The sequence below is a fragment of the Ptychodera flava genome, chromosome 18 (assembly GCF_041260155.1).
Source record: "Ptychodera flava strain L36383 chromosome 18, AS_Pfla_20210202, whole genome shotgun sequence".
Taxonomy (NCBI): Eukaryota; Metazoa; Hemichordata; class Enteropneusta; family Ptychoderidae; genus Ptychodera; species Ptychodera flava.
Genome location: NC_091945.1, coordinates 8,810,212 through 8,882,300, shown reverse-complemented (window position 1 = coordinate 8,882,300; position 72,089 = coordinate 8,810,212). Strand labels below are relative to the sequence as shown.

Sequence of the window (72,089 nt, the reverse complement as noted above, 5' to 3'; positions counted from 1 at the left end):
TATATCGAGACAAAAATATCGAGAAATTCTGTCCAACCACAGTAAGTCCGACTAAGTGTTTATTGGCCAAAAGTGAGATTTTGCCTTGTAACCAGCGACTCAAACAGTTTGTGAACCCAACACAGTGGGACACATCGCTGTACTCGATAGGCCGTTTGTTTGCAATTATATGTCAATACAAATTAATTTGATACAGCAAGGAAGTCAATTGACTTTTCACTTAAACGCAGTTTTCACTACCATTTAAAATACCGGATCGAAATGATTGCTGGACAGTGGACTACAATCCTGATTATCAATGTGACAGCTTACCATACTGAACACGATATTTATTATCTCATAGCAATCATTTCTGACTTTGGTTGCTCGCTCGGAAAGATTTTGATGCAAACAAACAAACAACCAAAGAAAGAAACTACTCAGTGATATCCTGCAGAAATTGAGCCGACGAGTGCTGATAACTATCACAGTGAACAATGTAACTAGTACTTTCTCGCATGGCTACTGTATGTAGTTGGTGTGACCCTGGGCGACCCTTGTTGATCATTAATTGCCTGCCCCGTAATTCTGCCGTTTTCATAATAAAGAACCAAATTGATAAATGTCTGTTAAACTTTACACAATACTCGTAACCTGGGTACTATGTTTATCATTTTCAGTTAAGGAAAGTTTAGAAAAATACTCACCCTTCGTGAAAGTGGTGGAAAAATTGGCACATAAATGTGATTGGTATATAGATCGAAGCAAGAGCCTGGTACGGGCTGCCATGACAGAGGTGAGCACATGTAAGAAATGAGTGTCAGAAATGATATGAACTCATACTGTCGAGTTCACGTATATTTTATTACATTGAATGTCTGTGATAGGGTGAAACTACATCTCGATTCAGCGATATGTTTGTCAATAATTAATCAAATATGAGAAGTAACTTTTTCACAAATACAAACGACTATTGGTAATATTTTACTAATGAACAGGTTTTGAACAATCCTTCTTTTGATTGTGTGTGGTAATAATCATACTGCCATTGCACAAAATTAATATTATGTGCCAAACGAATTATGCGAATTCTGTTCTTACATCAAAACAGGAACTTCTAAATGAAGAATACGTGACAATCCATATATCAGATCAGCTTTATTGAAATGGATTAAAATGTTCGACTCGTACAGAAGAAACAACGTACGTGAAACGTCCTTGGTCATCTCCTTGCTGAATTGACAGAAGTTGCAAAATATGAAACAAACTGTCCGGCGATAATTCAGTAGGTATCTATGTTACACCATGTCCAAATAACAGTCACATAGGATGCGTCATTGCGACTCACCAATGGAAAAAATAGTTACCATTAAAGTTTTGATAACGGGTGTTCATAACTTGAATATTATTTCACCTGTCTGCCTCTATTGCATATACATGTATACAGTGCACTAATTATGTCTGGTTAGTCAGCGGTTAAAGTATTTATCAATTCTTGCTGTTGGCAGAATCAGAGAGGATACCAGACGAAAGATTGTTGTCTGTGGTGACGTCATTAACGTTGAAAGTGATGTTGAAGCACAGATACCAGACAGAGGAGGTGCATTTCAAGCTGTTTTGTCTGCAAGAGTGGTAAGTGTCAATTCATACAAGCAGATATATTTTATATGAGTTTGTAACTTAACTGACTTGTGAATGCACAACTTATTTATCGTTGCAGATATTGTCAAATAAGTTTTATGGTTTTCAGCATAACAGCGTCACGCCAAAATGATGTACTTTTATGATATAGTAGCGATAAACCACTTCTGCAACGGGTATACCACTTAGTTTTGACCAGTCAACTCCATGTAGCTGCAAGCGATAGTTTAGTGCATCGTGTCTTGAACTTGTCAAAAGCTCTTGTATAGCTGTCGCTGGGATGGCACATTGCTAAATATGTCATTATAAAAATTGATCTTGTAACAAAATAGTTTTTTCCTTACTCTGAAAATGTTAGTAAATTTGTACATTTGTCTTTGGATATTGCTAAAGGATTGTGACGTCATTTTAAATTAACCCTCGTAGCATATAATACATACATTACCAATATAGATCGAGACACATAGGAAATCATCAAGATTTATTTACACATCAATTCACAGTAAATTTTAAATAAGATCGTTTTTAGATAATGTTTGACATCTTCGTTCATCAAATTCAAAATAAATAAAAGATTGTTTGAACTTTGTTTTTGAGACTCACGTCATGTATCTGTAATTGTATTCATATGAACTTCTTCTTCATTTTGCGTCACAGTTTTGACCTCATTTACTATGTATAGGAAAGTATCACGTAAATGGTATACATTAAATTGCGTAAAAAGTTCATTCACAAACTTGACCAAGTTGAGCACTTTGAGTGACTACATTTAAAATTGCGACGAATTCAGCATTTCTTGAGTCATCTCTTACATTTGGCGGTAATGTCCGTGGTCCGTAACGTTTTGCTGTGTTTTTTTTACAGAATAAGTATCCTAGACCTGATATTGTAAGAGCTCTACCCTCGATTGCATGTGAAACACTTGCTCTTGCGAAAGACTCTCCATTTGAGAATGGCCATTACAAGACAGTGCACCAAGTATCAATCTTCATCGTGAAATCAGCAGAAACTGACAAACTTAAGTTGCATGCCTATCTCATCAAGTGTCATGTTGCTGTGGATACGTTGGAACGAATGATACCATGTCCAATGGAAACCTGTCAGGTGCCATCCTATTTGATGCACATGAAACGGGAATTTAAAAGCTTGCAGGATCCTGGTTTCATAACTTTCATTTACAGGCAATGAAAGCAGTGATGTTAGCATTCCAGGGAGTTGAGATCAGTCTGCTAAATGAGTAGACCTCAAATTTAACAAGTCTCCAGTGCTCGTATAAACAAACCGTTAACTGTCATAGTGTTTCTTACTTAAGATTTAAAAATATCGGTAAACATGTTATGGAAGCGAAAACTACCATTTCTAAAGCCCTGTAATATATATTTCTCGCAATAAGTCCAGGGAAACTTTGTCCAAATATCAGAGGAGGATGTCATTTTCTGACCCTCCTGACAAAACCTAAGAAGAGTAAAAGGGGAAACCTGGACAGACGATTTCCAAACATTGTGAAGAGAAAGAGTAATTCTATCACTTAAATAGAAGTTTTTCAACTCAATATCTTTACTTTTTTGTGGATGGTAGCCAAGTTGTCTGTGTATGGTAGGACACGAGTTTATTTAAGTTGGTCTGTTTTTTGTAATTATGGCAAGTATACAGGCAAAGGAGGTGTTCTCAGATGCCACCATCCCCAGAGTTATTCTTCTTAGCCAAGCGTTGGTGGCGGGGAATCAATGACCGTTGGCGATTTAAATCAAAAGCTTGTATAAACTCTGTTTGCAGGATTACCAAAAGGTGACAAAAGGTTAAGATCAGTTTGTGTAATTTATGTTATAGAAATCAAACATCGTACTGCCAAGTGTTTGACTGGGAGGAGAACTCCACTAATGTGAGAACCTGGATTGAAACTTGCGGCTTTAAAGCGCTAATAACTCAGCAAAACAGAAATTTGCAATCTGTGTGTAAAAAGAACAACAACAAAGTGCTACAATATTTCGGGATTTGACTCGATTTATGTGTACTATCTTGCCGGTTGATTCCTGTACTCAAGCCACACGTACCTTGCTGGCATGCAACTTACTTCTACTGAAACTTACTTCTTGTACATATTTCTTAAAACTATAGTTTTCCTCGAAATGAAGATCACAAAACCGTTTTACACATTAATCAAAGAGGAAATTTGTTTAATTTAATTAGATGGGAACCGTCATGAATGTTTAATTTTTAACGTTGATGTGCGCAATAGCGTTCTATTCCTAAACACCTAGTGTTATAAGTTTGCCCCATATTCTTGTGTGTGCCATTACTTTAAGCATTTGAAACGTTGAGTGCCGTGCTCCTGCAGAAGCAAACTTGACTTTGGTGCTGCATTTAACAACCCACAAAACGTACTGGGGTGTAATATAACAACATTGAGGGAGACATAACACTTGTCATCGTTCCAACTCCACATCAACCTTTCATGATATGATTAATCTAAAAAATTGTATAGACTGGCAATGGAGAAGCTGATGCATCGGAGCTGATGCATCGAATGGATTTGGCTTACTCATAAAATGTATTATGAATTTTCAAAAAAATGCAGACATTTCTTAAGTTTTGCTCTGAAAATATGATTCTGCCATATAAACAGAATAAAATTGTAATGAGAGAAGGGAAATTCATGCGCAATTTGCGCAGCTATAATTGATAATATTTTCATCAATGAAACTTCCAGTTCTTTATAAAAAAATCTTGTCAATATTTGTCCAGACAAAGCTGGACGGATAGACAGGTATTTGGATCAAAGAGAATCTGAAGATCGGGTTTATAAATATAAACATCCGAGCTGTGCGTAGCTGTGACTTTTGATTTCGTATCTTTTCATGTGGATGTCATCTACTGTTTTTCTTTTACCCCAAAATAGCAAAGACAATATTGTATTTTTTCAGTTGACTTTCAGGCCAAACTCAAATTTGTTGTTTGCGTATAGCAATGCTTGCTTTAGCCACGTACAGACGAAGTTGCAAACTGATATTTAACACTTTAGCGTTCTTTAGAGAGTAAAAGAGAAATTGCTTCTGATATCGAATACGATGTGGTCGAAATTACGGTCAAAAGTAAAAGTTCGTACCCTTTAACATTAATGAAATATATTCTTGAACTTCAATCTATTTAAAAATTGTCGTTACAAACTTAAGAACTGAAGTCAACGAAACATGATTTTGTTTTTGAGATCTTGTTTAGTGGGGGAAGTGTTAAACAGCCATCTTTAACATCATTTGTTATTCAGTTAACTGTATACATTCATTAATCAAAATGATAAGTGAAACTTGTCACTGAAAAAACTGGTTTCAACAATATTATTTTGCATGAGGGTTGTTCATTGAAATCGTGCACGGTGAGAGTGTTTTTAGTTTCAATAAAGCAGTCACTCTATAAAATGTTGGTTTGGTTTATTTCAGGAATGGTGGTTTTGAAAATGATAGTCTGAGAGAAATGTGACCATAGAAAACAAGTTTGTTCTTTCTGTTTAAAAAATTAATAAAATGTTCCATAGAATAGGATTTTGTTCATGTTCTATGTTTTTAGAAGACTATATAGAGTAGATTAGTACTATGTTTTACTATGATCACTAAAACAATGTAGCCGTACTTGTTATTCTGTTTCACAAATGAACTTGAATATTGCTTTTTTCCTTATAGCATTTCATTGTCTTTTTAGAATAAATGGTCCTGCTACTGAACATCAGTGTTCTCTTTGTTATTTTTCAGGCCTGATCACCCCACGAACACGTGAATCTTAAGGTGTACAAACGGTACGCATTTTGTGTGGATATTGCGTTCCAATCCTTACCACAGATTTCGTTGAAAACGCGTCCTTTGTTTAAAAGGTGTTACAGTCCCTTTGAACGCGTAAATATGTTCAAATTTCAAACAGCTCATTGCGTTCAATGTGTTCAGATAATCAAGACTTCGATGTTTTAAATGTTTGCAATCTCTTTAAGTTTACTCTAACTGGCGATGATCGTGTAAGATCCGTCCCCAATGTGCAAGCCGCCTTTAAGGTATTGTGTGCGTCGTAAGTAAAAGACATTCACTTTGCTCTAAATTCCTCAGTAAAGCTTTCGATCATTCTCCTACCATACCAAAATAAAAATTATGGGTTACCGTGCAAATTCTTCATCTAGAGAGAAAAATACCCATATATTCAACAATATTTGAAATTTAAAAATAATTGCAACTCCCGTGTTAACTTATTTGAGGAAAAAACAACATTTTCTTTTTTCAAAAAAATAAGACGGCGAAAATTTATTTTACTCCGATACCTTTGAAATGAGCTTTAACAAGTGGTAGATCAGAAAAGTCTTGAAACAATTGAAAGTCTAAATAAGACCCCCGAGGAGCATTCTACCTTAATCAGGTTATTCTTACGTGCGACAACATTCTAAATCTGACAAACTGAGCACGTTGCTAAACACATCATTATCATTACCATTACGTTTGCGCAATACAGGGCCTTGGTACGAATCATTGATCGACAATATCCTATTGCATTGGTTTACACTCAGCATAATCTGTGTAACCTGCATGCTCTTAGCTGTACAAACCAAAACTCTCTCATGAAGTACAAATATTCATTGCGCTGTCATATATCAATTATGGAAGTCTGTAAATAGTTTGTCAATTCATAGTTGTTATAACAACAGGACTAAGGAACGACACGTATAATATCTTAAGGGATTACAGTCCTGCAGACTTTCTTTATCCTTTTCTTTCTCTTTTTGAAGAGATGATGCCGGGTAGTTTTCAACCGAAATACTTTTGCATTGTCCTTTAATATTGCGGAATCGAAACCATGATTAACGAGCACGTGAAGATGATGTTCTCAAGTCTGATAACCTTTCACCCGCTGCGTGCTTGCCCTTTTCGAGATAACTGAATCATTGGGACAACACTGGGCCTGTCCCAACTATTAAAAAAGCTTGAGATGTTTACGGATGAGATTTCACATACGAGTTTCAGAAGATTACACTAGAGTTAGATGAGATAATTTAATAGCTTCACTAGGTTTTCCTGTCAGCAGGTTTTTGTCTTCGATGTTGTGGCCATTGTCTCTTTTCATGTATTGCAAGGAAACACTGTTTTAAGAACGCTCCTCGAAATTATTCGGACTCCTTAGCTTTTACAATTTTTTCCTGATCTGATCTACTGCTTGGGGGGCCTCATTTTAAAGTTCTTGCTGTAAGAAAAAAATTCACCGTCTTACTTTTTCGAAAATCGAAAATTGTATTTTTCTCTAAATAGTGATCACAGGGGTGACGCCAATTTTGAATTTCAAATATCGGTAAATCTTGAGTAATTTGTTCCTGTAGTACCAAAATTTGCACTGTGACTCCCGATTTATACATTTTTGATTTGAAAGAGTACAGTTGAAAGGTTCCTAGAGAAAGAAGGTTCCCAGAGAAAATTTTAAATAAAGATTAATTCTTCCACTTTCGAGGCTCATACTACCTTAAAACAAATTTTATAGACGTCTCCTGTGATTTCCTCGAAACGATCATAAGACAGAAAAATCGGTAGAAACATAGATACTGAAGAAATAATAGATCAAGCTGTATCAATGAATTGCATCAATCCGGATATTATTATCGAAGTTTAACATAGGTAGTACCGAGGGTTTTTCATGGCGCCTTATGAGGACTTCTTCTCAATTTAACTACATGACAATTTAAGTGCAAACTTTGGAAAAAGACTATATTTACCAATATTATACAAGTCAAACCGAGAAGCGGACCATTCTCAAAGATGTTAGATTTTTGTTTAATGTACAAAACAATAAAAATGTTTTCACGGTTTAATCACTACCCATGCTCAACCCAGCCCTCCCCCGATAAATATGCTACATAAACTGTATATGTAATAGTCTTCATTCATGCAGGACAGTTTAACGATTGCCGTGCAAGTAGCTGTAACTTTGATAACTTCAATATTTTTGTTCTTAATGTCGACTTGATTTTCTTGTTCCATACTCAAAGCATTTAAATACGCCTTCTGTGTAGCTCGTCACCACCATGACAGCCGATATTAGTAGAGCAAAATCCTTTAGTTTACATTAAAATAAAAGTGGTGAAACGATATCGCGAAATGTTACAGATATTGACTTTTTAACATTTAGATAATATTTGTAAGCCTGGTAATTAACCTAAACAGATTTATTGATTTTTATCGAACAGACATCTGAAACGTTTGTAAAAACTAGGAATTTTTTGTTCCTTTAAACATTACAAACTGATGTTCAAATTCGTCTTCTGGAATATGCTCAAATACAAATTATTGGCCTCACAAACACATTACGCTATGTACAATTTGCAAAGTTATTGTTGACACACGAATCTTACTCCTGAATGGACTTCAAATGTCTGCCATGTCGTCGGACAATACACGCAAACCGTCGTGATGATGTGGACAAGTTCAATTCTAGGTACTTGTAAATGACATTGGCAGGGGAAAAGTGTATCTGCGTTTTACAAACAGGGTAAATAAAATAGACGATACAGCGAATTTTAGTGCCAATGGAGCTTTCTTTTACTGCTAATCGTCTTCTTGAAACCATTTTTGGCGGGTCCCCGGAACACGTCACGACAAGAAGTTATTTAAACATAATGCAGCAGGTCTGTTTAGATTTTAAGACTGGCTGGACCAACAAACGAAACAAGTCATTTCTTACATTGAATAGGAAGCCGGAAGTTTCAAAATCACCTGTCAGATTGACTACCGCATTTATCCTCTACTTTTAAAGTTGTTTATTTATAGAGTTATCCGCATATAGGTACACGTGACTTAAGGAACCTATAAATAGCCATGAAGGTGTTATAATTTACACACGTGAATACATACTCAGGTGCAAACACAGTGAAGACATTTGTCGACGCATTTGCGCCGTCTAAAGTTGGATAATCACATTCCACACCTTTCTGTGAGTAGATGTTTAAATTAACCTTACCTTAACCTTGAATCCCTCGTCTATCATTAATTGCCGATACCGTGATTATTATTGCATGCCAATGCATCACTGTGGGTCAACTGACCGTTAAACTATTTTGATTGCCAGTGTTGTTCCATTTTTATTATCGTATTTTAAAATCGTTAAACACTGCATCCGTATCTAACAAGATATCCCGGCCACAAAATATTTTCCTTGTTTCGCCCTAAATCTCTCTGAAATTTATACATTTTGAATTTCCAAACACAATGTAAAAATGTTCATTTTTATTATCGCAAGGATACATTGAGTAACATTCACACACTACAACAATGCTTTCGAAACTGCCAAACAGACCACCGTGTCCTGAAAAAAGGTCAATGCCGTTGGCTTACATTTGTCCGAACAGGCTTTGTTAAAGGCACTGTTTGTGATCCCTGGGATCGCCTTTGTTCTAGTCTGTAAGAGTATTATAGAGGTGTGATGGCTTTTGTTTTCCATTGAAATTGTAATCTGGTGGGTAAATTTTCTGAGGAGACATTCTGGTGCCAACACATGCCTTTAACATACGAAACGCAACGTAATCACACTGCCGCGCATGTTCAACACATCTGCTCTGGTTTCGCAATGTTGCAAATGCTTGCAAATATTGCAAGTTTAGCGTGTATTCAGTAGAAACCCATGCTGTTGCAATCGTCTTGGACAACCCAAAATTGGCAAATCGGCGAAGAAACGCGCAAGAATTCGGCGAAATGCCAGAAAAATATGTAAATGGAGACACAAATTATGGTATTAAAAGGGTTAATCATTCACAGAGTGTCCGTTTGTAATGGGCTGTGCAAACACACGTTCTGAATAGCTGCGCTACTCTGTAACTATATGGAGGCAGTCTAGTATGCTTCCTGCATGTCCAACCTACAAAGTATAGTCGCAGACGGTACGGAGATCAAGTATACTCAATGAATTGCCGACAGACAGAAAAACAAACACAAGCAAAAACTCAACACTTCAGGTCGTAATCGTTGAACAAGTGTTTTCTTCCATTATGCAATATTATGAAAATTTCGCTGGAAATAAATAATGGAACTCTGCTCCGCCAAGTAAAAGTATGTTGTACAGACGACACAGCACATGATCAACTTTTATGAACTAACGATCATGAGTAATTTTTAAACCGTACAGAAAGGAATAAAAGATTTCGTAAATGTAGTGCCAAAAGTCTTGCTTCATTATTTAATCTAAAGAAACATTTCTAATTATAGCGAACATCCAATCCTCATGAAAACTAGTACGATCGCTTTACCGGCTAAGGGATTGAAGAAAATACTGGGGCTTGTGTTATTTTGGAGGAGGGAGGTTACAATTTTTTTGCGTTAGCATTTTTGCAGGATCAATTTTATCCCTGCCTTTGGAAGAGTCATCATTTTTAGCAACCGTTCTTGTTATTCATCACAGGACAGCTGTAATTTTTGTAATAATATAGCAGATTGTACTAAGTAAAAAGTTGCATTTCCAAGCCCCGTTTAAAACAGTGAATAGTTCTAGCAATGCAAATTTTCAGATAGCAGTGGGTTCCATAAAGAGAGGACGCAGAAACAGGTAAATTGGACTCTCCGCCGTATAAAATGCCAAGCAGTGGTATGATGTGCCAGTTGGACAAAGCTTCCTGGTCACAACGTACAACGCAATTAATTCGACCAAAGTGAGCGGTGCAACACGCGGTATACAAGCTTCACAGCTGAGAGCACACAAATCAGTGAGAATCGGGGTAAAATGTCGGATTTTTGAATTAATTCGGCTATAGGTGGGGTGCAGATCTTTTCAAGCAACTTCAGATGATGAAGCTGGATCTCATTGATAACATGTAAAATAATACAATGAACTGGCTGACACGTGACGAACGCGTGAACAAATTTTTAGTTGTAGATATGTCAAGTCTCCTGATCTCACCGATCCCAAAACTAGCACAAAAGGCGCTCCTGTAGCTTTGATTAATTAGGCTAGATAACGAACTGCCCCATCAATTCCCGCGTAGATTACAAACAAGGGCTTAGAAGGCAATGTCAAAGTTTTATCATGAAACCAATGTCATCCTTTTATCCTGCCCTAAAATATACTGAATTGCACATTATTGGTCTTGCCAAAACCTCGCCTTTTGCACAATTTGTAATGTTATTGTTGACACGCAAATTCTGGTCACAACTTCATATATCAGCAATGTTATTGATAACTGCCTGCCCAAGCACGATTTCAATAGAGTTGTATCGCATCGTTAAAATAATCGAACTAGAACTTCATGTGCGAAACCTTGACAAGAAATGTGTGTTTTATCGAAGTATATATAATTACTTATAATTACTTATAATTCAACACTGATAACTATAATCAATAAACACGGTGATTATAAAAGAAGACAAATAGGCAATTTTTTTCTCACTGGAGATGCAGCTCGGCTTCAGTCACAGAGGGGTTATCTCTTCTTGAAAGTGTGTGGCACCTGATTTGTAAGCTTAGACTTTGAAAAATCACATTACGGCTAGAGTGATCAAACCAAAACTTCTTAAGGTATTAGATGAAAGATTCTGAGTACTCAGTGTCATCAGTATTACTCATATATACTAAGTATGTAGCAGACTGATTTTCAGTTCCCAACAATAAGAAATGACAACCTCGAAAAGGAACAACCTCCGCTTCAACATCGATGACAATTTTCTAACCCTCCTCTCTCACATTAAAAAAAATTTAAACGAATCACCACGCAATAACAATTAAAGGTGAAGAAAAGTACTTGAAACCTAGACTTTATCGATATTTGAAATTTAACATGGTTGACATTCCCTATTGTAACTCTGTGTAGAAATTCTATTTTAAATTTCACCCCAAAGGCTTGGAAACCTTAATTTCGCCCGGGGTTGCGAAATTATTCACGAAAAGCTGTAAAATGGTCATGAGCTAAAGAATTCGAGTTTTGAGGATTGTCCCGAGTTCACATGCCACCTTAGACCGAGTTATTCTTGTGCATGGCAACATGCTAGCTGCGCGAAAATGCCAACATTACCACACCTGGTAACATTCAGACTCCGTTCCGCACAATACTGTCTTTGTGCGAATCTATCCTATGGTTCTGGAAGGGTTTGTGGCGTGTAGTTTGCCATCTAAATATTGTGTGCTTGTCCGATCACTGTGAAATGCTAACTATAATCAATAAACACTTAAAAATGACGTCACAACTTGGGCAACCTTTGAACCACTACTTCCATAATGTTTTAGAGATAATAGACCAATCGTAATAAGAATTGGCGATTGTTGACTTTTGTTAGCTTGACTAAAGAGAGACTCAGTTAAAAATATACGTTGAAATAGATCTACGAGTAGGTTAGAAAACAGCTGAATACCAGTAATACCATAGCTCGCTCGTTTTCTTCAGAGATGTGGGTGAACTGCAGTCAATTTGTTCAAGCACAGAAATACAAATCGCAATTATTAATCAGTTTTGTCAATTTTGTTATTCGCCACGGGACGGCTGTAAGTGTCAACTAAATTCGGAATTATAATACAAGCTGCAACTAACAGACAAGGAAAATAAGTGAGAACCAGTGTAATTGTAGGTTTTTCGAGTTCGGCTCAAAGGTGGGCTGGAGAGTTTAGAACCGACTTAAGACGATGAAGTTGGCTCATTTTTATACCAAAGATTATTACAATAATCCGACTGACACGTGACGAACACGTGAACATTATTTTTCGTTATAAGTTTGTCAAGTATATTACGGATCTGACCGAATATGCTTAATTGCACATTATTGGTCCTGCCAACACCTCGCATTATGTATAATTTGCGACTATATTGTTTACACATACTAGCCTGGACAGAACTTCATATAATGAGCGATATAATTAATCAACTCCTGGCAATGATGTCGACAAGTTCAATCACAGGTTCTTCAACATGATACTACAACTAGAAAAAGGAACTGTAATTTATAAACAGAACAAAATGCACATGACAATACATAAAACTTTGCAGCTAATGGATCTTTAATTGCAATCAATTATTTTCTTAAAACTATTTTTCGGGCTAATTATTTTTGACTAGAAAGCTCTAACGTCAGATAGCATAGAGGGCCATTCAAATTTAAATCAGAGTGGTAACGTTACAATTACCTGAAGCTGCCCGATTGACCCATACGTCTAAATTCACCCTATGCCATGGAAGAAGCATTTTTATCCAGGTAAAATCCCCATATTCTGAAGCGTGACCTCAGGAGATTTATAACTTTTAAGGTTCGTTGCGGCAAAGGTGCAAGCTCTCTGAAAACGTTTGGATACACGCTGTTTAAAATCGGATTTCACCACAACCAACGTCTCTGTGAGTAGATGTTTAACTTCATCCTACTTAACCGTAAATGCCTTAAAATTAATTGCAGATGCCTTAATTGATTTGCTTTTGGTCAGTTGGGCGATTACTGTTAAAACAGCCAACATTCTATTGTTATCATCTCTCTTGATGACAGTTAAACTCCACAGCCGTACTCAAAAACTCACAATAGTTTCCCCAGTTTTGCCTGAATCCATTCAAAATATATTATGACTTTCCCAACACCAAGCTGAAATGCACATCTTGATTGGTCGCAAGGATATATTAATTGATATTCATTTTCATAACAATCACAAAACAATACTAGACTGCCATCCGACACCTCCCATGAGAGACCACAACGTCGACGCCCAGTGCCAGAGGCGCGGATTTCACCAAAGGGCACGACATTTGCTCGTAAACTGTGATAAACTTATAGTAAAGATTAACCATTTGAATCACTAGTCCTAAGTGTTTTGCTATCCTTTGTGCTGATATAAACAGACTCTCGTTTCAATGTGCATGCCATAGTTTCTAAGTGAATCAAAAATGCAGCATAATTAAAAAAGCAGCGCCATTGACGGCATGAACGATTAATATACTCGTTTGACAACGGGAATAGAGGGGACAGTCATTTTTCCTTTCTGTAATCAAATTATTAAAGAAAAAACTTACCTTCGGAACCTCAAAATAGACAAAACAATACAAAAAATAGTGACTTTGTCAATTTTCCTGCAGCAAGTAGCTTTACTTTAGTGTATGGTAAAGGAGTCTGATTATTTTGATGTCTGAGGTTATTTCGACGTTGCTGTGATGTACCTTTAAGGCCAGAATTATAAATTTTCTTTGCGTTCACTCAAAATATCGTAAGGTAGCGGTTGAGCGGTTTAGAAAGACACACAGAAAATATTACACATGCAAGTTATTTAATTGCTTTATTGTTTCCATGCTATACGAGTGCCAATTCAAGAATTAAGGCAGAATCTTTTCACCTCCATAACTGTGTTTTCGAATGACATGATGTACCGTTATCAGAACAAAGTTCACCTATAATTTCAACATAGCACGGAGTGACACGAACAAACATTTTATGGTGTTTATTTGAAATTCTAATTTTAATATGTCAGTATCTGTCATTTTAAGAAAGTGACGAGGTTGTGCAAATATAGTTTAAACCCTGAAAAGAAAGATTTTAGGGGAAGAAGAGAGGAATGGAGAAGTCAGAAAACACGTTTGTCTATATCTAACATTTGTGTTGTCTATCTCTGATTTCTACAGAAATTCCTTATGGGCGACCTAGTATAAAATTATCATGTTTAGCTTACACCTAGGTTGGCCAGTTTACTACGCTCTACTTAGTGGCTAGTGCAGGAGGACGTAACACAAGTATGAAGGCGTTTTAAGTACATTTGGCGAGATTTGTAAAACAAAGATCAAAGCTCCATATTATAAACTTCTTTTGTATAATCTTACACCAGAAACTACATACAACCGTACACCTGGTAATCTTCCTACATGGAAATAGGGCTTCCAAATACTTTTGTTGAAGTATACATGCAACCTACACTTTGTTATTCAAAGTGTGGACAGTGTTCGGGATCTGAAACGGACCGGCTATTTTGGCAAATATAGTTCATGTTATCAGAAACATTACAAACTTTACCTCATAACTCCATTAGCATTGACAGTACAATAGTTTCTACGTGATTATTTGAAAAGGAAATTGAGCTAACTATAATCATTGCTGTACACAACAATGACTGTACTTGTTAACAACAACCTAACTAATTTGAATTGCCACAAAGTTCTTTCTTTCCGTCAAAGTAATACATTTCAGCCTCACAAAAACACATTATTTTACAATTTTGTAGATTATCTGCATTTTTCATCGGGATCAATTACTTGCCGAAAGACGATGTTAACATAATATAAGGTTATTCATAAAATACGGGGATTTATGTCCGAGTACATCGTGCCGAAGAGGTATTGTCCGAGACGTGTAGCGTTGAGGACAATACTGAAGCGTACATTGTACGAGGGCATAAATCCCGGTATTTTGTGAATGACCTTATTATTATATACCTTTATTAGTCCAATTTTACCAGGGAAAATCAAAATTAAAGCTTCTTTTTTTTGATGCTCGTCGCGCACTGCACTGAGCGGTCGCTAGCAGACTGGGGACGCGTTCAGCGCATTTCACCCGCGCAGCCCCAGTGCAGGCGGTAGAAATTGTAGGTCAGCAGCATAATTTCACTCAAGTTCACAGGTTTTTGACTGACCACTCTTAACTTCGTGAAGAACTGAATATTTAAGGGAAAAAATCGTAAAAAAAAAATCAAATTATCTCTCTTTTCACCATGTTGACGTAATGGTGTTTTGAGGTCAAAGGTCGAATAGCTTCCAATAACACCTAAAGTTATTGTACTCCGCGTCCTCTGATATCGAAACTTACTGTACGACGAAACTCCATGGGTTACAGGCGCAGATGTATAATAATGCAGTTATGTGAGACTTTTATGAATTCAGTTGACTAGATATCGGATAGTCAATATAAATACTTGTTAAACTGTCCGAATAATGGTTTTTTTCCATAAGCAGAAGATCTTTACTACTTTTACGGCGAATATTGCAAGTTAGATAGTGCTAAATAATGATCTAACCATGGAAAATTCTTCAACTGGTATCGAATTTTTCCGGGTACACCTAACTCAGTGGTTGAGATTGGAGAGAAAATTACAAATTATCGATATTTGTGACGTTTGTTTTTTAACTTGAACGGAACGGAATAAATTTGTAAATGCACTAGACTACGATCTTCTCGATTACACTGTTATAAAAATTCTCGAATTTATCACCATTCAAAATAGTACCAATAAATATTCTGGACAGAAAACCACATGATGTATTGTTCCGTGACAGGTCAGGGTACACACAGCTAATCGGTTAACAACCGTCATCTGCTAGCTGTACGCGAACTTCATGACGAAGACTACAATTTTCAGATTTTGATTATCGCTATGTGTTCAACGACCTTGGAACTGAAACTGTGTAAAATTGTAAATAGGTAGGTGTCACATACTTGTCAAGTTGATATCAATCATGACATTTCTTCCTAAGAGACGACAGCCTGCCAGTTTTAGTTTTTCAGGAACTTCCAAAGTTAACAGTAGTTATTGTTTTGCGTGAGTACCATATTGCTTCGCATATTACAACAGTGTCCATAGTTTTAAGCAATGTCTATAATTTTCTTTCCAAATTTTCAATATTTTTCTATTAATACATATTGTTTGGAGTATTCTGAGAGTTTTCGGCAAAACGATGATTATCTGGTCTTGCAACGACAGCATTAGTATAAACACGTGCAGGATCAACATAACAATACGAATAATTACACCTGCCATCTAAATTTGGAAACTCTGCCGGTACCTGCCATGTCAGACTAGGCAACAAACTTTGAACTCATTGACTTTTGTGATCGAAACCAAGTCCAGAATCTGGGAGTTTTAAAACCCACTTCTGTTTACATAATCGAGCCCTGCCGTCAGAGACCTAAGGTCAATTGCCAGCATGCGACTGCGTGCTGTATACATGTTGTCAACTACAAAGTATTTATATGACTTTTTAATAGCAGCTTACATTGAGCATCGATCTAAATAAAAATGCATATAACTTCATATGATATAACTAATTGAGGATTTAATGGAATAACGAGACTTTCCAAATCCACGGGGCCTGTTATAACGACTAGTCCAGGTATGGACTGGGTATTTGCTAGATTGGAGCAACAATTAATTAACTTTTATTAATAATGTCATCATTATAAAGTATTGTTTGCCAACAAGCGGCTCACGCCAATCCTCTTAGTTCTCTAACATATAACAGCACAGCTATTCAAGCCGCAAGGCTGCTTGTTGAAACATTTATTCTTAGGGTTTTGCCTGAGTGACTCTATGCCAGGTGAATTATTGTTGAGATCGTGAGTTCAAGTACAATAAAAGTAAGATAGCGTCAAATTTGATGACACTTGCTATATATATTGTTCATACAGAGATGTACAGGCTCTGACTGCAATATCGAAGTATTGCTATTTTGCATATTTATGAATCATCATCTCAGAAACCGCTTGTCTAATAGGACTTTAAGGTTTAAGACTTTTTAACCAACTGCCAGTATGAGTGTTCACCTTATGTAAGACACAGATGGCAAAGAAAACATAAGCCCAGATGGCACTTTTCTATGGCAAATACTATTAAATGTCTGTGTACATATAGGTATGCGAGTTTGAGCCAATCTGAAACATTTTTACTGCTTTAAGAATAATAATAAAGAACCTCTGCACTTAGTACATCTGATGTCGTGCTATTACGTCACTGCCAAGAATGTCCATAGTCGGGACAGGCAAAGTCCTAGTTTTTGAAATCAAGGCTGATCAGAGTAGGCTAATGTTAACTCAATATTGGTGACCACACGTTCAAAACACGTAATGGTATATCCATGAGTCTGTGTTTTGAAAATGTCAGTAATGTGGTGTGACTAAAGAACACTAGAAGAATAAACAGGATAAGAGGCGTCAGCAGATGGAAAGCAAATCTTTCCGTTGGAAGACCTTCAAATCTTGTCTATATAGTGACATATAAGGTTGCGTTCACAAATAATGGTTGGGGGGGGGGCTGGAGGAATCGCGATCGAAATCTTATTTTTTTCCAAATCCAGGGCTCCCATAGAGAGCTAAGCCGAGCATGTGAACACCCTACATGAGTAAAAAAAACATTGGGCTGAGCATGAAAACGCCCTACATGAGCCAAAAAGACATTAGGCTGAGCGTAAATACACCATACATGAGAAAAAAACGTGTTGCATTGTGGGCATTTTCAAGATGGCAGCCACCATGACAGCCTGCACAGAGAGCTCTGGTGAGTACATATTTTGATAGATTTAACCGCTGAAAAACATTATTTTGAAAAAATAAAAACATCAGAGTATGCAGCAGTGTTTCAAGTATCTATTCACATAGTTCATTACATAACAGGCGCTCAAACTACAAAGATTACTTCGACACAAAAACCAAGTGGGGCGAATCATTGCAGCTGTGTAAACTTCCACACTGTGTGCTGTACTGTGTATCAGAGACTAAAGCAGTGCATAGAGGTGTGTCTGTCGTTAATACCACTCATTGTTGTCGTCAATATAGTGCCAGGGAAGTGATGTAACTCTGTTGCATAAAAATAGCCAACTTATCCAATGGGAGGAATCTTTCTGATTAGGGATGCATCACATACAGGCAATTGTATTAGAATTCTCAAAATTCAGGACAGCTTTCCATTTTGTTTTTCAGAACCACTTATTTGACAGTAAAAACAGGAAAAGACGAGCACGACACAAGCCAATTGGAATATCTTATTTCGATGAGCCTGCAAAGGGGTTCAGGGTGTATGACAGTACCACAAACTTAATGAAGGAATATAAGGTTAAATGTATTGACTAGGAAAAAGTTCAGGAAATTAGCCAATGGAATTTACCAGATTAGTCACCATCTGTCTTGCATCTGTGGTTTAGTATTAACTTTCACACACATGACTGCATATGCTGAATTAGCAGTTGAAGACCTTTGGTTTCAGTGAAGACAATTTTAGGCATGACAAAATTGGCAAGACTTGTGAGTCGTCAAATTTAGGAACACAACTTGTACCATGAACTTGTGGCAAGTCTCTTTAACATCAGTCTAGCATCTCTCCTCCTCCTCCTCCTTGATATTGTCAAACTCAGAAGCTGACATCTCGCATTGCAGTTTACAATTTGATACCAGTGATAGCAAACTGAGAAGATTATACAACAAGGCTTACCCTGGAAGTCAATAAAAGTTAGTGTTTTTCTACTAATGCTTAGTAATGTTACAGTGAGATAGGTGTATTATGAACATAAGTACCCCTGGCTTGACTATATTCATTTATCCAGTCAACAGCGGATTATACTCTTTGATTGACTTCTAGGGTAAGCCAGTTACATAATGTTCTACATACATGTAGGCTATCACCTGTACTGGGTACCGGCAATTTAACTAGTAATAAGAAACAACATAATTTTACAAGATTTCACACTTCTTTATTGGAATGTCTTTACCGCTTGAGAAGTATAAATTAATGTAACAAAACTGTGATATTAAATACATAGAAACAATAGAGTACTATATGATATAGCAAGTGTGGCATTTTTCTCTAACCATAAACACAAATACACTCAGCAACTGAAGTACACTATGTTGGTTCATAATAATAAACAGAAAACAACACTATCTTGTTACTCTAAGAAGATAAATATAACGAAACTCACTAACTGAACCTGACTGGCAGTATATGTAAATTAACAGTGGATATGCAAACACTCCTGTGGCGATCGATTGAGATGGGGGGTTTCATCACCATGGAACCACTGTGAGCCAACCCATAGGATTTCTCAGCAGTCTACACCAATTGGTGTCACTGATTAGCACACAAAATAATGAAATATATTAGTCTTTGATTAAATCATCTGGTACCTGCTTTATCATTGACTAGCTGTGACCCATTCCCTACTGCTAACTACCACGACGATAACAACATAAATTATGAACCATGTTCTGTGACCCCTTACAGTCTCTGCTCAAATTTGAACTTTTGTCACTGGTGTATAGCACACTGAATATGTTAGAAGTCCAAAAATAAAAAATTGAGCAGAATCCCTCGATAGCTCACTTGAGAATACATATTACTGTCAAGGTAATGAACAGGAGTGTGAGATCATTTGCAGGTAGTCATGATAACGCAGATACAGTTTGAATTATTCAAAGGTGAAAATATTTCATTATCATGCCAGCTAAATCAGTGACACTGATCAGTGTTGCTGTAAACTACCAAGAAAGCTTATGGGTTGGGTTGAAGTGGTTCTGGGGTGATGACCCCTGACCTGAGTGTGAGCGATACACCACAATACCACTGGGGTATTCACAGCTACATGCAAGTAAATACAAAATAATGAACACAAAACAATATATACTGTTAGTTTTTACTCTTACAGATACATAATGCCCTTTTTTTAGCAATCAGTTGAAAATCTACAAAACTATAATATGCACTTCATTCATCCTGAGAGTGAAGGTGGTACAAAATGTATTTGAAGTAAAGCAATGTAATTGTGAACCTGACATGAATCTTGCAAAAATGTCATTTTTAAACACTTTTTATTGCTGACAGTGAATGCAGAACAAATATATTGTACTTGAAGTAAAGCAATGTAAATATTGACCTGGTGTGAAACTTGCACAACTGTGTAAATGCAAAATTTGTTCTGAGATTTAAGATAATACAATATGTGTTTTTTCTACTGAAAACAATGTAAATGTAAATGTGACCATGGTAAGAAACCAGCAAAACTTTTTTTTGTATTATTTCATTCTGAGACTGAAGACAGTACAAAATTTGTTTGCACTAGGGCAATGCAAATGTGAACCTGATGTGAACCTGTCTTTTTTCTGAATGTGAAGACAATTAATTGTATGTGTAATTCCTTGCCATTATATACCTGATATTTTGAAGCTGTAAACAAATGTACCAGTAAAATGTAAAATTACATATATGATTGTACACTGGGTGACACCATCATAGTTTCACAACAATTCTGTACATAAATAACATCTGTAAATAAAATCATGTGCATACCAGCATACAAATCAAATATTTTAAGTGTTGCTACTGCAAGGTGGCTTTGACTAATGTTTTGAAAGTTTTTGCTGGATGAGACTGATGGGTGAATAAGTAAATAAAGAATTCATGAAGGCTATGCAATACAGATTTTAAATCTTGTTTTTTGATAAATTCAATAAGACTGGGTTTTACAGTAAAATGAATCTTGGATAACTTCAAAGGCACATGAATGAAAATTCAGCCAAAGCAATGTTCTTTTTTAGTATGCAAACTAAGGTAGGATGTAATGTGTGGAAATGGCTGTTCTGTAATCTATATAATATATACTGATTGCACAAATCAAGGAAATATAGCGGTATGATCTTACTTCCAAACACTCTTGCGGGTACACGTGCATTTTTGCTTTTTCTCATGTGAGGCTAAACCTAACTTGCTCTTGAAAATTTTACCACAAGTGGAACAAATGTACACAGAATCATTGTGTTTTGATTGTGCATGTCTCTTAAGATCACTTTTTCTGGAGGATGTATATTCACACAATTCACACTTGAAAGGCTTTGTGTTGTCATGAACTTTCAAGTGTGATTTATACCTGTCTTTAATCCCAAAAGACTTAGAGCAGAATTCACACTGGAACTTCTGTTCATGATTCTTGCAGTGTTTCTGTAGGCTGTACCTGCAGTTTAAGGTCTTTGAACACACATTACATTCATATTTTCGGCCTTCATGCCTCTCTTCATGAGATTTTATGCTTTGGTAAGTTTTTGCCTTGAAGCCACATAGTCTACACTCTCGTAAGGGCTCATTTGTGTGCAAAACGTGCTCTTCCAGTTTACGTCTTTCACAAAAACCTTTTGAACAAATGTTACATTTGTACGTATACAGTTCTGTATGGTTGACAGAGTGACGTCGGAGTGCTGTTTTGCTCTTGTAACGCTTGCCACAACCATCAATTTCACATACATATCCTTTCAGCTCTGCCTCATCAGTTTTTTGCCTGTCACAATCATCAGATGTTTTTTAATGGAATTCACATCCTCTCCACCTTCATTAATTTCCTGCACGATATTTTTATTGCCGTTCTCATCAACATCTCTATCTTCATCACTTTCCATCGAGACATTTTCAGTGGCATCGTCATTACCATCCCCATGTCCAGCTCCATCAATTCCGTGCAAAATGTCAAGAGCCGCTGTGAATGAAGAAGAAAACATGTTTTCATTTTCACCGTCACCATGGCAATATTACCAGTTTTGACATTTTGCAGAAAGTTTCAGCATCGATCAGCAGTAAAGCCGTAAGGACATGCTTCATGTAGAATTTGAATGACCTTCAGGGGACAGTCTGACTTGAGCTTGCAACTAAAGTCAATATTACACCACTTCTCAAAGTTACTTACCTGCCAACAACTAAGAATACATCTGCCATTCTCAGGCCTTGACATTCTAAAATTTCATTTAGGGCCTAAAATAATTGTTCATTTCCTAACTCACTTTTATTCATATCGCGATCCATGATTCAACAAACCAAAGATGATGGACACATTGAAAATAAAACTGATATTTTCCACTTCAAGACCTTTATCTTACATGTAAAGCAGTGTTTTTAAATGTATGGAGGACACAACCTGACTGAGAGCCATGGAAATACTGACACACCCACATGCATTGCCTTAGTCTCTGATACACAGTACAGCACACAGTGTGGAAGTTTACACAGCTACAATGATTCGCCCCACTTGGATTTTGTGTCGAAGTAATCTTTGTAGTTTGAGCGCCTGTTATGTAATGAATTATGTGATTAGATACTTGAAACACTGCTGCATACTCTGATGTTTTTATTTTTTCAAAATAATGTTTTTCAGCGGTTAAATCTATCAAAATATGTACTCACCAGAGCTCTCTGTGCAGGCTGTCATGGTGGCTGCCATCTTGAAAATGCCCACAATGCAACACGTTTTTTTCTCATGTATGGTGTATTTACGCTCAGCCTAATGTCTTTTTGGCTCATGTAGGGCGTTTTCATGCTCAGCCCAATGTTTTTTTTTACTCATGTAGGGTGTTCACATGCTCGGCTTAGCTCTCTATGGGAGCCCTGAAATCACCCTCGATATCCTCAAAACATTTCCCCAGATTATAATAGAGCCGCATATTTATTAGGGATGCACGCAAAGAAAAAATAAACATGATAGCATACTTCTGCTCGCAGATATTCAACACTACATTACATTACCGGTTTATAGAGCCATATTCCTAAGGCAAGTTCTTAAAGTGATTCATTTTTATACATATCAGTGAACTTTTTTTGTTTATCAGTCAGCGCCGACTTAAAATTTGAGTTTCAGCATGTTGTAGGGAGACAGAAAGAACCTCTATATGATATATATATATATATATATATGTGTGTGTGTGTGTGTGTGTGTGGGTGTGTGTGTGTGTGGGTGTGTGTGTGTGTGTGCAGCATCTTTCCCAATACTAGGCCTACTTGTTTGTTATTTTACAAAAATGCATAAACTTTTAGATTTTTTTCGAGAACAAAAAAAATAATGCAACAAAATGGTTCTAGATCTTAATTATTACCAATATTATACCAATTGAATGACATTAAAATGCTGTTAAATTTTCATATTCATTCATCAAACCTTGGAATCATAAAAAAGGGAACCAAAAAATGTTCAGGTCCCCTATAGGCAGAGCAAAACTTTCAAATCCCCCATCTACTTCCCCGAATTCCTTTAGCCCTCCTAACAGTATTTTGTAAACGCAGCCTAAGTTAGTTATAATCATGGCAAACACTTGCCACCTTGCCGACAAGAAATGCAATGGTCCAATGTCTATCCTGGACCAATTCTGAACATTCCGACCAGGAAGGCCAAATTTTCATGAGGGATAATAAATACTCTCATGATTTAATATATAAAGTTTGTGCTATGATGATCCAGGACTGAAAATGCCACCTATTAAGCGCGAACATGCATAAACACTGAACTGCTCGCAGCGTGTACCTTAATAATCTCTTTATCGAACTTTGCAAATTTTGATAACTCCGGCGCAAAATAGGATAGGGGATATGGATTCCTTCCGCCTTGGGTGAGGAGATATGTAGATTATTTTTTCTGTACAGTAAAAACTTTACCCATGCTGCAAGGAAAGGGAGAGTAGATTCATGATTATTTTAAGATAAAGGTTATTCCTAAAAAGTAATAAATAAATCAAAAAATTAAATTAAAAATGCGGGTCTGGAATTACTCACTCTTCAACCTGCGAACGCACTTTGCACATGGTTTGGGTCAAATGTCTTGCGAAGTTTTGACTACGAAGAACGTACCACACGAGTACACAGAAGTGGACCGGGGTCACTCTCTAACGAATGCTTGTTGTCACAAGGCGTAATTAATATTTCCGAGTTTAACACCTGCATGTTTATTTCTTTTGGTATAGGATCATATCGAATCGAGAAAACTAGTGCTGACTGACGAGTGCAAGTTTCGCCACATCATATCTCTTCAAGAAACTGAAAACCAGGTTATCAAAAGCAATGGGCGTTTCTTTGGAGCAATGGAGGGCGAAAATTGGATTCTTCTTACCGAATCAAACGAAAATCGTAAGAATGCCATGCCTAAAAAGGAGAAGGCCTATGTATCAATGTCACTGACGTTGTTTCTAGTGAGGCTACTTTTGTGTGCCGGTGATATAGAATCGAATCCAGGGCCGAAGAGATTTAATTATCGAATGGATACAATAAAAACTTGGCTACCAGAAGTTGGATTGAAATTCCCTACAGTCAAGAACATACCGGCCAAAAAAACGAATTCGTCACTTTAGAACAAATAGCGACACTCATGAGAGATATAACGGAAACATACGTGCATTCGGACACTTCAGTTGGATATTCGAGAAATCGTATGACTCAAACCTTTACAACAACTAATTTTTGTGATGCAGAATTTGACTAGACAGTGTACAACACAAACTCAGCCACAAGAAATTGGAGTGAAAATTCCCCGTCGTCAAGAAGATACCGGTCAAAAATCTGAATTCGACATTGTAGAACAAATTGCTACACTTATGAAAGATATAACGGAAACGTACGTGCATTCGGACACTTCCGTCGGATATGCGAGAATCCATATGACTCAAACCTTACAACCACTGATTTCTGTAATGCAGATTTTGATCAGCAGAGTGAGTCAATTCAGGAAAGAAAATAAACAGTTGAGAATGGAAAACGAAAACATGCCTGACCGTGTGGAATTTGTGCGATTCAGCGCTGATCATATGAAAACAAAATCGAGTAAGAACAACGACATGCATAGGAACGAAACGAGACAGTACGACAGTCGAAATCAAAGGTGAGCGACTACATTTGAGCCGACATAAAATTTGATGAAGGCGTTCGTATTGACAAAGGTCATCACCTCAAAAGAAACTAAATCGCATTCTCTAATCGTTAAATTGCCAGTTTTTATAGTCATAAAATTCTTAATATTTTGCTTGATTACAGATAAAAGCGGAGAGAATCACACTGTCACACACTTACACTCTCACAAACATATATACAGGGATATATACTGGCGAAATTGGTGATTGAACAATGAATCTTATATGTCAAGTTTGTACACTTTGTACCTGTCATTTGAGACCATAGTACACACCGCCGTTGTACTACCGTCCATTATGGGAAGAGTTCTAAAATGGTATTTCGTAATATTTGCAAAAAAATATTCACGACTTAAGGATTTGGAATGTTACAAACTAGACAAGTTGTGCATCTCAAAAAAGTGCAAATGACTTCAAATTTTCAAACCCAGTATACCTACCGTCTCCATTGGCGATTTCCATTTTCTAAATATATTGATGTAATACCAATGAGACAACAGTTTTGAATAGGGTTTACAACGTATGCTGCATACCACGTGTTTCAGTAAAGTGAAAAAATTAATTTTTATCCATCCCCTATTTACAATTTCAACAAAAGTCGTGGACTGGTGCTTTCTAGAACAATTTACAATTTAATCAAATCCTTGGAATATTAGGAGTTGGTTGCAGCCATAAAATCTAAAGTACAAGAATTTTATTTTATTTTAAATTCCTTTTACTTCTTTCCTTCTTTATAATTGAATATAGTCCAAACCTTCGAGGACCTTACCATCTCGGTGTAATGGAAAGCTGCGGATCAAGTCAGAATAACGGAGGCATCTGTCAAGAAGAAGGACATATTTCCTCGCCATTACAAGAGACCGAAAATCAACAAGATCAAGCAAATACTTACAATCCAGCTTTGGAAAGTCCACGATGTGAATTTAGAGGACGAGAAGACGATCATATCGAAACTCCTGAAAAAGAGACAAAGCATAAATTGATACAAAAAGATACAACTTTTGATGAAAAGTCTGAAAGTTCCTCCAAGGAAAAAGAGCCAGTCATACATAAATCGGGACAGGTGAAAGCTACAACGGATAAAACCACCACACGAGAACCGAAATTAGCCAAGATCACACTAATGATCACTATTCACATGAATCAGGCACATTTCACAGCTATACAATTGCAGAAGCTGGATTTGGAGAATATAAACCTGTTGATGGCAGTTTCCAAAATCAGACGAAGGGACGGAGAGGGACTTCTTGCTCAGTAAAATGACTACGTCATTCAACAGAAGACCCTCAGATAATGTCAAGGAACATGTAACAGTTACAAAAACTAAAGAAGCTGAAAAAAACATAGGTCGAGCGATGCTAGCAATGACAACCTTTGAAGCTGAAGAAAAATTGAAAAGCTGTATAGGTGTACAAGAAAACTCTCAAGAAACAAAATGCGAGGAAGGGATGCGAAAGAACGTATCGGGCAGCACCAACATAGGACAACAACCAAATGACCAAGAATACAGACACTGTGAACAGAACAAACGGGAAGCGACAATGACTTCATCTGTACAGACTTTACCGATGAATAATGAAGATATTCAAACCCAAAAACATTGAGTAGTAGTTGCCCACGAGGTACAGACAGCGGGAAAATGGTGGAACAACCTAATGACCACAAAGAAGATAGATGTGCCGTTTTCTTACAGAATGGAACAAGAGAATTTTCTAGCCTTCCAACCCAACAAACCACAAGCAATTGGCAAGAGAGTAAAATACCGAAAGCGAGAAAAAAGGATAAAGTGGGACAGAAAGATCTCTCCGAGAAAATAAACCAAAGGCTGGTAAGTAGAGGCAATTTAGCTTTTATTGATGCCTTTCCACTTTGATATTATACTTCTACGTAACGGCAAGCTTATTTAGATAAAAATATAGTTGTTCAGCATCAATTTGCCATTGCCAGCAATTTACCATGCGAGAATCGGGCCATGCCAGAAGTTGCTTCCCTTTCTTCTTTGGCCGCTAAAGACTACTATGGACAAAGTAAATAAAGTTTGATCATTGTATTCCCTAATGACACATTTACATCCCAGCTTTGAGTGAACGATAGAAACGTTTCTTCATTGAAGAAAATTAGTGGTTGTGGATGATCTTGAAAACAAAGTCGTAGGTGAAAGAGTGTGAAATACTTCTTTTATATCTAAAATAGCCAAGGTCTAAGCAAATAGCTGGCCATAATAATTATACCAAAATTAGCAACTTGTGAGAGCATGAATGGTTGTTGCATGGATTCATGCTTTAAATGGTTATATTTCGGAATCCTTCATATTTCGAAAAATCATGTACTCTGACGTCAGCATGGATCTCTTTGTCGAGTAATATTTTCTCGCCGTTATCTTATGGTGTATGTACCAATCAGCTTCTGTGATATTCTGTGGCTTGTGTTTCATATGAAGATTTCCGAATTAGACAGAGTACATTAACTGATTTGACAGACATCCTCGAAAAAGTGTACTTTTCGGATCTTTAAAATATCTGTGGTAGATATCGAGATAAGCTTGCAGCTGTATTGTCGACAGATATGACACTTCTATCGCTCAAATGATAAGAGACAGAACACCTAACTGTTACTTAATTAAGTGGTTAATCATATTGCATCATTATAAAGTTTTAGACCAGGGATCACTCCTGGCAGATGTAGCTTACACGCGGGGTACGCTTACCCGTTCCAGACACCTGGCACCACTTACTATGAGTAATTCGGGGTGGATCAACGAAATCTTGTAAAAAATACATTTCTAATGGCCTTTGTAATATTTTACCTCGAATGGATTTGAATATTGGGCCTGTCTTATATCATATTCTCACTACTGCATTTAATCGTTGGCTTCGCCCCAGCATATTTCAGTCGATGAAGCGTGGTTTTAATCGTTACATCAACAATCCTATCTAGTTATCGAGACGTTTTGAGTTTGTCCTGGTGACAATTTTTGGCTGTAATAGGACTTCTTCTTTGAAACGCTACTTTCATTATGAATTGCAGACTTACATCGCCCGGAAATTGCACCATATCGGACTCTAATATGCGACCTTGAATATGGCATGGGCGAAGGTAGGCCCCATATTTACGTACAATTTTGCGTGCTACGTTACTGGTACTATACACATCCAAAGCAATACGGGATATTTTTGTTACAAGCATTGCATTGATTGTTTAAAATATGAAAATTCTGCCATAAAAAGGAACATTTCACTAGTAGAAGCTTTCAAAGGTCTATTGTTACTTCGGTTCTTTCAATTAAGTAATTACCTTTCCATATCTTTCCATGAGCCATCTCGTGGCATGTCGATCATAAAGTTTACTATGTCCCATTTTCTCATAGAAGAGGTTCGTAAACTCGTTAACCTCTGTAAAGAGAACTTCTCGAAGAAAAAACGGATGGATATTGAAAATCCGGAGATGCCTTAGGCTTTTTCAACCGGTTGGAAGAGTTAGGGCGAGTTGGAGAAGGCGACGTTAGTTTTCTGTTGGAACTGTTAAGGAAGATTAGGCGGTATGACCTCGTTGGAAAAATAAAAAAATATCAAGACAATTGCATCAAAACCACTGAATCAGCAGGTATGTTTAGCGATTAATGAATATTTACAGTCTCTAAAAAGGACGTTACGTACTGATTCAGAGTTTTGTAATAGAGAGCATATCTAGATAATTTCCTTTATTAGTATACACTTTTGAAACAATTTATTTTGGTTCGGATAAAATGCATCTTCGAAAGTCGTCTAATTGAAATACGATTGGAACTAATTTGATATAAATGGATCTTCATGTTTTTCATATTTCTCAAAAATGTTAGGTGCCCTATAGCTGAATGTTGCAATATTACAAATTACTCATAAAACAAGTGTGTAACTTAAAAAGAAAAGCAGATGAGCTTATATTTGAAGATTAAACAGACATTACTTCACCATCCAATTATCCCAAACTAGTTCCAATTGTGTTTTGATTTGATTTTTAGATATACCATTTTTAATTACGTGAATTATGAGGATAAGAATATATTACATAGCACATGTACCTTTTTGTCTCGACAACATGGCATTAATGAAGTTCTTTCGTAACTTGTATACGGGCATAGTGCTGAAGAGTCATGAAAATATGTGATGTTCTTCAACAATTACGGTGAGACTTGTCCCATTCTCAAAAGGCCCGACCGGGCAAATCCAAAATAATGTTCATATTTTTTTACAGGAGGTACATGTAGTAAAGGCAGTGAAAGTAATCCCCCTGGTGCTTCGCGGAAGTGCAGTTTCGCTCCACAGTTACAGTATGGGTATTCAACGGATCTGGAACAAAACTTAGTGTCTAAATCAAATCAAGTGGCAGTGCCGTCAGTGTCAGATTCCCCGGCGAAGTCAAACTGGGCGCTGTCCACACCTGTGTCTGTGCGATCGCCTACTATTCCAAGTCCTTCCAGTGTTTGCGAAAGCCATGGCAGTGGATGGGCACTGAGTTGTGAGGGACATCACAGCACTGAAGTTGACAGCATGTCAAGTTCTGCTCGTCACCATTCTCAAATTAACAGGCCAGCTCTGCATCGTTCTGCATGCGCTTGTGCTCAAGTTCCTACATACACCCGTGATCAATGTAATACCTTACGTCTTAACCGTAACCGTGATGTCATTGTATTAGGCGACTCTTTGACGCAGTCATCAATACTGATAAATTGTATGGAAACAAGCGTTCTGTGTTGTTTAGAGTTTCCAACTTGTATGAGGCCCATACATGTGTAAGAAACATCAATACTGTAGATGCCAAGATTGTTATCTTACATGTAGGGTCCAATGATGTACGGATGATGTATGCAGAGAAAATAGTAAAAGGCCTAGTTTCATTATGTTATACGCAAAGTATGTGTATCCTAAAGCACTTATTGTAGTTTCCAGTATCTTGCCTTTTTGTGGAATGTTCCAGCATTTCAACAATCAAGTCCACTACATCAATAACAGGGTAAAGGATGTTTGTTCCTATATTGACAACTGTGTCTTTGTTGATCATCACAGATTAGGTAATAGTATGCACCTGTATCACAGTGATGGAATCCACATCAACGCACGTGGTACCAGCTTTTTGGTGGGTGACATAAAACGGTCTGTAAGAGCATCCCAAAGAAGGGGTTATTCATTCCACCCTCACAAGTATAGATTGCCATCTCGCTATTTCAGACATGTTGACGGAAGTGATACATTCCGAGTAAATCAACCACACTATGGCAGATCATGCTTCCACTATGACAGTAGTATCTATGATGAGTGGGGCCGCAGGGATCACTTTCATAGACCGTATTAAAACGTGTTGTGCCATATCATATCCAGTCGCTGGATGATTGAAATTATTCAAACGCTTGACTGTTTACTATCTGGTTTTAAAGTCTAGTGCACGGAACTGTGATTTAAGCCATAGTAGTCCCATACTACACGGCAACGAAAACAAAAAAGTTATCTAGAGAATACCTAATGACACTTGATTCCTTGCAATTCATAGAGCTGTCACAAAGTATTCTGTTCCCAAATTGAAGTTGACTTTGCGGTTTGAATTTTGTTTTGCTACTTTTTTCACATGAACTGGTGGTTGTTGTTCAGCTGTTTCCTTTTCACCTGAGCTATACAATATTCAAGTTAATCCTTTGTGTGTAACTTTATTTCTGATCTGTCATCCACTTTACGGCTCACTATGAGACACAGGTGTGTTACAGCCTTGAAAATCTTTAAGTCTCATTTTAATTGTTGGAATTTGAATATCTACGAGACTTTGTCAAACAGTTAGGAAACATATGACTATATAAGTGAACCAGGGTGATTTTTCATATATTCAAGAAACGGGGCTCTCCAGGTCAACAGAGTTGTTTTAGGTAGTAATATTTTCTTCGGATTTGATAATTATATTCAACACAGACCTGGTACACTAGGATGATCTTTTGTTTGCTTTCACCGAGATCCACAAATGATGTAAAAAATTCCAAATCTTTGCTGTTGACCTGAATAACAAACATTCACTCATTCTAGGGTCTTCTATGTACTGTTTGTTCTTTCCTCAAGAGGGTCCTTCAATTCATGTCAATGGTCATTCATGTTGGTAATTATTTAAGCCTCTTCAATCAGAGATTTGTAACGTTCTTCAATAGAGAGGTTCAGTACTCGCAATTACGCGTACTTTTGAGGACGCGTATCCGTGAATTTATATTCGACACCGGTTTTATACACGATAAAATGAACCCATCGAGAAAATGAATAAATGGTTATGACCATTAATTCATTTTCGCGATGGTTTCATTTAATTTGTCTAAAACCGGTGTCGAATATATGCATGGTCACCAATTCATTCAGTATCTTTCAACATGTCAAACAATATAAGTACTATATCGTATCAAACAAATTCATGAAAAAAGGCCGACTTTGTCCCTTTTAGATTTGTTTGTGCGTTACCAATGTTTTTATTTGCTACATTTTCCTCCGGAAACATGCGAAATTCGAGTAATTTTTAGTAAAAAATTAATTCTTTACGTGACGACTATTCTAGTTCTTAACTCGTACTACCCTCGAGTTAAATTTGCCTTTTTTCTTTGATACAATTTGTATGAGTTTTAACGAAATCTTGTGGAGGCGTCAGATGAAAAGTGGAATGAGATGCAAACATTCTTTCATGCCGCGAAATCACAGTGATTACTTCTTGTACTGGTGCAAACTATACGATTCCGTATTAAAGATGTTTGCTAATTTACAATGATACTTTACGCTCGTCTTCAAGAAACATCGAGAAATTCTGAAAAAACATACTGCACCTTATTGCGTAAACGTGTCGCTTGCCGTTCCAAACGTCTCTGCTTCACGTACGCGGCATCTGTTTATCATGTGACAAGATGCTCTGCGTGCTGATGTAACGTAATTAAGTGTAACTAAACCTCTCTAGTATAGCAATGTAAATACAAGTTTGTGTATTCAAGGATGGTTTCCCGATTTAAAACTGCAGACATACTGGTAATTTTTATGGTCAATCAAAAATATACTGTGAGAAGCATTGCCGATCAAGTTATCTTTCTGAAGACACTATTGATCTTGTACATTATATAAAACTATTTGATTTCATACATGTCTGTTATCATTGCGATGTAATTCTTGATATAAATATTGGTCGCTAATGTAAGGAAGGAATAATTTAGGATTTCAAAGTAAAGACAGTTCTTCAAATTTCGAAATATTCCTTAACATTCATCGATTCAAGAAGATAATAGACTACTACAACTCCGCTTACTTAAGACTTTAGAATAACCAATATAGATTGTCATAGTCTCAAATTTTATGTTGATATATTTTAGCTGTGCCTGAAGATATGACCAGCAAAATATCGGATATCTGTTGCATAACGATATAATTACAATGAACATTAAGACATTTCATGTATTATTATTCAAGCTGGTTTAGTAATTTTTGTATTTCCGATCATAGAGATTTTACATATTGCTGAAAACTATTTAGTTATTACTACTCGAATGGCCCCTTTGACGTCCAAAGCGAGAAATTTAATTCCGCAAAAAATACAGAAAATTATTGAGAATTTAAAGGTCTGCTCCCAGAGAGAATAAGCTTTACTAGGGAAAGTTTAGGACGTTTAATAATACTGAAAGTTGTTTAAGATTACAATACTGATTGACTCTTTTACTTCTTCGAGGGTCTATAAATTATTTACTCTGCTTTCTTTCAACTAAAATGATACTTTTCATAATATGTCCTAAACTGAATTAAAACTTATGGTCGCACCTAATCAAGATGGTTTTACTTTTAATTCTGCATTTACAGAATGATGCTGGCATGTAGAAGCTCTGTTTGATTAAATTGAAATCCAAACAGTGGATGATATTGTTTACATGAAATGAAATTTTAAAAGGGCAATGTTTAAAATGAAATATTCATGTATGATGATTCTCATATCTTTACTCCACTTCTTACATTATAAGCTTACAATGATATCCTCACATCAGGCACTTTTCAAAATGTTGAAAAAATGCGCTGGTCCTACTTTGTTTAAATTTGGTGACATCAGATGATCCTTCAAATTAAAGAAATTTCTGTCCTGAGGTTTCTTATTTGATGTCTTGAAAACTATATACCAACACTATTGGAACTAATATGGGATAATTGGATGGTGGAGTAATGTCGATTTAATCTGCGAATGTAACGTCATCTGCTTTTCTGTTCAAGTTACACACTTGTTTTTGTGAGTTATCTGTAATATCGCAACATTCAGCTATTGGGCACCTAAAATTTTTGAGGAGTTTGAAAAATACAAAGATCCAATTATCCCAAATTAGTTCCAATCGTGTTATACCTTGGTTTTGAACAATAGCTTTATTTATTTAACCACAGCAATATTATTCTTTCTCCATTCCAATAATAAGTGTCTGTTACAGCAAAGCAGGGAAGTGCGGACAACCGTTATGTTTTGTGTTTAGCTATCAATAAGTATTCATATTAAGTCCTTCAGTCCAATCATAATTCTAGCAAAATATTTCTTTTCTTGTTTCATAGAGTTTCTCAAAGCATGTAACAAATGTTGGTGTACGAGTTTAATTTGAAGACTGACCAATTACAAAATTAATGTAACATGTATGATTTAATTAACTAGGCGTATTTTAAATGTAGTGTGTGAAAACTTAACGTCTTTCTGAAAATTTCGACTCAAAGATTTGTCAAGCACTGCACTTTATAAGTCTTGTGTCATTGAAAATCTTCTCAAAGACCTTCATTTGCGGATAAAGTCACGACTGTTCCATTGGAACTTTTTTTATGTTTCAAAATTTGTCAACTGTAAACCGATAGTCTGTTGTCGATTTGAGAATTAAACAGAAGCTTTGAAAAGCCATTTGGATTGACAATTTGGGCTTCCATTCAACAGATAAAAAACAGTAATTGTCTAAAATAAAATGCAACAATCTTCTGACGGAGCTTTACTACTACAATGTTATTACAGAGGCTTTTGATGTGATGAAAGACTATTAATACTTTGATTTTGTTAATAACCAAATGGTACGTGAAAGGGGTTATATATATATATATATATATATATATATATATATATATATATATATATATATATATATATATATATATATAATCCCATGGTATTTTTCTCTGTTTGACGTCATCGTATACGAGTGTTTTTTGCGGAGCCGTACAACTTCGAGCCGAAGGCGAGAAGTTGTGCGGCTCCGCGAAAAACACGAGTATAGGATGACGTCAAACGGAGAAAAATACCATGGGATTATATATTTATCACATCAACAGTCTTCTTATTTTTCTTTTGACGTGAATGGATCAAAATTATCGTAACAAATTGCACGAATTTCGTCGCGATTTCAGCGATTTCGTCGCGTATTCAGAGTTATTCAGAGTTATTTCCGGATTACTTTCATTTAAGAGTAAAGCGGCCCGTCACCCAGGAGATACTTTCATTCATAAATCCCATCAAGCTGAAATTTGCTACATTAAATGATATCTCCACCAACCAGACATACGGATTCTGTCACGTGAACCTGTCAATCATTGTCTCGCGCTGTACCGACACCAAGGTAAGTCGGCCATCGGTACGTGGACATAACTTTCATCGTGCTAGCGACGGATAGCCATAGTATTCAGAGTTATTCAGAATATTTAAAAATAGATTTATGAAGTAAATGCAACGACACGATCGAAACAGTAATTCTCATTCTCAGAGATTCCGTGGCTTTTCAAAATATCACACAAGTTTACGACCGTACGTAGCGAGCGCGAAAGATTCTGTTCGATGACACATAGCGTGTATCTCATTGCATGTTTATGCCCACAACGCTGCCGTCACCGCGCCGGTCTCTGCCATGCTGGTGTCATTGTCAACTCGTTAATCCCGATCGTCAAGTTTGACTTTGATGTTTGCAGTGACATATATCTCACCCGTAGATACATCCTAATTTTACTTGACGGGAACTCTGTTTTGAGTGTTGTCTGAGTCAACTTTCGAAGTACATCGGATTCCACGTGCACAGCGCTGCAATGCATATACAGCTCAACAGTTGATGTCTTCGCTAGCGCTACAGCCTTACGCCGCTACAGGTTTGATTCCGAGCAAGAATTTACGGAATTGTTTGTATGATGAAGGAAATTTATCGTTGTTAGTCGAATGACTTTATGCTTGTGCCTGTATGTCGCTTTCCCGAAGATTATACTGTACTCATTTATTCAGTTGAACTTCCGTTGAGGTGAAGATTTCAGGTTTATCGCCAACCGGGATCGCCAGGTACGACGTCCACATTGAGCCTTACGAGGCGACTCGACTGGATCGGCGGTATCCCTATTCGATTCTCGGGTTTTAGCGACTCGAAATTTCGCTGGACATGCCTTCTATATTTCCATGTGTGGATTTATCGGGTCACCTTTTTTGAAAAAGTGTCATGAGAGCACGGCATCGATCACGACAAATCGGTCTATGTTCATGTCGCGACCCGCATGTATGAGCGGTACCATGCAAGAAAAAAGTTCCGGTTGATGACGTACAACAGGGGTGATTCGGATTTCTTATCCGTCCTGTTCTACGTCACACAGGTTGGAATTCGGGCCAGTTCATGTGATAAATATATATATATATATATATATATATATATATATATATATATATATATATATATATATATATATATATATATATATAGTATGTATATATATATATATATATATATATATATATATGTATGTATGTATGTATGTTTGTGTTTCTGTGTCTGTGTCTGTGTGTATCTATGCATACATGCATTTATATATGTATGTAGGTAGGTAGGTAGGTATGTACGTACGTATACATGTATGTATGTATGTTTGTGTGAATTGATAGATGATTGGATGTATGTATGGATGTGTGTGTGTGTGTGTGCATGTGAGCCCGCCAACATGTAAAAAGGCATACACGTGTATATGTTCGTCTATCAGTATGAATGCATGAATGCCGTATGAATGGCAATCATTCAATCACTTCATGTTGAAATTATAAATTATGGCCCCTATATGAAAGAAATAGAGCGTACGTGGACAAATAACACCAAGAAAAAACAGTATAACGGATTCATAGTCCATCAGGTCTTGTGGTTGTTGGTCAGAGTGCCGATTTTTCCTTATACAATTCCGAAAATGAACATATCTCCAGTTTTGCAAAGTATGCCTGCTCTACTTCATAATTTCTCACAACTTTGTACACTTTTTAGCTCAAATAACATAAAGTTACATTGCTGCAATTCGGTCTTGCAAATTTTGTTCTGTAGAATTTATTCCCAATAATATATATATTTTCCATTGAGCCACACAACATCCATCACAGTCAATTGAAGGGGTAGATCTGTGCTTCCACATGTCATTCTGTCTATGTACATGTCTAGGAAAGTGGATGGAAGATTGGAAGGTATGTTAATGATGACTAGCGCCCTCAAGGATAAGCCCTTGTCACAGATTACGTTCACCACATGTGGCACTCTCAGCAAGGGCACATGGTTGCACACAGTTTATAACATTTGTGGTCGAATTTCACAGTGAAGACTTTAAAAGGTATCTTTACGTACAAATAAGAACTTTATTCCGGTATTGAGGTAGAAAATTATATTTCGCTCATTTGTTATCATTCTAACGGTTACCGTCCACAATGGTCTTTGGTGATACCAATTACCAATAGTACCACTCGCCAAAACTAGACAAGCCAAAATAAAGTACATGTAGAAGACCGTGGTTGAGAAATTGAGAAATTCACAGAGGCTTTCAGAAATTGAAGGAGGGTGAACAAGTTATCACATACGATGCAATACGATACGGCATGGAATATACAAGAGGAAAGTGTTTGCAATCGTATTTTGCGGTAGGTGTTACTGAAACCTTTTTAATTAACATCCCTGTAAACAGACTGATAAGAATCGTTTAGGCCCAACCATAATGGTAAAATGGGCTGAAGTCCAAGGGATTGCACTCCGAATAGACGTGATATTCCTGGCCTCTAGCTTCATTTGTATTTCAATATTATGTGGTTATCCCTCGACATCACCACACGGCGGGGTCGTATTCATTAAAATGGCGAAAAAACCCTGCAATTTCAAATTCAGCTTCATAAAAACACAGAAGTCACATGTTTGAGTCCATAGCCGCTGTCTTGCAAAATCCGATCAATACCTCTTTGATAGTTGGTAAAAGTATCAGTGTTCGTAGGAGATGCCATCCTTCTGGCGAGTCCCTAAAATAACGCTGCCAGATAGTCGTCAAGCTCAGCAGGAGGGATGTCACATATTCGGCGGGTTTCCTTTGGCCTCAGCATTTAACCATAGCTGAAACTGTTTGGTAGCCGTGTTGATGTTTCGCACGGTATTTTTTTTCGGGGGGGGGGGGGGGGTTGACGAGGTCCTCCTGGTAACATTCTGTATAGTCTACATACCTTTGATGTCGTTGTTCGGATTCTGATGGTAAATTTTCAAAAACTTCCTCCGCAGCTAACAAATCTGACAGACTGAAAAGTTCTTGTGGGTTTTCGCTGACAGACATGGTGGAATGGCAATTGGTTGTTCTTATAGTGGCTACCGTTTGTCTCATGACACGGTACGTTTAATTTTCTCCTCTATGACTATGTTTTGCCTTATTTCACTAATATATGGTTTGCTAATCCGTGACATCCCTTATTCTTTGATTTTTTTTTCTGTTTTGAAGTTTTTGAAGAGCATGCAAATGCTATCCATTTTAACGTGCACAACCCTTAATTACATGAATAACGATAACATTAGAACTGCAACAAATGAGACAGAGTAACAGAAATTTACTCTAGCAATGGTACGGGGTGTCACGAAACGTTCATCATCTTCAAAGAGGTAATAATTTGTTTTGAGTGAGTGAATAGGGGCTCACATTTGACAGGGTCACGCAAAATGATTTGCCCTCCAAAAGCTTCCTAGCTGCAAAGAAGTATTGGGGTAGTATTGAGTCATCGTCTCTAAACCGAATTTATTGCCCTACATAGAATAATTGACCTATTTATGACATGTCATTCTTGCCACAGCGGTTAAACAAAAAGACAAAGACAGACCGGTCACGGACACAGGCCTAACAACCAGTCCGGGTAATGTCCATATAGAAGATACTATGATTGACTAATCAGTGAACCTGTCGTCGCCAAAGTTATGAATAATTAACCATGCAAACCAAGGCTCATAGATTGCAACAAGTTCGGAACTTTGCAGCTTGATTTCACCCTATTTTTAGCACTCGGTAGTTTTTAGATGTAGACGTTATGCACAATGTTCAGTACGGCCGAGATGGTGACTGACACAAGTGGTTAGTACAACGAAAATTACTTGTTTGGATCATTTCCTGGCCTGGTATCGCTCCTAGAAAATCAGTAAGTTATCAGTAAGTTATTTGTCGCCAAATATCGCACTTTTTGGTCAAATTTTAATTTAACCTTGCCATCTGTAGTATGGAGAATGTTTCAAGCTTTGCAAAGATGGGTCAACTGTTCTTGTCGGTCATCGGAGCACGATGGAGCACGATTTTTTCGATCACCATGCATTTCCCGGTACGATTGACCCTTCGCTCAGAAAAACGCGCTCCGGATCAATCGCCGAGAAGTTAAAAAAAAGCTGGAAAAGAGAAAGAAAAACGTCCAATAACTCTTTGTCAAACATGGTCAAGGGTAAAGAAACTCAGAAAACTATTCCTGAAGAAATCTTACGATTTTTAACATGGTAGAACGTCGCAAATCGACTCGGGCTGAGACACTTCCAGGTAGCCAACAGTCTCACTCGATCAGTGCAAAGCGAACCAACGTAACCTTTAACCCTCGTTACACATACACACAGTCCCCTGTGATCTATTCCGCTTGGACTCAAGCATATGTACACACTTCTATGGGGCGCATAGTCCAAGAGCGGAATAGATCACAGGGGACTGTAAATATACAGTACGTAATTGGTTCTTGCCTTAACCTCATTACATATACGGTACGCCATTGGATTTTCCCAACTATCCTCCATATGGACATTACCCGGACTGACAACAGGTCAATTGTCATGTCATCAAATGACGACTTTGGGATTCCGTAGAAGATCTGGTAAGGGGAAAGTCTGATTGAACGACACACAGTTGCCTTCATTTCAGGCCAGAGTTCTGACCGTAAAAACAGATTGAAACATTGAAAAATTGTCTCGATATGTTTTAATACAGAAGAGGACAAAACACGTGTCTCTAAGACCGCTGTGAATGCAAGGGCGTAGGTGTGCTTTGCCGTTGAACTGTTAGGCTACAAACTTTGTTTGGCTCGCCGGAAGTACTCGGCACAACGCGACCATAGTGCTGTTTATCTGCCTCCTAAGTGAAATGGCTGAAGGGAACAACTGGAAAATGACTGATGTCTCCTGCTACAGTGATTTTCCAGTCAGACATCTGCGGCAAAGAACCAGGAATGTTCTTTCCAGATACCTCAACGTGAATTTGAGGGGCAAGAATTGGAGAGATATAGCTGATGAAATGGAGTATGACTATATCACCATTTTGAACTGGGAAAGAGAACAGGACCCGATGGGCTGTTTCTTGCGCGACTGGGGTACCAGACAGAGTAGTACAGTCGGAAAATTAATCGATGTACTGGGGGATTTAGGTCGCCAGGATGTCATCAGTGAAATAAAAAAGCCATTAGGTAAGTGTCAGAAATAATTTCAAAATTTATTGAATACAGTTCGAAGTACTACTAGCCCGTCGGGCTAGTAACTTAACCTTGTAGTAAATCAATCGCCGCTTGATGAAATTACGATGATTATGACCCTTTGAAGCAAGATTGACCTTAAATATGACCTTTGAAGCAAGATTGACCTTAAATCAGGTTACTAACATCATGTGACTTCCTATGACACCATTGTTCCCTAAAGGGGGGTCTCAGCATTGCCTAGACAATTGAAAAGCACATGCAGATCTACAGTGACACACTGCCATGAGAAAACCCCTTAGTACAAACTCTGTTGCTAGACACTCATTACTATGACAATACAGAAGTGTGGACAATGTTTGCTATCCAATAAACATCCTGTGTTTTTGTAAATAAACAAGCATGTTCACAAATTTGCACAGGGGGAGTGGCAAGAGCCAGAGTAACTTGATAATGACAATAAGAGTGCACTTCATCAGGTGTGAAAAGGTTGGTCTAGTATTGTTGGTACACATGCCCCTTGACTTTTAAAGCGGTCTCGTTCAAGAGCTTTATTTCTTAGGTCAGGAAATCACTCAAATTTACTAGATGCCTGTCTCTGATGGTGCTATCTTTGACTTTTATGAATATATATATATATATTATATATATATATATATATATATATGCGCTTAAACTTTGGAAAAGGTACAACTCTCGTTAGATACAGTTTATTTGCGATGCGATGTAAGGCTCTTGTTTATATCTTGCGTACGAGGTTAAGGAACCCAGTCATCATGCTTCGATAACCAACCTTCGAAATAAACCTTGGTGTTCACGTCATCGGTGATTAATTTGCGGGCAAGTAGCCACCGGCCAGATTCTTGGCAGAGAGCTTCGCAAAGTGAGTCGCACGGTGAATTCGTTATGGAAAGTGGCAAAAACTGTTGATGTTCCCTTTTTATACCTTATGCCGGCCGGCGGCCGGATCTACCATGTGAATAACACTTTCAGGTGAACGTCAACGAAAACACCGTAGCCTCTGGTCCCATTTTCTATGTATTCATCTATCTGCCAAAAAGTATGTAAATTTATCTGGTGTTTCCTCTGGAGTTCACATTATCAAGGAATGCCCATATAAACGCTTCGCACTACAATCTGTTACTAAATAAGAACTGAGTTCCATTGGTCATGAATATATCCATTGCATCGCCAGAAAACGAGACGAAAGGTTCGCCAGGCACCATTGCGAAGGCACTGGCTTTGGCCGGGATGGAACCTGCAAGGGAGACCCACCCGGGTCATGTTACAAAGTGATAGTAAATATCTGAATTGGATACAGTGTAAAAAAAAACTGCCTGATGACAATTACGTACATTTACCAATTAATGATGGGCTCGCACAATTATGGAGAACCTCAGTCGCTTGTTTTCCGAAACATGCTGGCCGGCCTAGAGCTGTGGAAACGCAGCTATCTGTGGCGGGGTAGCGTGCGCCGATGCGAGTCATCAAAGGGTCAACCCCTTCATACATACATACATACATACATACATGCATACATACATACATACATACATACATACATACATACATACATACATACATACATACATACATACATACAAACAGACAGACAGACAGACATACAGACATGCAGACATACAGCTTTGTCTTGGATAAAGGTCGAAAATTTACATTGAACCTCGCGAGACATACGGCTGAAAATGTTTACATTGAGCCTCAATTTGATGCAGCTGCAAATTTTTATTATATATATATATATATATATATATATATATATATATATATATATATATATATATATATATATATATATATATATATATATATGCCCTCGTTCTGATGCAACTGCAAAACGTTTATATATGGGACGGACCATTATATCTTGGGAGGGGTGTGGTCAAAAACAGAAGAAAAAAAAATTTCAGAGCAGAAAGTTAGGGGAAAAAAATCTTCAAACTAGTTTGCAAAATAAAAAAAGATAAATAAGAATACAAATGCGTTAGGAAAGTCTGCAAAAAGTCTTTAAAATCTTGAATTCTTTTAGATTTTACCGACAGGAAGCAGCTTTCTGTATTTTTAGTACATCCTCCGGGCACATTTTTAATTTTATTGTATACATTTAGAGTGACTGTATCCCTTATACTGGAAGTTGTGATCATCTTATCATTTCAGGACTTTTGTATTCTAATCACTTGAATTATAGAGCCTGTTTTCTACTTGTTTCATGCGTACAAACCAAGCAGGTACACTAGGTAAAACATTGAAACTATGGTATGGTTGTAAAGACAGAAAGTTATATTTGCCTTTTAAGATCAAGGTGAACAGATGCAGGCCACATCAGGTTCATTTTTTTCACAGTATTTTATTGCAATGATGAATGCAAGAATGGGTGAACAAGATAATGTATGTCTGTCGCTATGTTTTCGTTTTCAAAAAATGTAATCTTCATTGAAATCAGTGAACTGGAATAAAAGTTATAGGACACTGTCTCAGATTTCTTTTCTTTTGAGTTTTTATATGAAAAAGTCTGAAAAAATACTCCCCAAGTGCCACCAAATAACACCATTTTAATCTCTGTTTTTCAAAAGTCCAACGGCAGGAGGGGGACACCCCCTCCTGACCTCCCCCCGCGACCGCTGACGCGCTCGCTTGCCTTCTTGTAAAAAAATCCTGGAGAGAACACTGATCAGAACGAGGGCATATATATATATATATATATATATATATATATATATATAATATATATATATATATATATATATATATATATATATATATATATATATATATATATAGTTTATAGACAGTTTGACTGTTTTAAGGAATGTGTAAAGCATGGACTGTGTAAAGCATTTTTCAAACTTTTTATTCATACGGAATTACTGAGACCTTATACAATGACATCGGGAATAGCCCAGTAATGTGACAGTACATATCACCAGAAAGTCAGTCCTGTTGCAATGCCATAGCGCCATCATTATTACTTTTAAGTTGTATATACCCTTCATCGAACAAAAAATGCTATTCTGTTTTATTCATTAAATTGCACGACTAATTTATGTAACCTCACGCCAAGAAGCTTTGTTTTAGAGTACTTTCATTTTGGATTCAACCCAACAATTTTAGTCTTGAAAAGATCATAGTTTTTTACGTTTTCTTCTAATGGTAGATGAGGATTATAAATTGTGGACACGGAAAGAGAGGCAAAGATCCCCATCGCAGGTGAATAATGTCACTCCTTCCCAGCAGGACTATTCAGTTCAAAGAATTACCGAGGGACTTCGTGGTATGACGACGGAAGATCTCGCAAGTAGTGAGTTTTGTTAACTGAAACACACTAGTTTTTCTTTAATTGCATTACTTGTATTATGGATCAATTGTGGAAATGTATTTTATACCCCATGTACGAACTTCCAACATATCCCTCTATTTCCCCTTCTAACATACTAGTAGTTTGGACAAAGTCTTGCAGCGTAAGTACGTGATTGCTTTAACGTGCTAAAGGAACTGTGCAGATTACTACAATGTTTGGTGCTTAGGTAACACTTTGAAGGTGTGCTACCTTAACAAAAACTATGACTTGTTATTGTAAGCAAATGGCTATGATTGGTCACCGTACCTACTGTGTGATGATTTCCTGTATGAATGAGAATTTATCAAGGCTTGTCAGTGACAGTTTGTAAAGAACATAATAGGAGACGTTAATGTCAGAAAATGTTTAGGCTGCGTTTCAAATACTGATGACGGGGGAGGGATGAGGAATTCAGGGGGATTTGGAAATCCTAGGGGTAGTGAGGGCGGACTTCCAGGTTTTACTCTAGGAGGATCTGAAACTTGCTTGGTTCCCTATTTTTAGCTACTATTATACTTTACTTTATTGTCCAATCTAAGTGGAAAATTATCTTTGGCACCAGGCGTTAAAAAGCAAAGCACTTCAACTACATAAAGAACATTTACACAAAACGACAAACTACACATAAGCCAATCCTAAAATCCTCTGTTAAAAATGGAAGCTCTGCTTCCTGACGATAGTTTTGACATGTTCTTATTTAAAATGGCAACAGCAGACGGGATGAACGATTTCTTAAAAACATTTTTCTTTGCTCTAGGCACCAATAATCGGCGACCCGAAGGTAAATATTGGAAATGACTATGTAATGGGTGAGATTTGTCATTCAAAATCAACAAGCTTTTCCTCCGAAGAGCCTGTGTGTACATTTTTTCCAGGTCATTGAATCGTACCCCAACTAATTTGTTGCAGATATTAACAAGTCTTGATAATCTCGTTTTATCTCTGACGGAGAGATGGCCAAACCAAGAGATAATATTAAAAAGTTAGCACACTCTCGATACAACAACGATAAACCGAAACTAGTACATGGGTGCTGACATTGAAATTCTTAAGTTTACGTAAAAGATACATGCGTTGCTGAGCTTTTTTGTAGATGTTATTGGTGTTACCTGAAACTGAGATCCTTATCTAAGTGTGAGCCCAAATACTTGAACGATGTCACAATAATAGTGTATAGAAGCTATTGGGATGGGTATCCGTCCGGCGTCCGGCGTCAGTCTGTAGTATGTAAGTATGTATGTATATATTATGTATATATGTATGTATGTATGTATGTCCGTTTGTGAGGCGTCCGTCCACTCAAATATCTTGAGTAATGCAGTACTTACTGATTTGATATTTGTTGTGTAGATGCAAAATATGATTATGAGAAACTATTTTTTAATTGTTTGATATTGTTGAAAACATACAAATTAGCCCAAAAAGGCTTTTTTGCTAAAACATCTTCTTCTTCACAACCGCTGGTCAGACAGCTTTGATATTTGGTATACAGAAACCTAAGGATAACCCGACTTAGATTTTTTCAAATTGTGATGAAATATGCAAATCTGTATTTTTAAGGAATTTTTCGTCATTTTTGGTCAAAAATTTATTTCATCAAAACCACTGATCTGACAGCTTTGATATTTAGTATGCAGGTTCCTACAGGTGAAGTAAATATAAGATATTGAATATATGATGAAATCTGCAATTTGTATTTTGGCGCAATTTTTGCCATTTTTGTCGAAAAATGTGTTTCACAAAAACTACTTGTCTGATGCCTTTGATATTTGGTATACAGGTTCCTAGGGGTTGTCTTAGTGTAATGTATTGAAATTTGATGAAATCTTCAATTTTTGTATTTCTGGGTCATTTTTTGCCATTTTTGGCTCAATTTTTGCCATTTTTGGTCAAAACCTTTGTTTCTCAAATGTTACTCATCTGATAGCTTAGATATTTGATATACAGGTTCCTAGGGTTTATCTTAATGTAATATATTGAAATTATGATGCAATCTTCAATTGTGACTATTTTTGCAGCAAATTTTGCCATTTTAGGTCAGACCATCCTGAAATGAGCTATCAAAGATACCCACCTTTGTCATCAACACGTGTTACAAAAAGTTATTCTCTACATAACACAGCGGAGCTCTGTCGACTGTTAGGTTGCTTGTTTTTTCAAAACCGCTGGTCAGACAGCTTTAATATTTGGTATACAGGTCCCTAGGATGATCTTAGTGAGATAATTTCATACAGACAGGAAATACTCAATTTTGCATCCATGTCTATCGTAGCTTCAGGGACATTGGCCCTATGTTTTATTTCGTTCTAACGGTTCAAATGTTTGATTAAACATAACCTGGAACACTTTATCGCATTTCATGACTTTCATTTCAAATCAAATACAGTTTCTTGTTGTCTCCCTACAGCATGTTGAAACCAACAATATGCTCTTTGTTAACCTGTATATGTAAACACTGTTGTTAATAATTGAATTCAGTATCCACACTAAGGTCATTTGTCAATGAAACAAATGCTCAATACATAAACACAGTCTGTGTTGGCAAGCCCTGGGCAGTTCAACATGTGCTGTAGGGAGTAGAACAAGAAGGCAGTTCATAAACTGAATAAATTATTATTAAAATTACTGCTAATACAAGTACTGCCCTACTACTGCCTACGGGTAGTGTCACTGTATCTGTATACTATCAATAACACAGAAAGCTCTGTTTACAAAATCTGAGCATGAATGTGCAGTAGTATAAAATTGTATTTTGACATCTTAATGCATGGCTTCACCGAGTACAAGCACAGCAATGTAAGTGTACATAATACATATTTAGATTGTGTTGATAAGCCGAATACTTAATATGATAAGGTGTAAAACACGAGATTGGAGTTGATGCAACAAGCAAAAGTACTGAGAAAATGTGTTTGTAATATTACTAGCCTAGGAATGCATGATAGGAAAAATTGAAACAATTACCATACTTTTGAATTAGGGATTTTTTGATTCTTGGATATTAGCGTAATCAAAAATTAAAGGAAAATGATCGGCTCGCCATGCTTGATTTTCTACTAACCTACTATGAAAAGTCACTGTTTTCATGAAAGTCACTTAACAGTCGATATATAAAACCATTCATTCAAAGTTCATATAGTGAATGCAAGATTAGAACTTGTGACAGTAAAGATTCTTTATTTCAATGAAACAAATGTGTGAATAAAATTGAATTATTTATTTTTTAACACATATGTCATTATTACATCAAAATTTCGGAGATTAAAAGTTGTATTTGATGAATTATTTTAATCTACCGGTATTTTCGATTTTGTAAAACTATTATAAATAGCATCAAGATCGAGTCGTGTACTTTAAAAAACTAATTTTCGGGGTCGCTAACTGTGCTCGGTGCTTCATTAGTAGTTGGCAAAATGTAGCCAGGAATTTGCACACTTTCTACCGACGCGCTTAAAATGACTGAGTTTAAGACGAACATCTGCGCGCTGAACTGTGTAACACAGGTTTACTTTTACTGTGCGTACATTAGGCTATATGCGTACATTAGGCTGTATGATAGTTTAGGAGTACTTGAAACATTTTGATCAGATAGATGGGGGATTTGACATTTCTGTAGGGTATTTAGGGGTTCTAAAAACGGATTTCAATCGCAATCCCTCCAGCCCCCACCCCTTCATCAGTATTTGTGAACGCAGCCTTTGACTTTCCTTTGGGAGATTGTGAGTTAGATCGAACCTAAAATTTCCTTTACGCCATGGAAATGCCACGGATTTGCATACCAGTAGTAGCTCTTGTAATCATATACCCTCAAGGACCTGTGTGTAATTCGTGTACATTTTTGCATCGGCGTTTGAAACTGATCGACCTAGAGTCATAATCACGTTTTTGCAAATACAGGTTTTGAAATTTATTCCTAAAAGTTGCCTGAAACTTCATGCTAGTATGCTACTCAAATTGAAATTTACCCCATACAAGCTACAAAAAGCAAGTGTGCTTGTATTTTCTGGTCTATTTTAAATATTGGAAATATTTGTACTTTGAACTGGTAACATGATTCTTGCTATTGTTTTCTTCTGACGGCTTTACTAGCTGTATTTTTTCTGTAATATTCGTTTTTTCCTGGAAAACTCAGCTTTCTCTTCTGCTCTCAAAATCATATAAAATTGTGTAAAAACTTGTCAAAACAATATGCTTACGCGTAATTTCAATGCTATTGTAGTCTATTGGCTGTCGGAGTAGAATACATTTGTCATGAATAGTATTCGATATTGCAGTACATCATTGATTGTGTTTGAAAGGTTAATCATTTGTATTTCTCCATATTCGTTTTAGCGGAATGAAAATACATTGAACATTTACAGAAATTGTCACTTTATCTGTCCTACATTTTATGAATATTTCTTGGACCCTCAGTGAAATATTTGCTTGAGAGACACTGCAACTTAAAATAAATTTACATATATTTGACGGTTATCATATTTTTACCTTTCCTCAGGGCAAATTGAAACCTTCGATGCATATGTATGTTTTTGTAAAGAAGACAATGATATTGTAAACACCATGATAAGAATATTGGAAAAACCTCGCTACAACTTGAAGTTGTGTGTTGAGTTCAGAGATCTTGTACCAGACTGTCAAAACGTGACTGCTGAGGTAGAGCTCATTACGAACAGGTGAGGTCAACTTTCGACATGGTATCTTCATTTAACATTTATCATAACCAGGCATTTACAGAAACCCTATTATGACCACTGTTAAGGATAAATGTAAACAATTTCTTCTTTCCCCTTAGCAAGTGTGTAAGTCAATATGTTGAGCCATGGTGAGACCTCATTCGATCAAACTATTCTTAATAATTTCATATTGTTTTTTGGGGTTTTTTTTGTTTTTGTTTTTTGTTTTGTTTTGTTTTTTTGCAAAACGAGATAAACCTTTGTGTATGATTCATGTTTTTACTCTCTGTATCCAAGCTGTAAAGTACTCATGAAAGAGGGACGTCATTGCAAGTTTATGAACTCTGTTTTCTGAAATTTCAGATGCAAAAGAATGGTTGTAATATTTTCTCCACAATTTATAGAAAGTAAAGAATGTGACTTTCAAGCCAAGATAGCTCTTCGTTAAATCCAGGTAAGCCTACTGTGACAGGGAGGTAGAATGCGCCTCAGGGACAGATATTCGGACACTTAAATGTTTATGATTCTTTTCTGATCTACCCCTCATGGTGACTCATTTAAAAGCTCTTGGTAAAAAAATCATAGTCTTATTTTTTTCAAAAAAGGGATTTTAGGCCTATCTTTGTAACAGAGCTAACACAGCGATGGAAGCCAATTTTAATTTTACATATCGGTAAATGTTTTGTAATGTGTTTATCTAGTCCCCAGCTTTGCATGGTTACCTCTGTTTTCTCTTAATTTGTAAGATTATGGTTAAAAGTTTCACTCATTACAGCCTGAGCAAAAGTTCAAGTCTTTCACTTTAGTGGTGCATACTACCTTAATTTTCATTCTCTACTTCACAATTCTGACCTCTAGCGTGGCAAATCATGAGCTCAGACCAATTTTAACCTTAAAGGCGTAGACTCTCTTTAAAAGGGCGTGAAGGTATGGTGGCGTTCATTGTGTAAGTGGACACCAAACATGCAACACGCGGCACACGCTCCAGAAAATGCCACGTTTTTGTTTTTTCCGGCCGCAAAAACGCAGACAGACTGCCAAGCGGTCAGCATGAAGCTCTGTGGATATATTGAAATTCTAACGCGACTGGAAGACGATTTTGTAGGCTATTCGAGCGTTGGTGGTGGGGAATCAATGACCGTTGGCGATTTGAACCGACCGTCAATCAAATGCTTGTATAAACTCTGTTTGCAGGATTAGCAAAAGGTGACAAAAGGTTGAGATCAGTTTGTGTAATTAATGTTATAGAAATCAAACATCGTACTGGCCAAGTGTTTTACTGGGAGGAGAACTCCACTAATGCGAAAACCTGGGATTGAAAATTGCTGCTTTAAAGACAAAGAATTGTTTTTTGTTGTCCAATTGAAAAGAGATGTGATCTTTCACCTCAAAAATTTGATAAGTCTGCGCTATTACCCGTCAATGTGACATCCAAGCCACGTTAGTTCTTTCATATAAACGAGGTAAGGTCGATAAATTATAATCTGACAAGTCTGACATCTAACCAATGATTATTTTTTGACAAGCCTGACTTCTTACCTAGCAAATTCTAACCTTTGACCTTTAATGAGTGCAAATCAAAGTCGTATTCTCTTAACTTGCTGCCAATATCATAGTGATATAAGTTTTGATTAAAAGGGACAAATCGCTATTTTTCAAAATATTTTAGTTACTTTTGTAGCATGTGTGAAGTTATTTTTGAAGGTTTGCGCAGTGAAACATGCTAAATTGTCCGTCGCCAGATTTCTACATCCCCGTGCTTGTAATATTACAACGCTTACTTCAATAACATTATTTATGGTACATAACAGAAATCATGTCATCAGCATAATTGAGTGTTACGTGAAGACCCATTTGATAATACGTCTCAGTAAGCAGAACAAAATAAGTAAATTCATACGTGAAACAAAAATAATTCGAAACGATTGCGACTTTGTCTCTTTAACTGTTGTTTATATAGCTAAATAGTCGGTGAAAGTTTGTGAAAGTCTTTGCTTCATTTTCTTTGATAGATGCAAGGGCCAAATATGTGATCCCTGTCATGTACAAACAGTGTACATTGCCTCCTGTGCTCAGAAATATTGTCCTGTGTGACTTCACCAAGAAAGACGAACAACAGTGGTTCTGGGAAAGGCTCTACTGTGCCCTCAATCTATAATAGAGAGCTTTGAGTACATTTAACTGAAATCTGGCAAGAGCAGTTATCAATGCCTAATGCATTACATGACAGCCGCTTCTCTTGGATGTCAAAACACCGGCTACACCTATCTGAACAGTTAATTACAGTCAAAGGGAGCAGCTAATACAATATCACATACCCTGTCAACGATTATATGAGTAATTACTATGTTTAAAGCTACTGATTTGTATGGTTCTCCTTAACATATGTAAAGTTTTTAAATTTCATGATAGAAAATCTGACTTTTTACAGAATGTATGTTTTTTTCTTCTTTTGACTATTCGCTGGTTTATATTTTCCTTCCGTTACATATTTCATAAAATTAAATTGTCACAATTTTTTCTTCTTGGAATAAATGCTTAGCATAATTAAGTAAAGTAATCATTTTATGTTCTATTTTTGTTAAAACTAAAAGGTAGTGCCATTTACTCTATAAAGTTCATGCTGAGAAATGGTTGCCATCCGAATTCCATAGATGATATAAATTCTGTTAAATTGAGCCTTTATACAAAAATATTATTCAATGATTGATGCCAAACTTGTCCTCATCAAAAAAAGGGAGTGGTTTTAATCTTGTAAGACCAAAAAGTATGAAAAATAATGAAAGATTTCATGTCCTTGAAAAGACCAACTTATGTGACCTCAGTCTGATTTATTAATATGGTCTTTGTCATGGAGGTGTTTCGCAAAATGCAATAGAATAACCCTTTTGTAGCATATATCGCATCTCAACTGGGTTTGGAATTTCAAAGTAGATTTATAAATGAAATTCATCAATCATCTTTTTAAGTCAATTATGGAATTCTTTATATCTAGAAGGATAGGGGTGCCGTATTCGCACTTATTACGTACTGTGCAATTATCTATTGTACTTATTGATTGCTAGTCTCCTTTGTCTGATTTTCGTCAGATTGACATAAGAACATTGTACTTTTAACCACAAAGCTAGGAGAATCTATCATGTATGTATATAGTATTCTTTATAATTTTTGATCACTTTTGAAAAAAAGTGACTTGCAATCAGATATGGGATCAGTTTTTTATGAATGATTAATAAAGGCATATCTTTGTACATTGCAAACTTTTGTTATTCTTACTTTTCAGAGATATTTTTATACTGTCAAGAACAAACATTAAAGTAGTATAATTTTTTCTATGGATGAGCAAGTTAAGTGATCAAAGGCCTCAAGATTGCCAAATGTCGATCGCAAACAATTTAAGTTTCAGTTTGCTGGTCTGATAAACTGGAGAGAGCCAATGCGCTTATGCTTTAGAGGAATGTGTACAGGACCAGGACGAAGTAGGATTTAGAGTGTTAATAGGCTTACTGGTGCACGAAGCACCAAATAAGCATTAGCTGAGTTTGTGTTACGGTTTATTTGTTTTGCTTGTTTGCTTGGTTTTTGCTCTTCATGGCTCCTGTTTACTGACATACGATGATACAGGAAAAAGAAATAATCAGTTAATCCACTGAACAGTTTTAGTTCATATTGATTGTGAAATCATGATACAAATTTTGTTATACACACCTCATCCATAGTCTGCGTTCTAATTTGCCAATTGATAGTCACATGGGATGCGGCTTTTTGTGCTGATCCACGTAAACGACGTCATCAGGCACCATTTGTTGGAACTGTTGCCTGCCAGGCATCAGTTCCGAAAAATGATGCCCGCTGACGTCAAAAAATTGGTGCATACGCGAACTGGAATGTAAACAAAGATGTCGTCTGCGGTCGAGCGAAACGATAGTCGAGAAATTTCTCGGTTTATCCTACTTTCTGAAGGAGATCTGAATGCTCTAGTTTTAAACAAGGACTCGAAACGAACGAAAACGATAATCAAAGCTGCATCGAACGTTTTGCAGAAGTATTGCGATCCTGTCGGGAAAACTTGCTGAACTATTCCAACATATTACATCTTATATGCTATAAGCTTTGTGTATGTACGTTCTTATGCATGACTACGGATGAGGTGTTATAAAACACATATTGACTGGCCATGACGGCAACAGCATACGTCTGTACGCCGAGGGACTGTTAGTCACCCCCAAAAACAGACTGTTTCCCGAGGCCGTAGGCGATGTGGAGAAAAGTCTGGTATCTACCGATTGCATAACACTAACAAGTCTTGAACACTCATCACTGCCCATATGGCAAAGGAACTGGCGAATTTTTGTATACGGTATTCCTTATGATTTATGTCACCGATAAGTCTTAAATCAATTAATTTGGACGTTCAACAGCGACACTGTAAATATCAATATTTTGTACGGATAGGTGCCGATGTGGTGAATTTACTGATATTTCGATTTCCTTTTGAGAAAATATCAACAGCATTCAAAACAAGGAAAATGGTAAAATTAAAAAGGAGTACTGTTTCGAGTCAGTTGGTGATGATGCCGTAGAAATATAGTACTAAATACATGACGGTTTCACAAAAATGGACTGAAATATTGCCATGAGAATATGAATTATTCCAACTTGTGTACCCTCTGCTTATAATTTATGTTCGTATCATAAACAGCCAGCAATAGTCCGGGCTACACTCCATTGCTTTACTATGATGATATTGAAAGTGAATACCTGGTGTTCCAGCATATGCTATACGGAGTACAAAACAAAAATCTGGTTTATACACAGAACAAACATATGGGAGATATGTATTAAAATTCAATTGTCAACAATTTGGAAAATTGCTAACTATTACTAACTGCGTTGAGCTGCACATTTTTGTGTTCTGGTTTGCATTAGGAAGTAGAAACAAGACACCATAATTTACCACACAAAAATGATTTTACATCTCGCAGCTACTGTCTCTTTACTAAATTTATTAAATGCAATGTGCTTCCAGCTTTATTTATGCCGCCCTTCCAAAATCAGTATTTTTCCACAAGGCATCACTCAATTTTTCAGTACAAGGCAATGCTTGCATAGCAGAAAAACAAAATAATTCACCGCTGTCATGGACCCTGTGAAGGCCATGACATCGACAGAACCATGTGTTGCAGTACTGTTGCCAGAGAGAGTGTATACGATTAACAAAACAGAGATGCATACACTGCTGTGCGGAAATTCATGCTTTATAAAGTGATCTGTACCACAGGTTTGTGGCAGGTCAAAAAGGACTGAACAGCTCTCAATTTATAAATTACCTGTAGTTCGTGACCATACAGAACTTTCAATACATGAAAGTTGTCTGAAACTTTGCTTGTCTTGTACCTGCATGCTTGCATTGCTGTAAGAGTTATAGGGTAGGTCAGGGCTACAAACACCGGCGGATTCTTGTTGTGTATTGTGACATAATGCAATGTCATTATTATTCATTAGCTGTCATAACTATTCATGAGGCCACGTATATCTGTCTAGGCACCACGTGTACTATAGAAATAACGGACGACGCACTGACCATTAACGTTTATTTATGGTTAAGGGCGAGAGGAAAGCCAAACATTAACGGGCGAGGCTTGCCTAGCCCGTTAATTTGGCATTCCTCGAGCCCGCACCCATAAATAAACGTTAATGGTCAGAGCGGAGTCTGTTATTTCCACTATATTATCACCGAACCCGAGAAAACCATCAAAATTTGCAAAAATTTCTGGAATGAACGACAACTGGGCCCCAGAAACTGAGCAATACGCGACGCACTGTCACGCGCGCTGTAAAAAATTGGCAAATCCGGAGATGTTTTCAAAAAAGATATCTCAACTTGACCTACAAGTGCTCAATTTTATTTTGTGATTGATTATGATTTACGTTTGAGCTGTAAAGTTACGATGCTTTGAGTTGTTAATCTTATTATTCATATTCACAGGTATGTAAACAAACCATTACTGTGTATTTGTGGTCAGTCACACAAAGTGCGACGGGCAGGGCATGGTAATATAATGGTTAGTCTCAATCTAGTCTCCATTTAGTCTTCAGCTAGTCATCAGCCTATATACTGTAACATAGTGCATAGTGGAATAAAGTTGCATTTTAGATTAATAGTACTCCTCCAGTATTTCTTACACCCCTTCACCATCGGAATAGCAGCTTCCCAGTGTTCGACTAACCATTTTAACTCCGGTCACGCCACATTGGTGGCAGCGGTTGGATTGAGGTGCAGTGATCTTTATTTGATAGAAAGTTGCGGGCAAAAATCTCGAATTTCAATCACTTATATACTGATATAATGTAAAAGAGATAATGTTATTCTGTAATGATTATTGTCAGTATATACATGAGCAGTAGCTTTGTTAGCTTTGATAATTTTTGCAGTATATTTCTTCAGTATATCACCAGTTCGTTGTTCTACTCCCTATAGCTTGTTGAATTGTCCAGTGTTCAGCTTGCAAACACAGTCACTGTATATCTTTGTATCATTGACAAGAGAATTTCAGTCTTGTCTCTAATTAAATCATCGACAATACTCTATACATGTACAGGTTCTGTTGACACGTTCAATGTTGTGTGTTTTAGCATGCTTTAGGGAGATAGTATGACGCTGTATTTGATACAGGTAATGAAATTATTGAAAACAAACGATCGATAATGACACAGTTTCTGTCCTCTGTTACAAGTTCTATTTGTTGTTTTTATAATACAAATTCAATGGCGTTCATAATATTTCAGATTTTCGAAACGAAAGTTGTGAAATCCTTTCATATGAAAATCACATTCTGCCTGTATACCTAGTGCAAACTTTTCAAATGCCCTTCGACTAGCAGTATTTGTGAATGCAGCCTTACTGTCATACGATATTTTTATAAAACTGCGCAAATGGTTTATGGCATGTCTCCGATCTTTCACTTTATCAAAGTGCCAGGTAATTTCAGCCGCTTTGATTCTTAGGCTTCGTGATTTCAACTAGGTTAAATTGGTATTTTCGCAACATTTACTTGCTCTGTAGTCATGTTAACTTACTCCTCTATGACCATGTTTTTTGCACACTTTACTAGCATACGGTTTGTTTATCCGTAGCCTCCCTATTATTGTGTTTTTCAACGTATTGAAGTTTTTGAAGGAGCATGTAAATGGCAGTCGCTTTCCCGTTGTCAACAGTTAATTGCATAAATAAAGATTAAAATCAAATTATAGAAAAATGAGACGGAGAAACAAAAATTGACTCTAGCAACGGTACTTGATGTCATGATACGTTTATCATCTTCAAAGGGGATAATATCTTTTTGAGCTATCGGGTAGGGCCTCATATTTGACAGAGCGACAAAAATCAATTGTCCTTCCAACGCTTCCTAGTTGTGCAGAAGTACTGGGGTGGTATTTAACCGCTGTCTTTAAACCAAATTTATGGCCCACCATAAAATAATCGACCTATTTACAATACGCCCATCTTGCCACAACGGTTAAACCTCAGACAAACACAGGCCAAACATACGTCATGTCATCCAAAGGGACAACTTTGGGGATTTCCGTGAAAGATCTCGTGAAAGATCTGACTGAACGACACACAGTTGCCCTCATTACAGGCCCCGAGTGCTGACCGTAAACACAAGAGGACGCAGACACACCTCTCTAAATCAGCAGTAAAAGGCAGTAGTGTAGGTGTGTTTTGACATCGAAGATTTAGGCTACAATCGGTGACTGCTTCGCTGGAAGGACGCCCTACGGTGCAACCAGGTTGAGCTGGAAGAGGTCGAACAGTGTGATTCTGCTATTTGTTCACCTCTTAAGTAAAAAATGGCTGAGTCGGACGACTGGGATATGACCGAAGTTTCCTGTGACGTTTCCTGCAACAGAGATCTTCCTGTCCGACATTTATTTATTTTATTTATTTACACTTTTATTGAACGGCCGAGTTACTTGTACAGTAATTTTCATCGGGGCTCAAGCAAAATTACAATAATTACATCTACAAAGGAACACTCATTTTCACATAGTCTTTCAAGTCAGATTTAAAGGTGTACAGAACAGTAGTTTGTTTGATTTCAATTGGTAAAGCATTCCACAGTTTGGCAGCACGGTATTGAAAGCTACGTTGACCATATTTAGAGAAGCATCTAGGTACATAAGAATCCTGGCGAGAAGTAGACCGTGTATGATGACTATGTACATCACTCTGAGCGGTAAACAAATCAGATAAATACTGTGGACCATACCCTTTCAAACATTTAAATGTTTCAATTGCGGTGAAGTAAAATATTCTTTGTCTGACAGACATGACATTAAGTAATGAAAATAAATCCACTGAAGGGAAATCAAACGGAAGTTCAAAAAGCGTGCGTAGAGCTCGTTTCTGAAGTATAAACACTTTATCAATATTCTTAACTGTTGTGTTCCCCCAAACTACACAGCAATAATCAAGAATACTCTGGAATAGACCATAGTACAGTACTGACCGCTGATCAAAAGGAATGTAAGTACGAAGTTTACGGAAAAATCCAATGCGCATACTCAATTTCTTGCATAAATTATCAATATGAACATCCCAGGATAAGGTTTCATCTAAAGATATACCTAAAATCTCCCCTGAAATAACTTTGGGGATCTGGTATCAGCTATCTCTATAGACAATGAAACATCGGAATTATTCAAATGACCCAACATAAAAGGTGAAGTTATCAAAATGCACTTAGTTTTCCTTGCGTTTATACGCATATGATTATTGGTTATCCAATTAGAAATTGGTAAAATATCACGATTTACAGCATCATTGACTTCACTAATACACTTTCCCTTTGTAAGTAGTGCCTGATCATCAGTATACATGTGGAGGGTGGAGGAATCAACAGACAATGTCATATCATTAATAAATATCATGAAAAGTAAAGGTCCTAAAATAGACCCTTGCGGCACACCTGTGGTAACACGACAAATAGTCGATCTACTACCCATGTAATCTACAATCTGTTGACGAGATAACATCTAAACCAGTTAATCACTCCATCAGATAGCCATAAACATGTAGTTTAGCAAGCAAAATGTCATGATCTATAAGATGAAATGCCTTTGATAGATCAAGCAGCAGTACACTATTCAAATAACCACTGTCAACATTACACAAAATTTCATCTGTTAAACGGATTAGAGCTGTTTGGCATGAGTAGTTCTTTCTAAAACCAGACTGAGTATCGAAAAGAAGATTAAACATAGATAAATATTCAAAAAAAGAGTTGTACACATGTCTTTCAATGATTTTCGAAAGAGCTGGTAAAATTGAAATGGGACGATAGTTAGACATATCACTGATGTTACCAGACCCTTTGTAAATGGGAACAACTCTAGCACATTTAAAGACTCTGGGGAAAATAGCATGATCCAAGCTCTTATTGAAAAGGTAAGTAAGAGTAGCTGAAATTACAGGTGCAGCAATTCTTAAGAGCTTACAGTTAACATTATCAATACCCGTGCATTTGGCTTCTTGTAAAGATTTACAAACAAAATCATTCTTCAGTAAAGGAAAACTGAAAGACGGAACATCACATAATACCGTTTTTATAAACTTACGTAATGACTCCAGATTAACAGGTTCATTGGAATCATCGGTACAGTGACTGATACCTACAAAATGCTTATTGAAAGCGTCAGCAATCTCAGAGTGGTTTTCAAAGCAAACCCCATTCGATATAAATGTAGGATCCTTAAGTTATTTACACTGATCAAATTGTTGTAAACACGCCAGATAGCCGTGGCATTATTGCTACTGCCTGCTATGGAATTTCTAAAATACTGCTTTTTTGCCATTGTAATAAGATGAACAACTCTGTTACGAAGAAGTTTAAAATTATTCCATAGAGTAATAGATGAACAAGATCTGGCATTTTTCAGAGCTACATCCCGCTCTTTCATAGCATTTAATATGTCAGCAGTCAGCCATTCCGGCTGCCTGAAACGTTTAACACGACGCTCAATAATTGGGCAATGCAAGTCACAAACTCTATTGAAAATCGAAATCCAAGTATCAAATAAGACATTCACATTTTCAATACCATTAAGTAGATGCCATGGAGCGCACTTCAAATCGTCAATGAACTTCATTTCATTAAAACGTTTAAAAGACCTGTATTTGATATTTATTCGACCACCTCGATTTTTACCTTGTACATTCAATTTACGGTGTGTAATAACAGGCAAATGATCGGAAAGGCCAAGTTCAATAACGCTGGTATCAGTAAAGTTTTCATCATTTGTCACGTATATGTGGTCAAGGCAAGAGTGAGATACAGGACGAGTAATACTATTGACTAATTGTACCATTTTCAAAGATAACAAAGACTGGTGAACGTAATGATTCAAAGACAACTCTGTTAAAAGATCAATATTGAAATCACCACAGAGAATCATTTCTTTACCCTCACAACAACCCTGTTCAATATTCTGCACAATCGCAATATCAGTGTCACGAGTTGTATTGGGAGGGCGATAAATAATAGCAACCATGAAATGTCGACTTCTGTTAGGTGTTATTTCAATCCACATAATTTCAAGGTCGTCACATTCAAGATCAACACGCCGTTTGTACAAAATATGAGACTTTAGATATGTAACAATACCACCGCCTATTCTGAGTAATCTATCTTTACGTTCAAGATTGTAGTCATCAATCAAAAATTCAGAATCAGAATGGTCTTTCGACAAAAAACTCTCAACAATGCATAAAATGTCAACAGAAATGAATGAACTTTGGAAACTAAAATTCAAAAAATGTCTTAACTGCTCTATTTTGTTAGTAAGGTGCTGTATATTCCATGCACAGATAGTTATAGAGTTATGGGTTTTATTTTTGATGCGACGTGGTGGGTCGGCAAAACCTTCTTTGCCAATCTCCTAGTCATTCCGATACAACGTGGAACAAAACTTTTGCTTATGACCAGAGCGACCACAGCTCCAACACTTTATCGGGGTTCCGTGTCTACAGACACGCTGTACATGGCCTTCCTCGCCACACAAGAAACATCTCACTTGGTGATTACGATTGTTGTACGTTGGTTGTCGGTTACGCTGGGACGCATATCGTCGAGCGTTTCTAAAACTTGTATTACCTTCCTCTCTATCACGACGGTGGCGAGAATTAACGCGGACTTGACGGCGATGGTCTTGACTTCCGTTGAAGTTGTAGTCATCTTCGTAATATTGACGACTGACCGGTCTTGAGTACGCCGAATAATCGTCTCCATGAGCATCGCGATACGGTCGGTTAAAATTCCCACGATTGGTTCCTTGATTAGGTCGGTTTACACCTTGGGATCTTCTCTGTGTCTTAAACAGAGATGTGAGGTTGGCATTCTGTAGGAGCAGATCACAACCCGTGTAAGACAAGTGGACACCGTCTCGTAGGAGTAGTGATGACACAATGCTGTTGTTACGGTAGCGAAACGATTGATCATTATCAATGAAGCAACACCTTTCGCGTTCACATAATGTGGCAAGGTGAATGTTAACTTCATCGACAACAGACTGAACGCTATTGTCATCAAGCCTTGGACATATACTGAGTACTGACACTCTGCCATCTGATAGCTGCTTAGCTTCTTTTAGGAGTAATTTATAATCTGCTACAATAGAGTCCGGATTTCTTTTCCGACTGCAATCATTTGTGCCAACTTCAATGATAATTTCACTTGGATGTAACTCATCAGAGTAGTTTTCACGCAGATGTACACGCAGTTGTTCAATGGAGATTCCAGGTTCACAGATCACTTTGGCATTTGGGTTTCTGGCGCTAATGTCACGAACAATAGAGTCACCGATGAGCACGGTGTGAACCGAAGGCGCTAATGACACGGCAGTATCCTTTTCATGAAGGACTGGATTATTTTGTTCACTCGCAAAATCTGACCTTTTATTTCTGTCAGGAAGTGGAACCGATATGCCAGGAGCTAGAGCGTTGTCGTTATATGTATTAGATTTTCTTGAGATATGAGTGTGACCATCAGAACGAGCGTCATTTATGTTTTGCAAGGCTTTCACTTTATCTTGAAGTGACTTACATTCTTCCTGTAGACCAACATACCGAACTTTGAGGTCTTCATTTTCCGCTACTTTGTCGGACAGCTGTTTGACCAGATCTGCATTCAAAACTCGCATATTACGCAGTTCTGAATTAATGTTTGTCAACTCTGAGGTAATCTTACTACATTCGGCACGAAGACCGCATACATTGTCATTCAAATTACCAACCGTGGTTGTTAAAGTGCGGCATGAATGACACGGCCAGAAAAATCTGTTTGCTTCGTCTTCACTAATGTCCAAACAGTCAATGTGAAACCAAGATAAACACAAACTGCATCGAATCATGCGGCATCTGCGGCAGCGAACCAGGAATATTCTTTCCAGATACCTCAACGTGAATTTGAGGGGCAAGGATTGGAGGGATGTAGCCGATGTAATGGAGTATGACTACATCACCATTTTGAACTGGGAAAGAGAACAGGACCCGATGGGCTGCTTATTGCGTGACTGGGGTACCAGAGAGAGAGTAGTACTGTCGGAAAATTAATCGATGTACTGGAGTATTTAGACCGCCAGGATGTTATCAGTGACATAAAAAATCTATTAGGTACGTGTCAGAAATAATTGCAAACTGTATTGAACACAGTTCCGAGGTAATAGGACTAGCTGTATGTTTCAATGCGTACACTTATTTCATTCTGTACAAAAGATTTTTTGCTTAATATAGTGATGCATGTTTTGAGTATACTAGTACTTTGTGACAGAAGTATGTAGTACGGTGACCGAATACCTTGGATCAAGTGTATTTTACATTGATGTACCTGGGAGCTAGATGTCTTTTTTACCACCATGCTTGAATGTACCATTGATTAGACTTATTCATAGTCAATCCTTACAAATATGTATTGTGTTACGAAACATCGAAGTTTATATAACTCTTCAGCAACCCCAGTTCCTTGTCTCAAAGTATTCTATTGTCCTGTTTTGATGTTTGTCTACATTATACTTACACACATTATACTATAACACATAATATGTATATATAAAATATATATATATATATATATATATATATATATAATATATATATATATATATATATATATATCTCGAACGAGTGAATCTTGAGTGACAGGGACCAATAAACGTTGAGTTCCCATCTTTATTGTGATATAAGTCTGCGATTCAACATCGAGCACTGTACTCCCCTGTGTAGATACATTCATTAACTTGTCTTCGTGTAAATAACTTTGGAACAGCTTACTATCAAGTTGTACTTCCCCTTCTTGCAGTATGGCGTGCTGTTTTTATTATCCCTTATACTTGTAACCTGATTGTCCTTCTCATTACGCTGCATTATTTGCCCGACTGTCTTAGGCTTCACAATTGCATATTTCATAAGATGTATACAGTTTGTTATATTTCATATACAAAGTAATGTCAGCTACTTAAAAGATACATTAAAGCTCAAGGACAAGTATTTGGCACTCCCGAAATGAATCTCTGCAAAAACACTGAGCTTGTTATCCCATTTAATGTTATATTTTCTGAGAGCCTAGAAATTGAAAAATGCGCCGATTGCATTACGTCATCATTGTATGACAACGATCCCGTGATACTTAATTTGCATAACCTTGCGAAACCGCTTTTTTTTCCTTTCCCTGTACGAAAGCTGCAATGCTTCCGCTTAACTTCTGTGAGATTAAAATCTGTTTTTGTCAATCTTGAAAAAGGTGTGCCTGCGATCTAGCTCGCTTTCTATGGTAACAGACAAGCAGTAAATAAAAACTTAAAAACCAGTGGATATACAAAAAAATTCAAGACACACTCTTCAACTACGCTGTAAAAAGTTGCTTCTAAGTGCGACCGGAAACACCGCAGCGTTTTACGGGGAATGGAAAAAAACTTGAAAGGTTTTGTAAATTGATTGTCGGCGGGACCTTATGTAAACAATGATTGCAAATCACGATACTTGTCCTGCACCCCTAAGTAAGAGATTTTATTACTTTTGTACTTGAATTGATTTATGTTTATGACACCTGGCTTTTACTTCCCCTAAACAAGTGTATACGTGTGCATTTACACATACAGCCAGGGCCACAGAACTGCTGATTAACCCTACCCGATGCAGTCAGGATTTCAGGTTGTATAAAGATGGAACTAACCCTTCAAAGGGATGTAGATAAGAGTCTACAATCCACACCCTGTGTTCTATATTTAAACAAATAGTACCACTTACATACATTACTGTAAAGCTTCTACTCAATAAATAGTTTGTTGAAGCAACAACGCCTTATGGGATCACTGCTGTTAGTGTCATACAAACTTGTGTGTTTCATGCAAAGAGTTATGTCGGGGAATTGAAATCAGCTGCACTGATTTTTATACAGCTAAAGATACACTGTGATAACGACGAAAAATAGACGGAATAATTCAGTTTTGGTCTACAGGCTGTAGTCTTGAATTACAATGAAACCAATTTTTTCCTTTGGTTATTGTGTTAATGAGACAAGTAAGTTGTCGGAACAAGAACGTCACATAGTGACCAGTGTTATGCACGGCAATGTTATCTCAATTGAGACCACAGGGTGCCAATCACAAACTTTCATTTACAACCCTTGGTAGAGTTGGTTTTGCTTTTGGACAAACATGATTTCTGACCTCTTCGCTTGCCAAGGTCTCTAGTCCGGGCAGCTTGATGCTCCCCGAAATCAGGTAGTTGGTGGAAAACTAGTTGAACTAACGACCCGTGCGAGGGGACGATGAATTTCTGACAGCATGAAATGCGATCAATCAACAGTTTAGTGGCCATGGTATACATATGTATATATGGTGCATGTAAGCGTTGTGTGTGTACAAGCGCAAATGTACTCCAGAACATTGTGTACATGCGCATATGCAGTCAAGAACACCGTGTACACATATCATGCACGCAGAAATGACTGCCTTATGATGACTGTTTAGCCTGAAACGTTCAGTTTATTTCCGTAGTAATATTTCACACGTGACAATTGTACAGTTTTGAACTTCCATAGAGAAAATTTCATTCCTTGAAAGACATGCCAGTCTTGTCATGGACCTTAGGAAAAGATGTCAATGGTTTTGTTTAAATGACTCTTGATAAGTCGAACAAATATTTGTGTTTCCTTTAACATGCCCTCAAGTAAATACGGTACGTGTATTTAGGTCGGGAACTTCTTTATTTTTTTACAATTTTGATATGACCCATAAAACTGTAAACTTCTGTTAAATCATGCTTGGCTCTGCGACGAAAAGTTTTGTAAGTGAATTTACATATGGTAGTAACTGGAACACACACATTTATGTTTGGCCACATTGGTTGTGCCAGATGCTTTCAGTAGTCTACAATTATATTCAAGTATATCTACCCGTAGGCAATGAATAAAGTACATGTGTATTAATATATATATTATATATATATATATATATTATATATATATATATATATATATGTGTGTGTGTGTGTGTGTGTGTGTGTGTGTATATATTATATGATATATATATATATATATATATATATATATATATATATATATATATATATATAAAGAAAATATTCGTGTACACTTGATGTAATGGTGTCTACACAACATAACTATCATACGGTATTGATATAATTCTAAAATGTACTTGTTCTGTTCATCTGCGACAATTACGCTGCGTTGTTATCTATCATTAGTCTATTCGCTCGATCATTCGAAAAAAAAATACGATGAAAAGGGAAAGGGCCATGTTATCTCTGTACTTTTGATTACCACGTTTCTTGATGACAAGACAAAGGGTTTAAACTTTTGTCCCCAAAAAGGAAGTCGAGAATATCGGTCCTGAATCTGTATACTACAGACAGTTACACATACTAAATATACTGCACTGTACACGAACGTCTAAAAACACACAAAACTGAGCGGTACATTCATGATTCGATTTGGAAATAAAACGATGTGTTTTTTCAATGAAATGAAAGGTAATTGCATCCTTATCGTCCATATATAACTTGAAACATCAACTTTCAATATCATATCTTCAGTGATTACAGGTGGTGGGTTGGGCCGGGTGAATTGGGGAGGGTCACTTTTAGAAAAATTTCCAAAGTCCATTTTCTTGTACACATATGCACGTTTACTTCCCACTTCCAGCAACGTAAATTTACATATATTATTAAACATATATAAATGTACAGATATACTTTGATTTGCAGCGGGAAATTCTTAATAGTTTGCCTGATAAAGTTTCATGTATCATGATTTGAAATTTTTGAGTGAAGCACTGTATCAGCCACATCTTGCCTTCTTTTAGTTGCGCATAACACTTTTATCCTCCCGTAAATGTATGATCCTTCAAAAATGCTTGCGTGATAAAATGCGACCCCCTCCCAAAACGCCTGCCCTCCGCCCTGCAATTTCTGTCCCTAACTTACATAACAATTAAACCAATTGTTAAGTAAACTGGCTGATACTTGTTCAGTTATTGCTGGGGACAATACTGCAGTGATTTGGGGGAGGGACAAATTTTAGAATGCGGACAAGGGGGAGGGTCACATTTCCGACAGGAGAGTAGGGGGGGTCACATTTTCCAGTACAGGTGTGCACAGAATTCCTCGCTTACCCCCGCTCTGTAATTACTGAAGGCTCCCTACAGAAAACAGAATGTTCATTCGTCGACATCATCTCCAGTTAAAGCAAGCTGCATGGTATCAGCTGATACGATCTCTCGCTTGTAGTACAACATTCAATAACAAATATAAATTTTACTATAACCCAAGCGGGATTCGAACCCCCACACACTCACGGCAACATCGCCTAGCTGCTAGGCCTCACACAAAACCAGTCGGCCACTGCTTCCAACCCAAAAGAGTTGGTCACAGTAACCGACTTAGATGTTTCAATTCTGTGCGCGACCGAACAACACGGTATGCGTGGAGCAGACGACACACAGACACAGTACACACACACAGTACACACATATATAGTAATCGGAAAAGCACGAAGCTTTTTACTGAGCTATCAGACAGATTCGGGGACAAGTACCCTTATGAAAATTTTAGCCTTCCCGACAAGATTTTCGGGAGCTCTCCGGAAAAGGACCCGCAGTGGTCCAGGAGCTCTCCAGGACCATCTTTCCGGGAGAGCGTGGCATTGCTAACCAAATTAGGTTTGCTGGATCCCTCCCGGAAAGATTAATGTCGCTCTGCAGGACAGGTTAGCTGTCGCTCTGCTGGACGGTTATAGCTGCCGCTCTGCCGGGCTGGTTAGGTGTCGCTCTGCCGGGCGGGTTAGGTGTCGCTCTACCGGGCGGGTTAGCTGTCGCTCTACCGGGCAGGTTAGCTGCCGCTCTGCTGGGCAGATTAGCTGCTGCTCTGCCGGGCAGGCTAGCTACTGCTCTACCAGGCAGGCTAGCTGCTGCTCTGCCATACAAAAATCAACCTACCTTCTGCACTCTGACTAACATTTACTCCAACATCCTGAAACTTATCACTGCTGCTAAAAATCAGCCATCACCTTACAACTTTACACCACTCTGCTGCGCCCAGAAAAAAAAGAATGCAAGGGCTAAAAATTTGGTAGGAATAAAATTTAATCCCACCATATTAAAGCCAATCAACATGACCGATATAATACTTACGTTCAAAAAATGTTCAAGTGTGCGTAAAGTCCTAACTCATATTGTCACAATGATGGGCTATTTGAAAGCCTTGTACTTGTCTGTTACAGCTTTGGTTATTGCTTGACTTGTCAGTAGTATAATAAAGGTGGTCAACTGTGATAAATTTGTTTTATTTAACTACAGGGAATTCCCTCTTACGCGTTTGCCTATTGTGCATGCGTGGAAGAGGGAATTCCCCACTGAGTCAGATATAGGTCACTCAGCTAGCTATGACTCACTGGTAATCCCCCTTACGCGTTTGCCTATTGTGCATGCGTGGAAGAGGGAATTCCCCACTGAGTCCCTATGGGAACGAGATATAGGTCACTCAGCACTAGCTATGACTCACTTGGTAATCCCCTAACAGAACAGCATTCTATTATCGGATGGAAGGGAGATCATTTGTTAGATAGATTCTGACTGTGATGTAAGTAAAAACCTATTGGAACCGTACCGATAGGGAATTCTACTCTTCCGAAGGCAACAGGGGAACCGAGCCTGTTCCGAAGGCGATTCTCGTCTTCTGAATGTAAGTATGAATTTTATCAATATCTTCTGGTCACCTGCCCTTTTCACTATGTTTCTCATTTTTTCTACGGAGCAATATTAACACTTATGTTCCCCTACCCTACCGGAACACTGTTGCGCAATACCCCTATGGGAACCGTAACCGAAGGGTTTCCAGCAGGGGCTTTCCGGTAGGGAGATTCCCGTTCCGATAGGCTTCGAGTGTTGCTTAGCAGCCTGTGATGTCATGACAGAGGTCTGTCATTCTACAGTTTTCATGAAAATTTTCTACAGAATCCCTATCCGGTACGGTTCCGGTAGGTTTTTTTCTGAACTCGAGAGTTAACTAAAATAGTAAAGACTTTAATCTACTATTTTCAACAGAGACCTGGGCATCACTGATAACATAAACATGAGCAAATATATTATCATCTCGAACGTCGTCGCCAACCTTAACTGAAGTATCTTTTTTCAGAATTTCAAGCTGTATACCATCCTTTGTGTTCATTACTCTAAGACCATTTCCATGAAATTCAATATCTTTAAAACTACGCAGATCGATAAACAGACAGAATTTATTCTTCAAATAATCAACTTCATCTATATCAATTTCACACCAATCTTTATCTTCAGCAAAATACCGTCGTGTTTCTTTCCAAAATTGTCTTGGTAACATCTTCTGAGCATATATTTTATTTGCAATGCCTTCGATTGATACAGACACAGATTCAATGGATGGATTAAAGAAAAGTTCGCTATTAAGTTCTGACTGATTCTGATTTTTAGTGAAGAGTATCACGATACCTCTCATGCTACGTCGTGGTACATTTATATTTTCATTGATAACTGTGGTTGATTCTTTGAATGGGATTGTTCTAAAATAATGTAAATGCTCGTAAAGGTAACTTTTACCGTTGTTGTAATAACCAGCAGTTTGTCTCGCGAGGTCGGGATCAGAAATTGTTTCGTATTCCATTTGAATGTTTTTCGATTTATAATTGGGTGTAACATTATTATTACTGACAAGTAATTGGGAGGCGGATGCAAGCGTAATTTCCCATTCAATATGACTATCTAATGCTGATGGATATGCAACCCCATGACCTGTTATGAGGGGATGAGTCAAACGAATAGCATATTTTGTTTTAAAAGTGTCGAAAAGTACAAGATCGTCCCATTTTGAAAGCCTGTCGGCATTTGCATCGGCAGCGCCACTTCTCAATTTTCTTAGATTTTCATTCTGAATTCCGTACAGTGTCATGTTCATTCTCTCCTTTTTATGTTTGAAGAGATCGCGATAACATTCAATAAGATTATATTTATTCATATTGAAAAGTGCCTGCCCCTCAAATGTTCAAATGTGAGAACCATACGCTCTACCAAATTTTTTGCAACATTTTGTACTACTCGGTTATCTTCATGTCCCGTTACTTCGAGATCAAAAACCAGGTCGAAAGTATCTGGAACTAGTACTACTCCGCTTTCTAACTTTGGACATCGTATGATAAGTGTCTGACCTGGATCTGCCTCACTTGGATTATGAGCAATCACATGATGAGTTCTTTCTGACTTCGTTCCCTGCGGTATTCGGTTGCTGAAAGTCGGTAATAATGATCTATCGTATCCCATTTTCGTGTAATGTATATAGTAATGTATATAGTAACTAAGAAGAAAAAATTACTGTTAAAAAGAAAATTAATCACATCTTAAGTTTCACTTCGTGTATATAATAACTAAGAAGGAAAATTCAAAAATAAATCACATCTTCACTTCATGTATTGTATATAGTAACTCAGAAGAAAAATAAATCCCATCTTTACATAAATATTTCCATCTTATTGAAAGATAAATCGATTACCTGTGTCGAGAATCAATCGAAGAACCCAATATTCTTGTAAATATATGACCTCCTGGTCATCATTATCTATCTCTTGGAATACGTTACGAATTCTAGTCGCTTAAAGAAGTTAGTCTTTTGACATTCCTTCACGAAAGCTATTATGTTATGATATAGATTATCATCTTTGAGTCGGACACCTGGATTTGCTCGAAGTATATGTCGATTTACTCGTCGGAGTTTGCACCATTCCAATTCGACAGAGAAACCAAACAGGTCTTATTTTTAGAAAGAAACTTTGTAATATTCTTTTCACCAAACATGTCGATTCCGTAGGGTCATATATTAATACATAATTTTATTTATTATGACTAACGTTAAACCTCTTAAAAATATCCATAGCTGTTCTCCAACAAATCCGACCACCGATCCTGCTTTTTTTAATAGAAAACTAACAGTGTACCGATTAAACCTGGTATTGCAGCAGCACTTTTGCGGCCAATGGTTTTAACCATTCACCAAATTGCTTTACAATTTCTTTAGCTTTTGTGTATACTTTGGGCGGACCTGAACCACCTGTGTTTGCTCCAGTTCCTGCTGCTCCTCCTCGTCCTCCTTTAGTCACAGCCAGGGCAATTGTTGATATTGTCATTCCAAGGGCAGTCAGTATTGCAGCGATTGTAATACCATTTCGTTTAAATAACTCTGTCAGCTTCAGCCTGAGTGACAATTCTGGATCGGAAATTACATCACGAAGAGACCTAGTCGACGCCAGTCTTTCACGTGCCCCACTGATCATATCATGTTGTACTTCAATTCGATTATTAATTTTAGCTAGTCTTGTTCTGAGTTCGGGTGTAAGTTCTGTCTGCTCTGACATAATTTTATCTCTTTCACTGTAAAGCTCATCAAGACGCATATTTGCCATCTTTAATTCATCAACAAAAGCTCTATATTCGGGGTTTAGATTGTTCCATTCATCGATTTTATTTTCAAAAGCTTGTATTTTATGTGCATTACCGCTAGCATCTTGCCGTAAGAATGTCAGTTCATCTTTGTATATACCCATGTCTTCTGGCGTCATCTTCTCAGCCGGTATTTTATCATTTTTCACATCTTCAGAATACAATGTAGAACTCACTAATTCGGGCTCTGCGCTAGAGCGATATTCGACTCCACTCCATTTGTATACTTTATTTACAAATTCATATCCTCCTTCTTCTCTTTTTACTGTCTCGAGCGATCTAAATCCACGTCCTGTAGTTTTTGATAGCCTGAGGTTTTTATAATACAGCTTTCCATTCCTAATCTCAGCATTATTAACCAATTCAATTCGTGCTGCTTCATTAGTAATTTTATTCTCGTTTAAGAATTGTTCAGCCATTTGCTTTGTAATTTCTACTCTCTGTTTAATTAAACGATCCACCATTGGGCTATACACTAAAGGGTCGGTGTTTGCAAAGGCATCATCATCGAAAAAAGATGTTTCAGCAGTAGCAGCATCATCATCATTTAAATTTGCATCATCGAAATCCTGGAGTGGTATATCTTCTCCTCCTTCTGCCATATTGTCTCTCTATATTACTACAATTATTTTTATCATTCCTTACATATACAGTAAAAAAAATGCACGTCTCAGTTGTTGAAAGCGTTGAACAATTGGCCGACTATATCGAAAGAACCAGCGCTGCATATCGTCGCAGTTATAAATTAATGGGCCGAATTGATATGGCTCTTAATGTGACTAAGGGAATTCTTGTAAGTTCAGCTGTCATAGCAGCAATTCCGACAGTTCCAATTCTTTTAGCTTTAACTCCTATACCGGGTGTTATTATTGATGTAATACAAGGAAAAACAGGACAATCAAAAAGGCGAGAGAAATATAAACATTATTACGTTCAATATAAACAGCTGCTTACACAAATACAAGAAAAAGGCGCATCTATAAAGAAAGAAGAGAATAAAGATACCCGCACCTCAGAACTTATTCAAAACATTTCATCAGGCACTAGAAATACAAAAACAAGAAGGATTTAGTCCGCCGTTAGAAAGATACATGCAACATTACGGTTTAAATGGATATGAAGGTTAACTCCATTTCTATTCCGAAGGGGAACTTCGTTTCCATTCCGAAGGGGAACTCCGTCCTATCAGCCATGTTTCTGCCAACCATTCGCCCGTGTCTGGATTGTATAACTGCACACGTTTGATATCATTTGGCGCCATCATGATTTTACTGCGCTTTTCACTACGGATTTCTCCAGGTTTTTTCCGTACAAACTGCACAAAATGTGCCTGCTCAGGCTCCTTCCCAGTTTCAAACAGATCCTTATAGTCTTCAAAGTTCAAATGTTTTCTAACACAAACATCTTTTATCCCTTTATTTTTTTTCGTCTCGGAAGTTGGAGTTCGAAAAGCATACACTTTCGAGCGTATGCCGACAAAATCAAGAATAGGTTCTCCATTCAACTCATCTTTAAATTTACCTATCACCTTTTTATTAATCTTTGGAACTCCCATCACATCTTTCATACCACTAGTATCATATATAGACTTCTCACCATTCTGTTCTACATCTTCTTGGACTATATCATTGAAAGTGCTGACGCTGGAGGTGTCCAGGGATTGAAGAGGCACATCGTATATGAAACTATCTGTATCTATGTAGGCTAATCGTATTCCAGGGAACTGCTTTCGAAAGTAATTGTAATGCGTCTCATACATAAGCAGCTTAGAAAGTTCGAGTACTGCCGCGCCAATGAAAACTGGCTTTTTATATTCATATTGATCCCTTTTCAGTTCCAGTAGGACACTGTCGCAGGAATCGCCATCCTCTTCGGAAGTTATGAGAGTTATATGTTTCATCTTTGGATTATACTTCTGAATCTTTTTACGGCCACTATCGGAACTGTTCCGGAAGGGGTTCCGGCCCGAAACAAATTTAAAGTCTCTGTACTTTCGAACGTCTTCTATTGTCTTGCCGAACATCGCGTTATTTATAAGCTTATAGAAATTCTTTTCAAAATCTGTCTTCCCCTTTGCCCTCATTTTAGTGTTAAAGTCAATATATTTTGCGAGACACGGCGCCTCTTCGAAGGCAAGCGCCCGATGAATCTTTTTCAGTCGCATTCCCATCTGAAGATAGAATTCAAGCAACTTATAATGTAAGACGTATCTCTCTCTGTCCATTAGACTTGTAATCAGTCGACTCCCTCCGGCGGTAGCTCCCTGCCTCGGAAATTCGTAGTGGTGTGGAGCTAGAGGTAGATCAGAATGTTCTTCATGTAATTCGACCGGATATTCTAAGTCAATTGTAGAAAACTTGGCGGAAATCTAGCGCCATTCTGAGCAGACCATTCTAAATATTCTTCCTTCGTCATCCAATGAAGTCCGCCCACCGGCATCGGTTTACTCATTGCCCAGCCATAAAGATTATTAGCATCGAGATATTTTATTTCGGACAGCGGCTTCTCCGGGTCGTAACTCCCGCCAGTAGCGCCAGCGTAAGCTGGATGATTTGTCTGTAAATAATGAATATTACACTGACTGATACCACCTCGAATTCCCCTCTGAATGAAATTCATCTGCTCAGCATCTTGAATGAGTTTAAATTTATTACCCGTGTAAAGTAACATAGCATCCCATGTCAAGCCGGGCGCTGACATATAGTGAGCTGGGTCTAACTTATATGCTTCTAAACATGTGTCACGGAAATTTTCGAATATATTCGCAAGAAGGAGAACGTCCGTCTCACAATAGAATTCCATATAATCACGAATCGTCTTACATCCAACTTCGTCCCATACTCGCAATGCATGTTCGTGATCGGACTCAGAAATCCCCTCTTCCGTTAATTCGCTATAAAATTTGTGTCTCTCCGGGAGCTGGTCCTCTTCCAATCGCTCGGGAGAATCTAAATATTCATACGGGAAGAAACCTTTCGCCCGCTGAATGTCCGGGTACGAAAGTGGTACTGCCGTCCATCCATTCTCTGGCACAGTCTTTGCCAACTTCGCGAGCGACCCAGACATCAACTGAGCACTGTCCATAAACTTTATAGAAAAGAAACGTTTCTTTGTCTCCCTCTCCCATCGACAACAATTGAGGCACTAGAAATAAATGTTCTCATAAGACAAATAATTCCACCATTACCCGTCTTAGCTATGATATTTGGCTCTGGTTTGTTACACTATCTGGTGTCAACATCCCTGATTTCATGTATTTTTTGTAAAATAAAAGAACCATCGTATCCCTTGAGGTTGTGA

The 72,089-nt window shown here is 37.3% G+C and overlaps 1 protein-coding gene across 1 annotated transcript; it reads left to right on the top strand.

Annotated features, from left to right (window-relative positions):
* The first annotated feature begins 38,963 nt into the window (after window positions 1-38,963).
* On the top strand, window positions 38,964-49,908 carry LOC139117912 (myeloid differentiation primary response protein MyD88-like). Its single transcript, XM_070681148.1, has 5 exons — window positions 38,964-39,716; window positions 42,895-43,038; window positions 47,573-47,750; window positions 48,114-48,157; window positions 49,763-49,908. Exons 1-5 carry the CDS (start codon window positions 39,398-39,400, stop codon window positions 49,906-49,908), a joined length of 831 nt encoding a protein of 276 aa, XP_070537249.1. The 5' UTR covers window positions 38,964-39,397.
* Window positions 49,909-72,089: the final 22,181 nt, after the last annotated feature.

Bases quoted from the DNA above. Each gene is read 5' to 3' on its own strand.
- LOC139117912 (XM_070681148.1), top strand. From the start codon at position 39,398: ATGGCTGAAGGGAACAACTGGAAAATGACTGATGTCTCCTGCTACAGT. The intron at 43,039-47,572 runs GTGAGTTTTGTT...ACCTTTCCTCAG, and splicing joins GACGGAAGATCTCGCAAGTA to GGCAAATTGAAACCTTCGAT. The intron at 48,158-49,762 runs GTAAAGAATGTG...TTTCTTTGATAG, and splicing joins TTCTCCACAATTTATAGAAA to ATGCAAGGGCCAAATATGTG.